Consider the following 72,089-nt stretch of genomic DNA (forward strand, 5'->3'; position numbering starts at 1 on the left):
TCCATCTCTTATTTTCTTTTTACTCAATTTGAAACCCTTCCTTCCTACAACCACAACAATCATTTCTTCTTCCTTTTTTTTTTTCTTTTCTTACTCGCAATGTACCAACTCACCCTTTTTCCCTAGTTTCCTATCACCCAACTCGATGATCACTCTGATACCCATAAGAACATAACTCATCTCATCCTCCACAAGGAAGATTTAATTCACGAACCTAACCTCATCTCACTCTCATTCAAAGAGTGGAAAAGTTGTGACACTAGAAGAAAAAATAAAAACGAAAGGAAAAGGAATTCTCTTTCCTTGCACACAACAACAATAACCCAAAATTTCGTCCATCCATAACACATTCTCATGCATCCAGGGTTATACCCTTTGTAACTAAGTCATAAACCATGAAAGAAAACTCATATACAACATAACATTAACATCACCATGCAAGAACAATACCCAAAACACGTTATACACAAAAAAGAGATTTGGTTTCTCCCCTTACCTCATTTCCCCAAGAATTTGCAATGCCCTTGGGTTCCTAGCAACCTCCAAACGTGTTCCTCTCCAATGGTTAGTGATGGCATACCCTTTGCCATAACCTCACACATTCATGAAGAGTTCGAGACATCTATGGAAGATGAGCCTAGACTCTTTCTTTTGGGCCATCTTAATTCATCATGAAGATTTAGTAGAGTAAGACTAATTTTGGACCAAGTAGTTTATATTTTATTTGGGCTTTGTATTTTGGGCCAAGTAATCTAGATTTTATTTATGCCTTGTATTATGGGCCTAGTAGTGTACGATTTAAATTAGGCCTTATATTTTAGGCCAAGTAGAATAGAATTTTAACCAAACAAGTCAACAAATGGCTAAGGCCCAAAGTTGACTATCCTTGGACATCCAAAATGGGTGTGTTGACCAAGGAGTCAACATTTTGGCTAAGTTTGGTGAACAAGGGAGAACAATTTCGTCCTAAACATGTGGAAGCTTCCAATTGGAGAGGTTTCCTCATAGTTAGTGGCCATGTGTCACTCTAGAAATGGAGAGTAGTGGTCACTTGTCACTCTCTCATTTGAGAGGATTTTTGCCACTTATTATCTCCCTCCTATTTGAGAGGATTTCTCCTTACTCTCCAAGCCAGCCAATGTGGCTCTTTTAGGTTAAAGTTTCAACCCATTTTGAGACACCTTAGCCTATAAATAGAGGTTCTCTCCATCATGTAATCACCTTTGATTTAGAGTAAAGTTATGTCGTTATTTTTATGTCATACTACTTTTTTAAGGTCACCCTAGGCTAGAGCAACCCAAGGGGTCTCCTCTAGCCACCTTCCTCCAAGAGCTGGCCCAACCTCTCTTAGAGAACCACCAAACACACCTTTTATCAACATTCAAACACCCAAAACTGTGACAACCTCCACCTTATACCACCACTATTCCGCATTCCATCTAAAACCTTGAGCATCTTGTTCTTGTTGACTTGGTTGTTTCTAGATTTGGCTTGTCCTAGCTAGAGCATTGCCATCATTTGGTATCAAGAGCCTTGGTTCTTCAAAGAGCTAAGTTTTTTGGTTTTAATCCTTTGTTATTTCCTTGTTTTTAATGTTTTCCTTACTTGTCTTGTTGTATTTTTTTTTCCATCTATCATTTTTTTCTGGCAATAAATTGTGACGATTTTGAAACTTAAACTGCATCTAGCATAGTTGTCCAAAAATTATGTAAAAAAACTCAAATGAAAGCCCTTTGAGTCTAGTTTCAAACAAAAAAAATCATTTCATTTGGAATTCTGTGGAGAAAGTTATGAGTAAAACACTCAGCAAAGGTAAAAGTTGTCAGAATGTTGTCATTAGCGTGTTTCAAGTTCTATTTTGGTAGTTTTGGCTACTGTTTTGTGCTTTTTTGTTAGTCATTCCTTGCTATTTTGTTTGGTATTATATGCTTATTTTGTGTCATTTTGATTTTTGAGTCCATCCATGTTGTCTAGAGTCATGTTTAGTCCTTTACATGTCTTTATTTCCAACTTTAACCTTTGAAAAATCATCAAAAAATATATATAACTTAGTTTGCAAAACTGCACCATATACAACCATTTGAGGGTATTATCTTTGATGTTTTGGGTTCATACTTTTTATTATATCTTTGGCAAGCTCTTAAAAAAAATTCCTATTGAAATTTCTAGTTTTCAACTCCATTTTGATTTTAGTAAGATTCTCTTCTATTTTGTGTTTCTTGTCTCTGTGGCTTTTAAAACCCATAAATCACCTTTGTTCCAAGTGTGTGGTGGCCTTATTTTGCACCTTAAAAGAGTGGAAAAATAAGTACTAAAACCTTTTAAGCAGAAGGCCTCAAAAGAGTACTAAAGAGAGCCTAGAAAAGTGTTGAAAAGTATTGTGTGCTTAGACCACTACCACTGTTTTTGTGCAATCTGTTTTGGAACGTGTTTTGTTCATTGTTTTGGGTTTTTATCTTCACTTTCCAGTGGCTAAAAGTCTTGGCTATGATGTTAAAAAAGTGGATTTAGTGCCCCATTTGCTCAAAGTTGCCAAAAGACAAGAAACACCCACTTTTCTTCTAGTAATTTTTGTTTTGTGAATCTATTCTAACACCTTTCATTAGGATTTCTTTTGAGTGCTAACCTTTCTTTCTTAACCTTATTTCTTGCTTGTCTTCTTGGATTTCTTAGTTTTGTCATAATTAAATTCCTTTTGCAAAGCCTTTCTTGTTTTTGGGCCCTTTTATTGCTTTTATTCCTTGTTTCTTCTAGCATAATTTCGGGAGCTTGAAGTCTAGAGTGTTAGCCAAAAAGAAATGAGAGAAACACCTTGGGAGGTAGCTTTGATTTGGTTCTAATTTTTGGCTTTGTAATCTTTCTTTCTTTTTTTTTCTCTTGTAATTCACGGCCTTGTTAGGTATCTTGGGGGAGTCTTTGGTGCTCAATCCCATCTCCTACCAAGAACCTTTATTTCTTAGTAATTTTTGTTTTTAGTTGGTTGGTTGGAGGCACCAAAGTTCTTCTAACTTAATCATTACGCCACATAGCTAGTTTATTTGTTTTTTTTAATTGTGATAACTCCCAGGTTTTCCATATTTTTCTTAGATTATAAGTTATTTTTAAGTTCTTTTAGTTTCTAATTTTGTAGAATTAGGTTAGTTTTAAGTTTTTGTTGTAATTTTAGAGTTTTGTAAAAATAGTATTAATTTTGTGTTTTTAGATGATAAAAAGTTTTTCTTAAATAAATAGTCCTTTACTCTTTTCTGAAAATTCTAAAATAAAAAAAATTGTCTTTTAAGTTTTTGCTTATATAGGCTTTCTTTTATTTCTTTATTGCTTATTAGCCCTTGTTATTTTTCTCTTATTTACAAAATTAACCCTGGTCAAACCCTTTTGCAGGTCAACCATATTGGGCAGATGCGTTAGGCCTATTTTGACTGCTGCATTGACTGGGCCACTACATTATGCTGAAATCTAGGCCGCTGCTGTTGGAAATAGACTGGGCTTTAGATTAGTGAGATGGTGTCGCTTTGATGAAGAGCGTTGTTGCTGCTTAGGGGTCTCTACCTCGAGCATTTCATTTGGAGAAAACCCTCTAGGGTTCATAGATGAGAAAAAAAGAGAAAGTGGAGCTCTAGGGCTCAAGTGCCACTTACTAGAGTGATGAAGTGATCAAGTTCATGTGCACGTGTGGAGGAATCTCGAATCATAGATTGTGTAGGATCGGAGGGTTGAAGGGCGCCTCATGGGTGTAGAGCAAAAGAAAGGTCGTTTGATTGGAGGAAGCGCGAAACGTCGAAAGGTTTTTTTTCCCATTTCCCATTTTTCCCCCTTTTTGTCTTCTCTATAAAAAGAGACCTGTACAGAGAGTTAGAGTGGTATCGAGTGGAGGGTGATAGATTCCACGGAATGAAAAGAGAAGTGGAGGGTGACAGACTCCACGGAACGGTTTGAGATCGCGAGTGAGAGAGTAGTGTAGGATTTTCATTTTCTTTTAAAGTAGCTAGGGTTTATTGCGCTTTCTTAGTGTATAGAGACTCTTTTCTTTGATTCTGGATTTCACTTAGTTGCGAGGGTGACATGCCGTGATTTTTCTTGATTTCTGGTATCAAGTACTCTTGTTTTCAAAGTTTAATGCAATTATGATTCCTTTTATTTTTCTTGTTCTGGATTTTTACATTTTTTATTGCTTTTAATTTCTTGCACATGATTTTACTTTTCTAGAAATAACATTCTTTGATTATGCTTCATGATCTTTGGTTGATTTAGTTTAGAGGTGTTTAGTATATTGGTGGAATGAATGAGTGGAAAGAGTCAAAATCAGGTTCTGAAATATGAGCTAGAGTACCTCGAAGTGGGATTCAACTTCACAAGATGTCTTCCTGAGACTCTTAGCACTCTTTTATTCCCCTTAATGTGCATTTACCTGTGAATTCAATTCTTCTTTGAGACTGTTAATTTCTTTGATAGTAATAGACTTTGATTCTGTTTTTATTCTTGAGGGTTTTAATTAGTTTATTTGTGCATTACATTTTCTTAGTTAGTAATTTCTGCTTCAGTATTATAATTATGTTGTTTACTCAATTGATGCATATATTGTCTTTAAGTTTCAACACTTGGATTTGATAAAGTTTAGGTTGCAGTTTGCAGAGTTTATGGATGTTAATTTTGTTCCTTTTGATTAAATTTCTGAGAAATGTACTGTGAGCATTGTAGATTTAGATTCTTGGCAGTTTTGGTTTTTGAAAATTTTGGTTTGCTTGGATGAGTTTCTTGAGTCTAGTAGATTAGGATTGAAATGCTTATTTTGATTCTTTGATTTTGGTATTCCTATGAATAGAGATTAGATACATTAGCTTAGATGGTGCAATTTTCCATTCTTTTGGTTCTGTTATGTGTATAGATACCATTTCTTTTCATTAAACTGTTCATTGATTTCATGCATCATAGGTTCTTATTCAGTTTTAATTTTAGTTTCCTTGCATTGTTAACTTTTAGCATTCATAGGTTAGTTTTAATTGCATTCACTACTCATTTTAGTTTAGGTTCTGTTATGTTATACATAGATTTTATACTTTAGCTTAGGTTTCAGTTTTTAATTTCTTTCTTGCACTTTATTCTCTTTCTTTCCTTAAACAGATTCTATTTTTAATTCTTTTCTTTTTCATTTCATTATTTTTAATTTCCCCACCTTGTTTTTTTAGTTAGTAAATAGAAAATAAAAGTAAGAATTAACCAAACACTTTGAGCTTAATTGTACCGAGTCCAAGGATTGATACCTAGGGTGTCCCTATACTTCATTAGTGGGGAAACTTAGTTTGTTCTGATTTTTTGCAACCAAAATACAGTTTAACAAACACCTTGGGAGGTTGCTTTAATTTGGTTGTAATTGTTGGCTTTGTAATCTTTCTTTCTTTTTTTCCTCTTGTAATTCACGGCCTTGTTAGGTGTCTTGGGGGAGTCTTTGGTGCTTAATCCCATCTCCTAACAAGAACCTTTATTTCTTAGTAATTTTTGTTTTTAGTTGGTTGGTTTGAGGCACCAAAGTTCTTCTAACTTAATCATTAGGTCGCATAGCTAGTTTATTTGCTTTCTTTAATTATGATAGCTTAGTGTGTGTCAACTTTAATTTCAACTTTAGTTCCCTTTGAGAAATTTGGTTCAAGAGTGCCTAAGGTAAACTTTGGCTAGAAAATGTTTGATATTTAAGAAATTCATTGTGATTTACCTCCATTTCCTAGAAGTGAACTTGGGTGTCTTTTGCTTCCTTATGTCTCTTAAGGAGCTTTCTTTGATATTTAAGTATTTGTTTGTTGCATTACATCTTTTTGAAAACCTTTAAGGATGTCTAAGACTAATTTCTATGAAATTGGAAGTGACTCTAGTGCAGATGTGAAACCCACTTTGAAAAATTTAGCAAAAGAGCTAAAGTCACTTAAAATTTGGCAAATGCAAGAAACTCTTTTCAAAGAAAAAGAAAGAATTGAAAGAGAAGAATATCTTGCTAAGTTGGAAGAAGAACTTAGAGTCCTTAATGAGAAACAACAAAAAGCCCAAGAGGAAATAAAGAGAAGTAGGAGTCATAAAAGGAGGAGTTTTAAAACTCCAACTCAACTCACACACCATGAGGTAGATAGTAGGCTTGCAAACCAATACTATCAACCTCACCCACATAGAATTCATGATAGAGAGCACACTCCAAGAGAGGTTAGAGTAAACCTCCCCCATTTCCATGGTAAAGAAGATGTTGAGGCATACTTTAGATTGGGAGATGAAAGTTGAATAACTTTTTTAGTGTCATCAAGTGAGTGAGGAGAGAAAGGTCACAACATTGAGTTTCCAAGGGAATGCCATGTATTGGTGGACCTCCCTTGTGAGAGATAGAAGACTCTCTAATATTCCCCAAGTCACCTATTGGAATGACTTGAAAAGTGCCATGAGAAGAAGGCATATTCCCTCATACTATCATAGGGAGCTAATGGACAAACTTCAAAGGCTCCAACAAAGAGACATGAGCAATGAGAGCGATAGGCAAAAGATGAAGCTCTACATTATGAGGCAGGGAATTAGGAAGGAAGAAGAGACCACCATCTCTAGGTTTCTAAGTGGTCTTAATCTTGAGATTAGGGATAGAGTAGAATTGTTGCCCTACGAAGACTTAAATGACTTGGTACAAATTTACATTAAGGTAAAGCAATAACTCTTAAGAAAAGGTTTGAAAGCTTTCCACTCTAACTATAGTGTTAAGAAAGACTACAAGAGGGAGGGTAAGCAAGTGATAGAAGAAGAACCCTCTAGGAATCTAGGGAGGGAGAAGATATAAGAGAAAGAAAAAGAGAAGCCAAGAATGGGAACATCATCTCACACTCACACTAGTGAAATTAAGTGTTTCAAGTGTCTTGGTAGAGGTCATATTGCATCACAATGCCCCACCAAAAAGACCATGATCTTAAGGGGTATTGATTTGTATTGTAGCCAAGATGAGGAAAGTGAGAGTAAGAGTGAGAGAAGTGGTGCAAAGAAACAAGAAGAAAGCCCAAGTGAGGATGCCCATCCTTGTGAGGGAGAACTTATTATGATAAGAAGGGTTCTCCATAATCAACCTAGTTCACAAGAGCACACACAAAAAGATAACATCTTCCATACTAGATGTAAAATCTTAGACAAAACAGGTTCCCTTGTTGTGGATAGTGACTCGTGTTCAAATTGTTCTAGCATTGGGTTGGTTAACAAGCTTGGATTAACTATTTTTCCTCATCCTCAATCTTATAATCTTCATAGGAAATTATGAAGATAGTGTGCTATGTGATATAGTACCTATGAATGCTTGTCACATTTTGTTGGGAAGGCCTTGGCTTTTTGATAAAGAATCTCTACATAATGGCCACACCAATGAGATAACCATCACTCACAATAAAAGAAAGTTTGTACTTCATCCTCTCACACCTTCTCGAGTGGAAGAGGATCAAGCACAAATGAGAAAGAAAATAGAAAAATAAAGAGAAAAAGAAGGTAAAAAGCAAATAAAAGACACCTTTTGTTCTAAGTGTCAAAGAATGATGCACTAGTCTAAAGAATGTCCCAACAAGAAAATTATGATGTTAAGGGCTAAAAGCTTGTGTAAAAGTGTAATCTTCCTCTATAAGCATGGCAAGAAAAGACGCAAAGCATCCTTGTGTGGGAAATAAAATTTTCAAGAAAAATGCTCCTACTTTCCAAGACCTTAATCATTCATTTGATTTAAGGTGTATCCTTATTGGGAGCTATATCCTTCACATACTCACTATTATAACACTTGTTCTAACTTGTGTTATAAAATGAGTATTTGACCTTGGTGGAAAAATTAGGAAAAATTGAAGATTATGAAGAAAAGGAAGTTGCCTTTAGCTTATGTTAAAGATTTGAGGGCAAATCCTTTTCAAGAGGGAGGGGATGATGGCATACCCCTTTTCATGACCTAGCACATTCATGAAGAGTTGGAGAAATCTATGGAAGATGGACCTAGACTCTTTCTTTTGGGCCATCTTAAGTCATCATGAAGATTTAGTAGAGTAAGAATAATTTTGGGCCTTGTATTTTGGGCCAAGTAGTTTAGATTTTATTTGGGTTTTGTATTTTAGGCCAAGTAGTCTAGATTTTATTTAGGCCTTGTATTATGGGCCTAGTAGTGTAGGATTTCAATTGGACCTTGTATTTTAGGCCAAGTAGAATAGGATTTTGACCAAACAAGTCAACAAAGGGCCAAGGCCCAAAGTTGACTATGCTTGGACATCCAAAATAGGTGTGTTGACCAAGGAGTCAACATTTGGCTAAGCTTGGAGAACAAGGGAGAAGAATTTCTTCCTAGACATGTGGAAGCTTCCCATTGGAGAGTTTTCCTCTTAGTTAGTTGCCATGTGTCACTCTAGGAATGGAGAGTTTGTCCATAGGTAGTAGCCACTTGTCACTCTCTCATTTGAGAGGATTTTTGCCATTTGTCTCCCTCCTATTGGAGAGGATTTCTTCTTGCTCTCCAAGCCAACCAAGGTGACTCTTTTAGGTTAAAGTTTTAGCTCATTTTGAGAAACCTTAGCTTATAAATAAAGGTTCTCTCCATCATGTAATCACCTTCCATCACCATTCAAACACCTAAAACCGTGATAACCTCCACTTTATACCATCATCATTCTGCATTCCATCTAAAACCTTGAGCATCTTGTTCTTGTTGGCTTGGTTTCTTCTAGATTTGGCTTGTCCTAACTAGAGCATTGCCATTAGTTCGTTTCCAAGCCCTTTATCCTCACTTGTACGATGCTCACCGACTTGTACTAGGGAGGGAGATTAGCTCTTCCACTCTTACACAATGCTCTAGGTGGATTTAAAGAAAACTAGGGATGCCTCGCAACTACATTACAATTGATTTATCTATTATATCCTTTATGCTTAACCTAAAAATAGTTCCAAAATATCCTCATACCATTCTCAAATCTGGCCCAAAACATCATCACAATACACCTCAAAAACTCTCTTGGTGTATGGAATCACCAAGACTAGAAAAAATGTCAACTTCTTCTTTATCTCTTCAAAACTCGTCGCACATTTGTCCGTCCTTTCAAACGGGGTATCCTTACTAGTTAACTGTGTTAAAGGTCCCACTATCTTGGAAAACCTCTTCGATAATAACTTGTCAGCCCCACGAACCTTCTCACTTCGGTCATCGTCGTTGCCCGTTCCCATTTCAACACATTCTCAACCTTGACTGGATCCATTGAGATTCCATGAGCAGTTATTATTTCATGCCCTAAGAACTGACTTCCTCCAGCCAAAATTCACATTTAGGAAACTTTCCACATAATTAATGCCCTCTCAAGATTTCCAATGCCATTCTTAGATGTTCAACATGCTCCTTCTGATTCTTGGAATAGATGAGAATATCTTCAATGAACACGACAACAAACTTATCAAGACAGGATCGAAATATTCAATTCATGTAGTCCATGAAAATTGATGCAGCCTTAGTCACATCAAACGGTAGCCCCACATACTAATAATGTCCATAACGTGACTTGAAAACTGTCTTTTGCGTATTCTCCGGTTTGACTAAAATTTAATCATAGCCACACCTCAAATCAATCTTCGAGAACACATTAGAACCCTCAACTGATCAACTAAATCGTCGATCCTTGGCAAAGGGTACTCTTTCTTGATAATATTCAACTATCTGCAATCAACACATAGCCTTGGGCTTTTGTCCTTCTTCTTTACAAGAAACATTGGAGTTCTTGATAACAGTTGAAAAACTGTTATTTTTATACTTAAAATTGACTTCAATTACAACCTTTATGACTTAGAAATTAGCTTGAACTCATGATTTTGTTGAATTGTTGGAAATAACAGAGTTGAACAGGTTTTATGCTTGATTTCCTTGTTTTTGCAGGTTTAAAGATGAATTTGATGAAAGAAGTGAAGTAGGAAAGAGATGGAGACAGAAAAAGACACAAAAACTGCAAAAGAAGAGAATCAGCAAGTACCGCTCAGCGCCATTTACCACTGAGCGGCACTTTTCAATACCCATTGGCACCACTGAGGAGAAAACTGGCGCTGAGGGGAAGAAGTGAAACACGCTACTACTGTTGAGCGGTATTTACCGCTGAGTGGAACTTTTCTGGGCTTGGGCCTACTTTTCTGTATTTTTTAGAATAATATATAAGCTTTAGGATGTCCTAGGGTTTGTATCTTTGGCTGGAACGAAGCAAAAACACACTCTTTCACCCCTTGGAGGAGGATTTTGGATGCTAAGGCTCCTTTCTCAACTTTCTAGGGTTCTATCTTTCACTTTTCCATTGTATTTCATCTAGTTTCACCATGAATATGGTGAACTAAACTTATTTTGTTGTTGGGGAATCAATGTAAATCCTTAGAAACTCTCTTGTATGGAATTTGTTCTTCAAGATCATTTTTATGATACATGCTTTCTTTCATTAATAGTTACGGTTTTTCCTCTTTGCTCAAAGCATGCATTGTTTAACTCATTCGATGTCATGATTATTGGCTTTGTCGATATGGACACATACGGGGAAATCTAGATCTGGGGAATCTCTCCCAAAAGTATATTACCAACCTAGACATAGGAGTATGATAGTTGGTTGCCTTTAAGCTTCTGTTCACTATACTGCATGATTAATTACTAGGGAGACAAGACATTGTAAACTAGTGATTATGATTAGGCTTTCTTCGCCGAGACATCGGGTTTTGAGTAATTTAGAAAGTGGCATTAACATTAATGAAAAGAATGATGAATTCCTAAATACAAGACAGTGGATAGGATGAAATTGATAAACCCCAACAACATATTCATCCATATATTTCAATTCACATGTTTTTTTTCTTCTTGCCCATTGATCATCACATGCATACATATTTACTTTTCAGTCTTTTGCATTTGAAACTTACAACAATTTGTTCACAAGTCTTAATTAATCAATAAATCACATAACTGTCTAGGCCGTGAGTCCTTTGGGAGAACGATACTTGGTCTTACCAAGTTTATTACTTGATACGATTCGGTTACACTTGCTGAGGGTTTAACAAGTTTTTGACTCCGTTTTCGGGGATTGAAGATTTGTTCATCAGTTCTCTACGGCGATACACAAGGTTGAATAAACTTCTTTTCTAGCAAATCCTCTATCTGTTTCTTCAATTCTACCAACTCAGATGGAGCCATCCTGTAAGGTGCCATAAACATTGGTTCCTCTCCTGGAACCAAGTCTATAGCAAAGTCAACTTCTTGACTAGGGTGGAAAAACGGGAACTTCATTTGGAAACACATCAACAAACTCCTTCATCATAGGATACCCACTATCTTTTTCTTTTCGTGTTCTATCACAACAAAACATGTAGTTCCTTCCCGAATATCGTGCAAAACTTTACAAGACGAAACCATTTGTATTTGTTCCTTCTCTGGAAAGACAACCTTCTACTTACCACAATCAATGAGAACTCCATTGGTCGTTAGCCAATCCATTCCCAAAATTAAGTCTAACCCCTCAAGCGGTAGACACACCAAATTAGCCTTGAATTTTTGCTCTACTACCTCCAACAGACCCCCAACACAAAATGAACTAGTAGAGACTTGCCCTGATGTTGGTGTATAAACTACTAACTCACATCCCAAATCAACCACAAGTAACCGAAGTTTCTCCAAACATTCAAGATAAATAAATGAATGTGTTACACTAGAATCAAACAAAACATTCACACATTTATCATTCAAATAGAAAATGTCCAAGATTAAGTTACCTAATTCAGACGCTTTAGCCCTTGTCAGGGCGAAGACTCGTCCCGCTGCTTTTGGCTTCCTTCCAAAGGACTTTTGAGTATGTGTCCCACTCCTTAGGCTCTTCTTCTCTAGATATGCAACAACAAGATGTTTAGGCTTTTTGATAGACATAACACTTCCTCTCCTCAGTCTTCACATTAGACAACTTCAGACAATACCTCTTAGTATGAGGACCCCCACATTCATATAACTTCAAGCTTCTAGAATGTCCCTACTGTGGTCTAGCATATGACTTCTTCTGATTTTTGTCTTTAGAGAAACCACCCTTTTGAGTCCTCACCACACAGTTCTGACTCTCTTCCATCAATTATATCGTCTTGGACTCTTCCACCATTTCAGTAAAAGTTTCGATCTTCAAATGCACTATGAATCTCATCAGACTAGGACGCAAGTCCCTCTCAAACTTTCCGCACTTCCAATCCTCGCTTATAGTCTGAGTATAGAATCTAGAGATGTACACAAAACGTGCCACGTATTCCTGCACAGTCTTGCTTCCTTGATGTAGCGTCAGAAACTCTGATTCCCTTTCATATTTAGTCATTCAACTGATGTCCTCTCCCTGAGCAATAATCAAAAGCTTTGTACTGCTGCACCAATACTCTGCCTCCCCAACTAGAGAACATCAACTTCTCCTCCTCAGTGTAGTCTATCACTCCAAACATCTTTTTATTCTTGCAGATCCAATCATCTGCCTCATTAGGAGTAGTCTTCCCATTGAACTTCAATGGATTATGATGTAGGTAGTTATTCATACTGGCATGGTACCTAGGGACATGTCTTGCCTGTTGTCCCTGCAGTGTGCGCACCATCTACTCGAGAGCACGAGAAATATCTTCAACGGTATTGTTAGAGATCGTGGTCTACGAGACACCTTCTTACTGATCGAGGTCGTAGCCGAATCAAATTAATGAGCAATTAGAAATGCAGTATACTAGGAAGTGACTCCTAAGTGGTCTCTCAAGGACCAACATTTGGTTCAGTCATTTGATCGAACACGTAGTGGTCTCTCAAGGACCAATTTTAACTTAATAATACTACTCTAATGTAACATGGAGAGATTCACTCTAGCGAGATGATAGGAAAATTGATATGTAGAATATTATTTGACAATCAAAACTCAACAAAAAAACACATTAAATGTGAAGAAATAGATGGAGAATGTGTGAATATTACATACAATAAAGCATTACATTTATACAATATTTACATTTATTATATTTTGTAAGATGTTATAAAAGTGTTTAGCATAATTTTATTTATTTAATATTATTTTTTAATTGAATGAAAAAGTAGGAAATGAATTTTATTTATTTATTATTATTTAGATTGAATGAAAAAATAGGAAACATTTATTTATTTAGTATTATTACATTTATTACATAATTTTATTTATTTAATATTATTTAATAAAATTATTTAGCATAATTTTATTTATTTAGCATTTATACAATATTTACATTTATTATATATATATATATATATATATATATATATATATATATATAATAATTGATGAAACAAATTATTATGTAAGTAATCTTTCAAACGGGTAAGGTTGTTTATGATGAAAACATAACAAAACAAAAATATGCAATTATTTTATCTAATAATATCAACAACAAAACTTTATAATTTCGGTTGTTTTCGTAACTAGAGTATGCTTATTCTTTTGATGAAGAGTTTAGAATCTACAATGTAAAAAAAAAATGTTTTTAATTATTAAATTTTCTTACTTTAATATGATGAATTAATTATGGAAAATGTGTAAACATGGTATTTTTAAATTTTACAACCGTTACAATTGTCATTGAATAATAAATTTAATAAAAAATTAAATTAATATATTTTTCAAAAGTGGAATGACTGATTCATTAATTTAAAATAAAAAAAAATTAAACAAGTTTAACAAAAAAAATGAATAAACTAAATACACTTTTTCCCTACATAAAATATAAACGTATTCTTAGTCATTATAATTCCTTTGAAACTGTTAAAACTTAGCTAAAACATATGTATTGAGGGATCATTTAAAATAATGAAGAGAAACTTTTTTTATTAATTAGCAGAGAGTGTGCTAAGTAGATTAAAGGTTTAAAGGTGGATCATACACACGAGACAAAATAAAGAAAAGATATTAAGTTCATGAGGTGCATAAAATTTTTGCTATATTTTATCATGGAGAGAGGGTGCAATTCCGAGAAACCAAATCCCAGAAACTCCACTTTAGACGTGTTTGGTTTCATCTTTTTCTCCGAGAAAGGGCCACCCCACGTTTCACTTTCACTTTTCGCTTTGGGAAATGATGCCATTGTGTCCGGCAAAACTCATCATGTAGGAGACTACTCGACCCTCGCTTTCCCTTTTCCCCTTTTCACCAGGTGGGCACGTCAGAATCCTTTGATTCTCAACCCCAGTTTCTGACTTATTTTGGCTATGGAGGAAGACAAGTACGCCAAGGAATTGGAGGTGGCCGTGAGGGTGGTCCACGTGGCGTGTGCTCTGTGCGGGAGAGTACAGGAGAGGCTCCTTGAGACCAGCAATGATCACGTTGTGTCCAAGGATGATGATTCTCCTGTTACTGTTGCAGGTATTTGTGTTTAATTTTAATTTTAGTGAAGACAAGTTCCGTTTTTTTTTGTTGTTTTCATAATAATAGGATCGTTGCGAATTTAGTTATTGATGTCGGGTATGATCTTTTTTGGTTTTTGGCTTTGGGGAGGTGTGCATTTGAATTATTGTTTGATAGTTGTGGTAAGATTGGTGTTTTGGTGTGAGATCAAATGGGGTTGTCAGAAACTTTGTTTTATCACTATGGTAAAGTAATGGATGACCCAGTTTTGATTAAATTTTGTCAAATCGCAATTTTCAATATGTAATGCAGCTTGAGGATTTATGTGAGATTGAGAAATTTTTCTCTTGGCTTTGTAAAGTATTCAAGTGCGTTGTGATGGACCAGTTTTTTCGACATTAATCAAGTGAAATATTATATTTTTATGGTGAATTTGAGTCTTTGGAGGATAATTTAGCTTACATGAATATTTTCATTCTTTATTCTTTGTTTATGAATTCTGTTCTTCTTGGGTATTTTGAGCTATAGCTTGACAGTGAAGTGTTAGGTTAATTCCTAAGTAGATTATCCGATATTGCATTTATCTATGGTCATAACTTGATACATTCATTTAATCTTTGCATCGTTAAATAATTTTTCATCTATTGTAATCCTCTGTTAATGGTGGCATCATAATTGCATCGTATGATTTCTGACGTCTACTGTGCACTGGCTTATTCATCTAACTTGATATATTCTATAAAACTGAGTAGATGGTTATGGTCATGGTAAGGAACCATAAAATGTAAAACAACTTTTAGAGAGAAGTATATTGTTCATTGGTCGTTAACTATTTTTTTATTTATCTCAAAGTGTTAGTGAACTTTTCCATTGAAGTTGTCGAGAAGCTTCAGCTGTGTCTAAAGCTTAAGCTGTTAGATCAAAGCTCATGTTTTATTGAGTCTGGACAGTGCATAAGCCCACCTACCTTAAACTCATAATTTAAGTTTCATTTTGAAGAATGAAGAGAACAAGTATCAAACTCTAACTGCATGATAGAGGCTATGATCCTACTTCATGAACTAGTTATCAACAAATTTTGTTAGGTTGTGCTATGATTATTGAAATAAGGAACTAATCCTATAATCAAGAATATCTATATCATATATGTATTATTAGGAACATTTTTTTTTTATTCTAGTATCATATCTCCTCTACTTATTGTATAAATTCATTTTTCTCAATATAAATGAAGCACCCATGTTGTCTGAGAAATACATTGTCTCAGCTCAATGTTTTTCTCTTTCCAAGAGTTTAATAGGTTAATAGTCGTAGATGTTTTTATATTAATAAGCTATTTTATTCCAGATTTTTATGTTGTGACATAATTTGTATTGAGATATAAATGTACAATGTGTGTGCAGAGGCACACTAGTATAAATTTAGGTTAGTGATAGGGTTCTTGGTTACAAGAAACCCAGATTATCCACTGCATTGGTCCACACAGAAAGATCGCACACACAACACACGTAAATTATACCCGTTTAGAGTACAGGCTGTTGCTTGGCTTATTATACCAGTTTCTAGCATCTTTGCCACCTGACTCCCTGAACAGTTCCCCATACCTCCTCAAGATCTCTTCCAGTTCTAGGGATTGGTTTGGAGTTAGTTGTTCCATCCCCCTTTCACTTCTTTCCATCTCAGTTTTTTCTAGGCTCCAAACCAGAGTTAGCACCTCAATTCCTGTTTCTTTCAATAATGCTTCAAGAGTCACCATTTTCTTGCCCAGAGTAGGGTCACCTTTAATCATCACCTCCCTATTTCCTTTCCCAAAACTCATTGTTAGATTCCTCCAATCCGTTTTGACTTCCTCGAGAGATGCTACCCATGTTACCCCCAATATCAGGTCTACTCCACCTAATTCAAACAAATAAAAATTCTCCCTTACTTCCATCCCTTCCAACACAACTAAAATATCCCTACAACATCCACTGTGGCCATCTCCCAAGCACACTTCATAGGGAGAAGTTTCTTCTACCCCCAAACTAACTTCTTTTACCAGTTTGGCTAAGATAAAGTTGTGGTTGGTGCCACTATCAATCAATACCAACACACATCTTCCCTTTACCTCACCCTGTAACTTCACTGTGTTGGTTGGCATTAGTCCTCCGGTTGTAACTTCATTGTGTTGGTTGGCATCAGACCTCCAGTTGAGAACGCCAACATTTCCATTTGTTTCTACTCCATTTCCTCAACCACTTCCCTTTCTCCTACTTCCTCGTCCTCCGCCATAATCAAAACTTTGATACTCCTTTCGGGACACCTATGACTAGGGTTGTAAGGCCCTCCACAGTAAAAAAATCTCCCTTCTTCCCTCCTCCGTATATACTCTGGATAAGGAAGGTTTCTTACCCTCTTATTTCTGTTATTTCCCACATCATTATTGCCAATCGTGGACCCTCCAGTGATACTAGTTCCTTCTTTTCTTGCTATACAAAGGTTACTCACGTACTCTGTCCACTTTTGGCTCCTTTGAACATTTTTGTGCTTGAAACAACCCCATATCCTCACTGATATATTCCTGTCGATTGACTGCTCCTACTGGCTGCCCTCCACAGTGAAAACATCTCCCTTCTTCCCTCCTCCGTATATACTCTGGATAAGGAAGGTTTCTTACCCCCCTATTTATGTTATTTCCCACATCATTATTGCCAATCGTGGACCCTCTAGTGGTACTAGCTCCTTCTTTTCTTGTATACAAAGGTTACTCACGTACTTTGTCCACTTTTGGCTCCTTTGAACATTTTTGTGCTTGAAACAACCCCATATCCTTACTGATATCTTCCCGTCGATTGACTGCTCCTGTTGGCTGCCCCCTATTCATAATTGAATATTTGGTGACCTCTTCAATGTCCTTGGCGATCTCCATTGCCCTCAAGAAATCTCTGGAGTTGTGGAGCCTAATCTGGCTCCTTATATCTCCCTGCTAACCAGCAAAGAAATAGCCCAATAGTTGTTCCTCTATCAACTCAAATGCTTGCTCCACTAACCTTTCAAAATCCTGAATATACTCCTCCATAATCCCTTTTTGCCTTAACGTTGGAAGTTTCTCAAACACCATACCCCTATCCTTTCCCCCAAATCTTCTGATTAAAGATTCAAATAGTTCTTCCCAAGATGGATTCTTGGTTTTCTTTTTTCTCCAGAATTGGAACTAGTGGTTGGCCCCTCCCTCCATGCTAATGTAGGCCAATCTTAATTTTTCCCTTGCTGCCACATTTTGAATCTCGAAAAATTTCTCTGCTCTGGATATCCATCCCTCCGGATCAATCCCCTCAAATGTAGGAAACTCTACCCTTTTCATCCAATCTTTTTGTATTTCACCCTTGTCTTCTTCTATTTCCTCCTCTGCCTTGACCTTTCTTCCCCTTCTTATTCAGCGACCCCTAATTGCCCTCGAATTCTTGTCGGAATTCTTGGGATCTTTTATAAAATTTCTAAACATCTCTTTGAGCTCTTGATGACCCTCTTTTAGTTCCTTTATCGTCCTTTCTACTGTGCTGATTCTTCCTTCCATTCGTTTCTCTTTTTTGGATCTGGCAGGTCGGACCAAATGATAGGGTTCTTGGTGATACAAAGCCCAAATTATCCATTGGATTGGTCCACACAAAAAGATCACACACACAACACACATAAACTACAAAGGTTTCTTTATTGCTGGAAAACACTCACACGAAAACAACCAAGGAAGCAATCCTTCCTCCCTAGGATGTAATGATCATGTCTACCCCCTTTTACAGACAAAAAATGTGTCTCCCAAAAACAACTAACAACAAACCAAACAAACTAACACCCTCCCACCTGACCAACAACCTTTCTCTACCCTCTAACCGTTTATGTCATGGTTTTTGTCCCTTTTTCGTAACATAGACCCTTAGGATCCTATTAGTTGGTGGTTGAAATTATGTGAAATTTTTAAGTTTACACTAAATCTATATGATGGTTGTTGCAGGTTTAGATTCCTTGATCTCAGATTTATAACCATAAATTATTGATATGCAAGTTATTAGTAAATTGACTCTAGCATTTTGGCCTAGTTTAAGCGTTTTTGGTGTAATTACTCACTTACCTATTGCAATATGCACTCTAACATTTTTAATGCAGGAGGAAAAAATATATTGTGATAGAAAGTTGTAGTATATAAAGGGAAATAGATGATATTCTAGGAGAATAACTCCACTAGTGTAACTTCTACTTCCAAAAGAAACTAGGAAAAACATAACATAGCAATGCGGAAAAGTTGACAACCAGAGTTGCGAGACGCAACCTCTATCCCCAAGGAAAATGCCTAACCAGTTTCTTGCCCAATCTCTGTTCTCTGTTTTTGTACTCTCTCATACCCTGTAGACACTGTTAGGTTTATCAAGGAAGGGGGTTCACTGGGAGATACAACACCAATGAGACTTGAGTCCAACCATATAAGGAATTGACACCACTCTCTACCCAAAACCTTAAGGCAATGGGTTATGGGTCTTCACCTTTATATGGTGTTCTACTTTCTCTTTTCTACGCAATGTGGGACTTGGACTCACACTTGGAATTCTAGCCGTCTCCCTTTCAAGGGTGACTCCCTTACACATTGGTACACTTCTCCTCTAGCGAAGCATTTGAGTACCCCTTTTCGTATCGTTGTTCATCTTAATTGAACACGCTTACTTTCGTGCCAGGAAGACTTTCGATACAAGGACCACTGTACTCATCGGAGCCTCCCTCTCCCCACCCTCCTTCATGGTTCTATAATGGTGGGGCATGGTCCCACCTAGAAGATAGACTCCACTGTTCACACACACCTTCCCTTCTCCACTACTCATGGTGAGTGCTTAACCTGATAGATCAACTAGAGCCAAACGCCCAACAACAAAATAATCTATAAAGTATGCTTTACCTTCATTATCACTCGATGTTCTATAGCAGAAACAAATGTTCCCCTCAAAGCAAACCCAAATAAAAAAGAACAATTTATGAGAAAAGTGAAAGGGCAGTGAGTGGTATGTAGGGAGTTTAGAGCAAATCCTAGACAAAGAAAAAAAAACCCACTAAAATCAACAAAAAATTGGAAAGAATGAAAAAAATAAATCTTGATAAATAGGAATCAAAAAAAGAAGAGGCAACCATAGAGACACGTACTCATGGTGTCCTCCATTTTGAGTGAGGAAAAAGAAAAAAAGACATGGTGTCCTCCATCCTATGAGTGAGCAAAAGGAAAGAACATAGCTTGAATAGAGATAAGGCAAGAAGGAGAGGGAGGCAAAGAATGCAGAGGGTGGGTAGGGAGAGTGAGGCGAAGACTATGGAGGGAGGGTGGGCAGAGGGAAGCCAACACCTTGGAGGGAGGGTAGGGGTGGGGGAGGAGCAGCCATGGAAGGTCACACATGTCAATAATTTAAAGACCACATGTCAATAATTTAAAGGCCATGTGTACACACTAAAAGGGCAAGCGTGGCTCGCATTTGTCATGTAAAAAAAAAACCTTAACGCCATTGGGTAAGGAAGATTATATCCATCCACTTTTTAAGTATGAGGACATAACAAAAACAAAGTTTTGGATATAGACAAAAACCAAAACTGCCTTATAATTTAAGGACTAGAAATATATTTAACCATTTTATATTTAAAGAGAAAGGGAAACATGACCAACTTTGTTAGAAGCAGTTTTGGATCCATTGACCGTAGTTGAGATGAGGAAATTTAAGAGAAGAAATAGAAGAGAACAAGGAGAGATTACCACGATAAAAAGCACTTTAGTTAGTTATCTACCAACTTTGACTTTCCACTTATTGTGAGATATAGATTATTGACAAACTGGGATATGTGAAAGATTATGTTCGTCTTATGGATTTTAACCTCAAATATTTTTCCCCATAAAACCTTGTTTTAGTTGTTTTTGATTTGGAGATATTTGTTGTCTTTTCAAGAAAGCCATGCATAGAGTAACAATTTTCTTCAGTATGACTCATTCTTTTAAAATAAAAGCATTTCGAGTACCATGTCCTCCTCTATTACCATGACCTCCCTTCCACGAGTAGATCCATGGCAAAAGCTTCAGTACATTCGTGGATAAGAGTTGTAACATAGAGTAGTGGTGTTGTTAGGCTTATTGATGGGACTTCTTGACTGGTGAAGATTTGATCTAATATATTATCAAAATTTAGATTTATGGCATGAAGAATCACTACCATATATAACTTGTGCAATTTCTGAATGGTTTTTCCCCAAGTCAGCTTTTAAGAACATCTTTAACTTCTCAACATTTATTGACCTTTAGCCATAAAAGATGTCAAGTAATGATTTATTTGTTTGAGAGATGTTACTTAATGGGCAGAGTCATACAGTCTAAATGTCATTTGCAAAGATGCTTTGAGCCTTCTTCCAAAGGGAATTACATGTTCTGAATGTTCTGAGAGTACCCAATATATTAGGTTCCACAAATTGCCACAATAGAGCACTGAGTGGGAAGTCCACATCTAACAGTGTTCAACATTTGATGATATTTAATTATCTTTTTCAAAGTGATCATGAAAACCTTGACCGAGAAGCTAAAGTTCAACAAATGCATATCAAGATAAATAATTTTCACCATTAAGATTTTTCGAAGTAATTGTTTTGAGTCCCGAAAAATGAAAAGGCAGGTCTAGTAGATAATGTTCCACAACTCTAGCAGACATAAAAAAACAAAAACAGAAAAAAAGAGAAGTTGCCTAGGTTTCAAGATAACCTATGTGTGAATGGTTTCAAAAAGGTAAGTATGGGAGTTGGAACTGGGACAAAAGAAGCCAACGAAAATGCTGGTGGTGTCGTGATGGTGTTGTAGTGACAAGAAAGTGGCATGCAGGCTAAATGCACCTCACTGAGTCACAAAGATAAGTGGCACTTGATGAAGTGAGAGAGAACTAGCCTTCAACAACCAGTCAAATTGTGCATGGCTTGTAGAGACACTTCAGTTCCGGTTGTTGGAGAAAAAGGTGGAGTTCAGCTATTGTGGGATGGTGGCCAAAGATAGTGGACAGTGGGAGAAGACATTTTCTTGCAAGAAAATATAAGCAAAGTGGGATCAACCCATTTTTATACCAACTTGAAAGAGTGTATATATGAGAAAAAGAGTTTGGGAGATCTTAACTTGAAAGAGTGTATATTGGAGGCCAACTTATACTAAAGATAAGGTCAATTTACAGGATATAAGTGAGGCTAAACCTCATTGTCAGTTTTGTGAGGTTAAGTGAGGCATAAATCCACTTACTAAGAATATATAAGCTTAAGGAAACAGAAAGAAAAACATAATGGAGTTTAACCCTAGGATTCTAGGTTACAGATAAATGCAACACAAAACTTTATAAACTATTGTAATAGTGACTACCTAAGCTCCAACTTGTCTTTTAAACCTGCATTGCAGCACTTCATAAGGATGGGAACTTGTTTTTACCTTTTGTTATTAGTCCAAAGATCCAAGCTTCAATGTATTACACAATTTTCTCCTGCAAAATGTGGAGCTAATACCATTGTTCTCTTTCTTTTTTATTCTCTAGATATTATTAGTTATCACAATCTATTAAGCATGAACCCAACTTTTCAATGGCCTTATGTCCAACATGTGTCTGACACCAACACATGTCCGACATGTGTTAAACACTCTACTGAAGTTTCAAATTAAAAAATCATTGCAGGTCCAACACAGTCAAACACAGTGGTAATGAGTGTGGAGACAGTATTTTTTTTAAGTTGGGAAGGTAGAAACTTACTGCGTAAGTTTATGTTTCCTCTTTAAACAAACAAACAAACCGTCTACTTTCCATTTACACGTTCTCTTTTTGTAACTTTTGAGTTTCTCCCCTCTATAAATAAATTACCCTCCTATGCCCTGTTAGTCTCATTTGCACTTCCCCACCATTTCATGCTTCTCAGTTTTTGTGAACGTGAAACCTATCACTAAAGTTTTGGTATAAAGTATTTTTTTGAATAACATGAATTTTGATGTTTCCTTTATCATTTCGAATTAAAAATCAATTTGAAATTCCCTTTCTTACTGTTTTTAGTTTCATCCGGTATATGGGGTTTATGTTGTGGGTTTATGAAATTTCATAAAAGTAACTTTTTTTTATCTTTTATGAGAGTCATAGAACTAGTTTTCTCTTTTCATGTTTGTTTCTATTTTTGACCCTCATCCTGTGTAACATGATGGTGGTGGGGACTTCATTTTATCTATTTAATATTATTATTATTAGTTGATTTTAGATGGATAAATTTGATCCTTTTTTATTAGGCAACAATATGTTCAAACTATAAAATTTGACTATTTTATATATGATTTTGAATATATAAATATTCAACATATATACATACATATATATATATACATACATACATATATATATATATACATACATATATATATATATATACATACATACATATATATATACATATATATATATATATATATATATATATATATATATATATATATATATATATATATGGCTGGTCATATCCTACATTTTGGCGATTATAGGTATTGCCGTTTCCGTGCCTGTGTCCATGCATCATAAATCACAATTTTGTGGTGAAACCAAGCTAGCTTGTTTATATTCCTATAGCACTAAAACAAATCTGCCATATTCGAAATTGGGATATTTTACGTAGGATATATTTTATCCTTACAAATTGCAAATTCATTCATGATGCTCATATTTTGTTTCTGGCGCAAATATTGCTTACTGTTGTTAATCGACTGGTTATTTCATTTCATATCTCGGCACGAGAAGACTTTAGTGTTCAAGCAACCATTAGTTGGTTATTATCAGAAATATTTGGAGTTCAAAACGTATCAATTGTGGCCGAAGAAGACATACAAACCATCTCAAAGGATGAATCAGCAAGCTTGCTGGATAATGTTGTGAACACTGTGAATGAGTCTTTAGCTTTTGCATCCAAGTATGGTCTTCAAAGTCCAGAGACAACTCTAGGATCAACTGAAATTCTTGAGGCCATTTCCCGTTGCAACTCAACTGGAGGCCCCAATGGAAGATATTGGGTACTTGATCCTGTTGATGGCACATTAGGATTTGTACGTGGGGATCAGTATGCTGTTGCTCTAGCTCTGATTGAGGATGGAAAAGTTGTTCTTGGAGTTCTTGGTTGTCCTAACTACCCAGTAAAGACAGAATTGCTTAATTATCATTATCGGCATCACCAAACAATGGCGCAATCGTCTCTAACAACTCCTGATACTGGAGGAAAAGGATGCGTATTGTACGCAAAAAGTGGCAGTGGTGAGGCTTGGTTGCAGTCATTGATTGATGGAGAGAAAAAGCTGGAATGGCCAAATCGTGCTAGACTTATTCGTGTTTCTTCAATTGATGATCCGGCATTGGCAACTCTCTGTGAACCAGTGGAAAGGGCAAACTCAAACCATTCATTCACAGCTGGACTTGCTCACAGTGTGGGACTTAGGTGTGTATATATTTTCCCTTGTTTCATTCAAATTAACTAATTCACTGAACTGAAATTAACTCCTACATAAGCGCATTAGAACATGGTGTTAAAAGGTTTAAAGATTTAGGTTTAAACCCTCATTTGGTCCTCATATTTGTGTGTCAATCTCAAGTGGGTCATCGTGTTTTTTTGGGTCTTAATCGGGTCCTTAAACTTGTTAAAATGAGCCAATTAAGCCCTCTCCGTTAATTTATCAATAACGCCGTTTGTCTGTGACGAGCTGTAATTTGTTTTAGTTGACGAGGCATTGTTTATTAAATTTGATTGGTGTTGTGTTGTGTGAATAGATTGCCACGTGTGATGTTATTAGTCCTAAAACTTAATATTTAGAGAACCTTGATTTCGAAAGTGTTTAACATCTCCGTTTTCGTTAGGAAGAGTTCTGGAAAAAATGGAGGTGGTGGAAAAAATGGCCTTTATGCAGTGTCCCTTGGAATCCGTCTTCTCCTTCAACCTCTCATACAATTTCGCAACAAAGAAAACTTCAAGATACCAAACTAATATTATAAAAAGTATTTCCAGTACTCAACTAGATAAAAGGTATCAGTGAGGTAAGACTCACCTATCTTTTTTAGGTTCTTTATACATAACATTTTTCTTCTTCTTTTATGGACATAAACCACACAATGTCTCAAAACTGACAATCAAAAACCAAGTTTTCCTCGTGTGAGAGTAATTTTATATGCCAAAAAACAGGATTGAATGACCTCATATTTTGTTTTGAAACAACTTGAAGTAACTTGAAATTATTTGATCCTGTGAGAAGTCTGTGTAGTATCTCCTTTCCACTGAAATACCTTCTTCTCTTGCTAGGCTCTCAACTTCTTCTTGTACTCTTTCGCCACCAACTTTATTTGGATCCAACAAATTACAGGCTACCTCAATGACACCTTCACCATGTGCAAGTGCCATGGCCTGTACAGAGGGAAGTCCACCACCTCTTCCACTGACCCGTTTGGCAATTCTCCGAACAGCATTAATATCATAAGACAATAGAGGGATATTGTAGTTATCAACCCAATTGGTGGCTCCAATGACAGAACACTTTCAATTTCATTCCTCCACCACCACGTGATTGTCTTCGTCTTCGCAAACTCTTCCCAGCCCTAATTCTCACACTCACTCACCACAGCAAAATCCCTAACTCATGAAATCCCTAATTCCCATTTCAGTTTTTCTGTTTAACTTAAAAAAAAAACCAATCAAAATCACTGCTTCCCTCATTCCCTGCCACGTATATAGTTTTTTTCATAAAACTATTATCCACGTATTTAAATAATTTAAACTGAGCTCATTATCTGTGTACCACGTAATCACATGCAAACGGCGTTACTGATCAATTAACGGAGAGGACTTAATTGGCTCATTTTAACAAGTTTAAAGACCCGATTGAGACCGAAAAAAACACGATGAGCTACTTGAGATTGACACACAAATATGAGGACCAAATGAGGGTTTAAACCAAAGATTTAACTGGCAGAAACCATTTTTGTAATAACAATTGGGTAAGTACATGTAGAAATTAGTTAGTTATAAATGTAGTATTGCAAGTAGTGAAAAGAATATAAAGAAAAACCAAGCTTTGTAATTCTTGGACTTCAATAGAAATCATAATAAGCAGAAAAGTTTGTTGATAACAATCGTAGAATTGGTTTGTCTTTTATATATAATTTTTTTACTAAATGAATTATTAAACTGATGATTATCCTAAGATAGCATAGGTAGTGCATGGCTTAAATTTATCAGCTTTACTTTCCCTTAAAAGGAGATATTAGGCCAAACACATTTTGGTAAAAATTCTTATTAAAGTGAAGTTTATTTTTTATAGAAGAAAATAGGGGAAAACAACATATATATATATATATATATATATATATATATATATATATATATATATATATATATATATATATATATATATATATATATATATATATATAAAGGAGAGAATCTGAGGTAACTTTTAAAGATAAAGTGCACAGTTTAGCCTCCATCCCTCCCATCTAGACTAGAACTACTTTGTGAATAAGAAACAAAACTTTCAGTTTGAAAGCTTTTTTAAACTCTTATTTTGAACTTGAACTTTAATGTTTTTTCTAGAAAGGAATTCAGAACCAAGAACTTTACTTTTAGCCTGATTTAGTCCTATCATTTCATGGATTCAAGGTAAAAGGTTATTCTCCAAAATTCCTTGTTTTCAGTTTCTTTCAGAGCTGCTGGACCTGAATATATGACAATGACATTTTTTTATGTTCATTTTAATTTTTCTGTTTCAAACACCATTGCTGGGATTGAATCACTCTCCTCTGTTGTAGAAAACAGCCCTTGCGTGTGCACAGCATGGTAAAATATGCAGCAATAGCACGGGGCGATGCAGAGATATTCATGAAATTTGCCAAGTGTGGCTACAAGGAGAAGATATGGGATCATGCTGCTGGTGTTGTGATTGTTGAAGAGGCTGGTGGTGTGGTAACTGATGCTGGAGGGCGCCCTCTGGACTTTTCCAAGGGAATGTACTTAGAAGGTCTTGACAGAGGTATAATTGCATGCTCTGGTGTAACACTGCATGAAAAATTTATAGGTGCTGTTTATGCAAGCTGGGACTCCTCAAATTTATGATCCTTCCTTTCTTCTATCAATGAGGCAAATTTTGGTAGAGGCAAACTGCAACATGTCTTTTTTTTCAATCCTTTTTTTCCTGTGTTTTTCACTCCAAAACATTGTGATGCATGTTAGTAGACACAGTAGCTGGCTAAGTTTCCACTGATATAGCATATTATATTAAGCTGATGACATATTTATTCTTTGAATTTAGCTCTTCTCTCAAAGACAGGAGTATACTTCAAAAGGATGAAAGTGTAACTATAATCATTGATTAGTGATAAAAGTGTAACTATAACCATGGATTAAACACTCAAAGGAGTGTTTGAATTGACAAAAACGGTTTTTTTCTGTTAGTTATAATGTTGCATTGTTTTCACTTTGATTTCGGCTTTTACATTTTATGGTGAATAATGAAAAAATAATGAATAATCGTTTCAAATTTTATTTTTTATTTTGGAATGGTTGTTTTGGAAGATCAAAAATACTTTCTGGAAAATCTCATCTGAAATAAAAGAAAAATATTTGAAATTGGTATTCTAAAATGAATTTCTAGATCTAAAAATGACTTCCAAAACTTATGTTTCGGATTTTCTTTTGTGTTTCGGAATGTATTTCTTAGTCCGAAATGTATTTTCAGATGTGAAAAAACCTTTCAGAATAATTGTTTTAGAATAAATAAAAATAAAAATGATATAAAACATAAATCTTTCCTGGAGTAGTATATTCAGAATGCTTGTATCCCATTTTTACATTTTTAGTATTACAGTGATGGGTTTACGTAATACGGTATGAAAGAAAAGAATGGAAAAATGATAATTTGGAAATGAGGGAGGTGACAATGATTTTGGTATGAGGAGGTGATGGTGATTTGAAACGGGGGAGGTGTGGTGCTCATTGAAGAAGAAAAATTAAATTGGTAGGATTTTTAATATTATTTAATTGAGGGATAAAATGGAGATCAAAATTTTTATAGAGCTGAAGGAAAAAAAAAAGTATAACAACCATGAAAAATGGGGTGCATTATTGATCTGGGGCTTCCTAGTGCGGCACTTTTGTCTATACTTTGCAGACATTATTATTAGCACCCTCCAATTTGTTATTTGAATTTTTTATTCTTTTTTTCCTGCCAATAGTGAAAACTCAAAAGGTTTAATGGTTTACTTTTCCTATTTTTGCTGGAACGTGTCAATTTGATTTCGTTTTGAAAAAGTTTCAATTTTATTTATACTTGATATAATTTGTATCAATCAAATCTATTATGTTATTTTTGCAAAAACAGAGTTTATTGTTTATTGACGTTGGAAAAAAGTATGCTAACATGGTAAAAACAATTTTTTAAGGTATATCAATATTTAAATGTATTATGGTTACAAAGGATAACTCATACGTGGATGTCCTAATTATAATTATAAACAAATTAGGGTTGAGATTTTTCTTTTAATTACAAATAGAAATAAATTAAGAGTTAGGATTTCTTTTGTTAATTACTTCTAAAATTCAATTTCTGATTAATTCTAAATTTCTCTGTCATTACAATTGAATATCACAAACATTAATTTGATCCTCAAACGTTAATCTTCTTCCTCTTAATCGAAAACCCAAATTGAAGGGGAAGGGTTTCTGTGTTCATGGCTTGGTGATGATGAGGCTCTGGACTTGCGATTCATGGCGTGGAGAACTCACGATTCCCAGTTGCATGAAGAAGATGACGGTTTTGCGGCATCGCGATTCGTGTGGGGGGTTATTTGTCGTGCATGAACGGTGGCTAGGAGGGTTTCATTCCCCCCTTTCGGTCTGGTTGTTTTCGCAGTGAGGAGAGGCACGCTTAGGCAGCACAGGTGTGACCTCTTCGCGACGCAGTGGTCACGGCAGTAGCATCTCCGCGACACAAGGGTTTCTCACTCAAACAACTTTGCGGCAAGGGTTTCGATTGAGGTTTTTGGGGCTTGTAATTTTTGCGTTTTTTTATTTCAAATTTGGGGTTTTTCGGACATCTGTTCTTGGGTTCCTGATTTCTTCTCTGAAAGTTGGTGGAGCAAGGAGTAGTGGCGAGGGAGGCTCCTACTCTTCTCTGTTTTTTTTGTGTGATGTTATATGAGAGCAGATGATGTTACAGATGAAGATGAAACATGATAAATTCGTGATATGACGGGGGACAGACTTGGGATTTTATTTAAAGCTATTGCAATTGAGTTTTTAAGACAATGTAATTGGAGTTGTTTTATTTCCTTCATTATTTTGGTTTTATTTTAATAATGCAATTGAAAAAGTATTTTGGAACTATTATGTGATGCAAGTTTAAATGCTTAGGATTTTAAAAATACGTTTCTGCGCTTTAAGAAAGTTTTGAAAATTACCGGTTTTTGTAATAAGCCGTGACACCCTGAAATTTGAGACATTACACACTACACTACTAGGCAATCTTGCCAAGTTCAACTTTCCATTCGGAAAACATGCCAAGCTCTCCCTAATACTCATCAGCCTCGTTAAGCTCTTCATAGTCAGCGTCGAGCTCTCCTTTCTCACTGTCGAGCTCTTAACCTTCATTGTTGGGCTCTTAGACAACCCGAAATTAAGCAACTCAGCCTTACCTAGCCTAAGCTCGCTACTCTCGACCTAAGGGTCTCCACAACTCGACGGCACATCATCCAGGCTTCTTGTCATCAACAAGACCCCTATCTCCTCGTACAAATATTTTTCTCCTTTTTTCAGCTTGACAAAACTTAACTATGTGACTGACCTTACCACAATTGTAACATTTGCTCGTTCTCCACTAATGTGCATAATGGTCTTGTTTGCTACACTTGAAACATTCTACTTATGACTTAGACCAACCTCTTTGACCACTTTCTTAGCTACGACCACGTCCACCTCATCCTCAGCCTCTGCATCCTTTGCCTCTAGAACCTCAATCATGAGTGTTCCAAGTTTCGTTCACATCTAGTTGTACCTGTAATGCTTGGCGAGATATTCATTATATTCATTCCAATTCCCTCTCCTTTGTTTGTGGGCTTCTAATGATCCAACAAGTTCATCACGTGTGAGAATTGACAAGTCATTCGACTCTTTGATGGCACACATAATACTCTCGAAATCTTTTATGAGTGATCTCAAGATCGTACAACTCAACTAGGCTACATTTTTTCTTCATTCCTTCCGAGTTGGTTGGCCACCTTCTCCACCCAAGTTACATACTCAGTTACCTGTTCTTTTTGCTCCATTTTTAGATGTTCAAACTATCCTTTGAAAGCTTGTATCCAGACTTGTCTAACGCATCACCTTTATATGCAACCTCTAGAATCTCCCAGGCTTCCTTTGTTAATGTCGCATTCACTATTTTTTCGAACTCCAACTCATCCATTATATTATATAGAAAGTACACCATTGACCCATCTTTCATTTGTGCTTTCTTCAACACATTGTTGACCTATGCTGCTGCCAGGTGTTCGCCTTCCTTGGGTTCATTGTATTCATCTTCCACCATATTCCAAACATCTTGGGATCTTAGTAGCACCTTTGTCTATAGACACAATTTATTATAATTGATTTTCTTTGTCAAATGTGACACAATCATTCTATTAACATCTTTTGTCATCTCTCTCGTTATCTTTGTTCTAAACACTGAAACACACTTACTCTTTCACTCTTTTTTTATTCTTTTTCGAAAAGGATAAAGATATGATACCACTTTATTAAAACCGTTGCACACAAAAATGATGTCTGTAATAATTCATTGTGTGTTAGTTTCATTCAATTGTGATGACTTTAAATAGTCGTACAAGTGGACCTTGGGCCGAGTATATGAAACGAAAAATAACAACTACCACGAAATAAGAACTAACTGGGTACATCTAAACAGAAAGATGTGCAGCATAAAACAAAAAAATGACCGAGCTAATATTTGGTTGGCCTCAATCTTATCAAAAACGAAATAATACTTAACCAATTACTTTCCATATTGTTATAAAATCAGAACCGGCTTACTAATAAATAAAAACAAACACAACATTGTAAAGAGAAATTAATAAAATTACACAACAGCAGAAAATAAAACTTAAACACGATTACTAATAAATATCTTAAAATTTAAGTTTATTCAACAAATATATCCTCTTACGAACTGAAAGGAGTAATGTAATTCATTCATGGGACCCTATGATCCCATCATGGCAATAGAGGCTATTATCTAGGACGAGATCAATCATACAGACACTCCAAAACTAAAAAGTTGAAGGCTGAGAATTGTTGAAGAAGGAAATATATGAATTGTGATAATATATAATAACAACACATTCCGATGTTAAATTAGGTTGAAAATAAAATCTCAGCTTAAACGATTTAGTAGTTTAATAAAAAGATTGTGCAATTGATACAAGATTAGAGTTGGAGTCAACACATATATCTCCATCTCCCAACTCCAAAGGGCTAATGTATCCGATGACTTTGAATTTTCTAACCTCATGTCTCCATAATTAGCGGAGATTAATAACTTGATCATGAGATCTATACAATACTTTTCCTTTTTCTCTTTTGTTGGAGAAATAAAATCTGACTACGAAGGTTGTATATATTGTTTAATAAGAGAGTGTTCATTAGCTCGGACTATTGATGTTGTAGTTCGATTCAATGCAATCTAAGTAGATTATATTAAATTTTATTTATAATTGAGTTAAATTTGATTTAATTCAAATTAACTGACTTTTACATAAATTTAGTTTAAATGATCTGAAAGTCACCATAAATAAATTGTATTATACTTCTTTTTATATATACTGCATTAATTTGAATAATAACTTAATTTGTTAACTTGCTTGAAACTTATTGAATTAAATTTTGATGCTTAAAAATGATAATTTAATAAAATAAATAATTCCATCTTATTTAATCTTCTCTTATTTCTAAGTAACTCCTTCCCTAAATGCCTTGGGTAGACATGTGAAGGTAGACTTTGATCAATCTTCGTTTGTGTTTGGACGTGTTAGCAAGGCTAAGGCCGAAAAAAGAGTGCATTTTCACAATTAAGTTAAATTTGGGACTTTTAAGAACAAGATCAAGACTTTTTACCTTTGTTAGAATCCATTTAAAACGCACACAAACCCTCAGAACGGACGCCAGATGTCAAGCAAAGGAGGTTTGAGATTCAGAAAATGGAAAATAGGTGTGTGTTGTGGATTGGACGAATGTTTTTTACGGTAGAGTAAAATTGAAATTTTATAAGTTTCGTGCCACTTCTTTGTATGTACCGGCCATCTTCAGCCTTCTGAAACCTCCTCCTTCTCTCTAAAAAAATATTCCTTCTCTCTACAAAATCTCACTCTTTCTCTCCTCCGATCACCATTCAGGCACCGCAGAAGCACTTCCGGCGTCAAGAGCTTCCAGTTAAACCGTTCAGTTTGTGAAACTGAGCTGGTAAGTTCTTCTCTTCACTCAGTCGTGCGTCTTCCTGGACATGCAAACCAAGTTCTGGTTTCATGTGTTGATCACCATTCTCATAATGAGTGGTTCTGATAGTGTTTTGGTTTTAATTGGTTTAGTTAGAAAATTGTTGAGCGTTGAGGGTAGAAGAACTGGTAGTGGTGAAATGGTACTCGGTCTCTGTGAACGTTCGATCACGCTCAGAGGTAAGGGAAGCTTATATAATTTAATTGTATGTTGCTTGTATTGCATGTACGTTCGTTGAATTGACTGAATTAATATGAAATATGATTGTTGATATGTTTTGACTATATGAAGTATGATTATTTACTATGATATGCAATGTTTGATTTTATGAAAATAGATGTTGAGAGATGAATTGATATTGTACCAGTAGGGACCGGACGCCAAACAGGCCGGACGTCCACGTAACCACAATGGACCCAACAAGCTACCCTTCTACTTACCATCAGGAAGGGTTGGGCGCAGTAGGAAGGACGCCCACATGTCCACGATCACGCCCGTACGTCCACGATCACGCAACCTTACCACTTACCACCTGTAGAAACAGTAACTCGCATGAAGCCGGCCGGCTATACCGCTAACCAACCGGGTTGCCTGTATGGGCCAGCCGGTCATAAGGCCAAACCTCGCGAGACCGGCCGACCACATCGCTAATTAACTAGGTTTAAGGTAAGTAGTGGTTAAAAGCTATTGGACTGAATTTGGGCCGTGATTAACTTTTCACTAATCTCAAGCCCATGGCGAAAACTATAAAAGATCCAGGGTGAGTGGTAGATAGGTTGCATTTAATGCACATTTATTACTGTTCGATAGAAAAAGCCATTGCTCTCAAACTGACTTTGGCATTGGAGAATCTTTCGCAAGTCTCCCACCCGCACACAGAGAAGGAAATTGAGGAGCGAGGACGAAGCGCTGGACATACGGAGTACGAGCAGGGAAGGATGTGGAGACATTGGACGACGCAGCCCCTCACATCCGAAACAGATATAAAGAATTCTAGTATGAAATTTCCCTATGAAAGTGTACGTTCGTCACTGAAGGGTCCTTGACCGTTCGGTTTTTCTAGTGAATTTGGTTGGAATTGGATTCTTTCATTTGGGAAGAATCCTAATTGAGGACGAGCGTCTTCGTTTCGTAATATTGTGCATGAGCGTTCGGCCAAGCGTAGTTGTTCCTTGGTATTTGGTTATAAACTTAAGTATATCTATATGTATTTGTATATTTTTGTTTGTTCTTAAACAGTACTCAAAAATGGTATCTTATTATATTTATCAAGCCTTTCTCCTATAAGTTTAGTAGTGCTCGGTCTTACACCAAGCGCTCGTACTGAGGAGTGCTCGGTCTTCCACCAAGCGCTCGTGTTGAGTAAGTGCTCGGTCTTACACCAAGTACTCATTCTCCTTTATGAAAAAAAAAGAAATATATATATATATATATATATATATATATATATATATATATATATATAAGAACGTTCGTTCAAACTCAATAGGGTTCGTCCTTTTCGGTGTTCGGTCTTCGACTGACATTCAGTTTCCTTAATGTTTAACTCATTAAGAAGCTAAGTATTTATTGGCGTTCGGTTTCTTCATATGATTCCGTCAAGTGCTATTATTTGATGCCCTACAGTATCTGTCTTAAATTGGTTTCAGCCTAGAGTCTTAGTATTCAGCCTAGGCATATTAGCGTTCGGTCTAACTCGGGAGTTATTTCATTCAATTGGCTCACCTAGTAAATAAACGTTTGATTCCTAATCGTCCTCGAGAAATATTATGTTAATCACTCCTTTTCTTAAAACCAATGATTCCATCTCTCGATTTTAATCCGTTTGGAACTGGAGACCTTTGGTTTCACTCCAAACGTTCGGTCTGGTTCAGGGTTAATATTTAACGTTCTGTAATTGGTATCCTTAGTGATCTTTGTACGAAGGGTTTAATTGAGATGATTAATAACGAAAGATGAATATAATATGATATGGATGAAATGTTTTGGATTATGGACGAGCGTTCCGGGGAGGAATAGCTCATGAATGTATATTGGAATTTGTAAAGTATGAATGTGAGCATGCTAAGCTGGCAGTTCATCCTAATGTTCCGTGATTACTCGTCCTCACGTAGAGAGGGTAAGTCATGTGTGGGAACAGCAGGAGGTCCTAGTCCTTATGGTTAATTTGGACAGATAGGACTAACCTCGGGTGGCAGCTGTTGAGGGCATCCCAGTTACTACATCACCCGGGTGCACGAACGTCGTAGCTACACAGATTTCATACAGTCCGGACAGTCAGTCTAGTATTAGGCTTTGCGTGAACGAATGATGAATTATCTTGTTTGGTTGATTGTGTGAAATATATGTTTATACATGAATTAAATTACATAAGTTTACCCTATGTTTCCTATCTTGTCTGTTTTGTACGTTCGGTTGTCCTTCTGTTGCAATGATCATCCATGTGGATGTGAGCAGAAGGAGACGAGCTGCTGGAAGAGGCGTTGGATGAAGATAGCTTAGTGGAAGTAGAAGTTAAGACCGAACAGTAGAACCGTTCGGTCAATAGTAGTCTGATAGTAAGGTGATCGCTCGATCACCTTTTCCCTTTGCTTTTGGTAGGACCGTTTGGTATAGTATTTTGTAAACCGTTCGGTCGGGATTTGCTTATGTCGTTCGATTTTTAATTTTCTAGTTTTTCTGTAAGGCCGTTCGGCCACAACGTTCTATTTTATTGTAAGACTGATCTGTAATATTATTTGATGTGATTATTCTATCATATAATTTTAGACTGTATTTTTGAGGTGTTACACCTTTCATAATTCTAAGTTAATGATGTAATTCATTTGTTTTGAACGAATGTTTGAATGGGAAATGTTATAATTAGAAAAGATAGAGTAAGAATATTTTGATTTAAAAAATGTATCAGTCTTATCATTAATTATTAACTTTAATCGTAATGTTTTAAAATGATTTATTACAGGTAGTTAATTTCATAACCTGTAACTATTTTGATAGCAACCTTTGATGTAAACTCCTAACCAATTAATCCCGAACCTTAATCTGTGATCATAAATAACACTTCAGGGGCAGCTTGCCACAAAGTTGAATTGCACGTAGTAGAGTCTTCAAAACACATGCCACTGTTTTACTTTTTCATCAATTCTTAGCACTACCTTTCAACTTTATCATAACTTCAAGCTCACATGTACGTGATCCCTTTCCTTCTGTGTCCCAACTTTTAATTTCTTGCAAATATTATAATATGATTTCTAATGTTCTTGTAAATTACGATTCCTATGTATGAATGACTAAAGATTTTTTTTTATTGGTAAAAGATACTTACTTACATAAAGATTTCTAAAAAATAAATATAATATTTTATTACAAATTTTACTTTTTACTACAATAATTGATTTAATAAGAATAATATGACATTTTCTATAATTTTATATTTTAATTAGTGAAAGTTAGATTGTTCACATCTGCATGAGAATATTTATATACAAACAATAGTTGATAAAACCATTCCAAGAAATATGATTTTCAAGGGATATTATTTTTATAAAGTAAATGGGAAACGTATATAATGCATTTACTTGCAATTAAATCACAGTTTAATGCCAAAAGATTTTTTTTCTTTTTCCTTCTCAAGTTACAATCTGAAATTGAAACTCAAAATTAAATTTAAACACATCTAAGTATATAATATTCTATGAAACTTATTATTCGTGAACTAAATTTAGTTTGCACTCAACAAACTAAAGTTTGAGTGTATATAAACTATAATATAAATTTTTCTTGCCCTTCATAGAATTATAGTGAAAACAAAAAATGAAAAACTGAGACAAAAATACAAAATGGTTTTGTTCTGTTTGTATATAGGACATCACTCTCCATAGACAGTAGTGTATATGTGAGAAAATCCACGTCAGCAGAATCTCCAATCCAACCTAACCTCAGGTGGGCCATGCACGTGTTGAGTGGGCTTTCTGAACGACACGACGTGGCTGCTAACCATGAACGCAGTCACGCGCTCGCTTACTCTTATGTCTTCCATTTTCATGTCTTGCAACCGCCGCACGTACTCCGGCACGTGCACAAGGTCCCACACCACCCCAACGCCACCCTCCTTCAACACCCTCACCACCTCCGTCATCGCCCTTCCCCTCTCCGCCGCAGCCACCTCCGCCCTGTGCCCCCTTCCCGCCGTGTGCAAAAACGTCCCGGACACCACAACGTGGAAGCTGCCGTCCAAGAACGGCAGTTTGGTCGGGTCGCCTGTGCGGCATGTCACATACTCCTCCACTCCCTCTACCTTAGCGGCCCGAAGCGTCGCCGCTAACCTGGCCTTATTCGGACCGCTGAATCCAATCACCCGACCCGAACCTCCTTCCTTTTTAAGGCGGGCGGCTAATGCATTCAGCAAAATGCCGCGTCCGCAGCAGCCAAGGTCAAGCGCTAAGCGCACCGTGGACCACTCGTCGACGGTGTCCACCATGCGCTGCGCCATCTCAGAATGAAGAGGCACTGCGGAGTAGAAAAAGTTCGCCGCCGCGTAGAAGAGGCAGAGGGCAGAGAGCGCCGTGACGGAGCCGGTGAACCCTGCCACGAAGCGGGCGGCGCCGCGGTGTACGGCGGCGATGGAGAGAAGGGTCTCAAAAAGGGTGGAGATTTGGTTGAAGTAGTGAAGGTAGAGTACTGAGAGAATCGAGAAGAGAACGGCTTGACAGAGAAGGAAGACGAAGGTTTGCCACTGATCCATTCCGTAGATGAGGTAGATCCGCGTCCATTCTTTGCTTGATGTTTTTCCCATTCTTTGATTCTGCAATTCACAGAAAATGCCTAGAAAATTAAATTGAAACTAAAATATCCTTAATTGACCCAAAAGAAGGAGACAGGAGTCTAGGAGTGTGTGGCTTACAGTTACAGTTTGGTAGTACAAAGTGGAAGGTTTGGATCTTCGAAGGTTTATTTGACGTTAATGGCGATGGTGCATCAAATAGTGTTATGTCATTTTGATTGAAACAAACAACAATTCCTCGTTTTCCGTTTTCAATGTGAGAGAGACAAGGAAGCGTGGAAATGAGGGAGAGAACTATAGAGAGAAAAAGTTTTTTTTTTTTTTTTTTCTTTTAAGTAGACCATTGATTATATATATGGAAAACGATACGTGTACACATTTATTTGACAATATTTTGACATGGTGTGACTTACTTATTGATTCATTTTTTAATATGTTTGAATTTTTTGTGTGTTAACGAGGAAATGAAAATTTATATATCGAAGGTACGTGTGCTGTTTTGAAAGCTTCGACTTTCATTCTTCTTTCGCAAAGCTTAGGTCATGAAGATTGGTTACAAAAAATTCCTTCCAGCGACCAGTTGTACCTTAGTTGCGGGTAATTGTTAGGGTTACTTCCCAGGCGCGATTTGAGAGTGAAAAACTTGTTTTTTTTTTTTATTGTTGTTCTGTTTGTTTTTGTTCGTTGATGTTTGGTTCACAGACTTCTTTGTTTGAGTTTTTTCTTTAAGTGTCAGTGTTTGCTCAAGTCAATAATTTGTAAATAGTAAAGTGAACTTGTGATACAATCTTTCTGAAAACTATTAAAACTCTAAGAAAAAAACTATTAAAACAACCATGAATGTTGAAAGGATAAATTTCATAGTTTATATTCTACAAATATTAAGTAGACAACTTATATAAAATCTTAATATGATTTCTATAATATATATGAATCTTATAGCATGTCAATAATATTTCGTTTACAGCAATCAAATATTATAAATATAAAGTCTATAGTTATTTGTTAAAACAAAGTGGTCCCATGGTCTAGTGGTTAGGACATTGGACTCTGAATCCAGTAACCCGAGTTCAAATCTCGGTGGGACCTTTTGTATTAATTTTTGCTTCAGATGGAGGACAAAAATGTAATCTGAGATCAAACCGGAGGGCAAAAATGTAATTTCACGTCAACGGTATCATGAAGCATTTTCTTCACCCATTCACTCCCACACAACAACAGATTAGGAAGGCACCCACTCACAAGGTGTCCTTTCTTCCCTGCTTCAATGGCGTTCACTCTCTCTCCCTCCTTTAACCTTTCCCTAACTCGTAACCGAATCACCTGCTTCTCCAAGGAGCACCGCCGCCAAGTCATCGCAAAGGTGTTCCATCACAACCACGCGCATTACGCTGCAATGACACGTTTAGCATTTCTGTCACGAGGGGTTTTTTTACTGAACCTGTTTTGGGAATGGTGCAGGAAGCGGTAGGAGACGTGACGCGTGCCATGTCTGCGAGTGTTGTGGAGAGGATAATGAAACGGTTGAGGAGTGTGGTTCCAATGGTGATTGCGTCCGTTCAGATTAGCGCTTTGGTGCCGTTGATTGATTACGCGGCGTCAACCGGTGCTGCCGAAGCAGTTTTGTATTCGCCTGATACGAAGGTTCCGAGAACCGGGGAGGTTGCTCTCAGAAGAGCCATCCCTGCCAATGCTAATATGAAGTCTATACAGGTCTGCTTGGTTTGCAAGCGTGTTTGGTTGATGTTGTTGTCGTTTTTTTCTTTTTTTGTAAAGGAAGCAGTAATAGCTTTATTTTATTTTCTTAAATTAATATGAAAACACCAAATTTTACATTTATTAGCTAAGATGCTACTTATGTTTATCTTAATTTTCCATATAATATAAAAGATCACTACGTTTCTTAATAAACAATCCTTAACATTCCATATTTGAATGTATTTTTGGAATGAGAACATTAAAGGGGGTTATGTTAGTTGGAATTTACATATATTTTAATTCACCAAAAGGTAGTGACTTGTGTCCCTTATAATCCTGGTGATGCCAAATTGTGTCGTTCAAGATATCTGAGATGTTAGTCATTACTACTTAAGCTATAGGTTAAAAAAAAATTAGTTTACCAAACTGGAATAATTTTTTTAATTTATTAAAAGAATAAAAGAGTCGTTTGTTAATATAAGCAAGCATTTCATTAAGGGTAAAATGGGATAGATAGAGTTCAATGCTTACACACTGAAGATACTTATTGTGGAATTTTTTTTATATATTTAAATTCAGAGGAAATGTACGCGTTATTGTAATCTAGACATATTTCAGTAAGAGCAAAATTGGACCCCCAATTAATTTAAGAGTTCATTAGGAATGTACTTAAAAAATAGTTATTATAAAAGCACACAAACTTATGATATTTGACATATTGTAATATGATCACAATGTAATCACATTATCCCTGCTTGTTTTTTCCTGTTCTTTGTTACTTATCTATTAACAGTTTATTTGCTTATGTAAGCTTAATAGAATAACATAACAAAATACATATTTTGATAGAGCTCACCGTCAACCTTGAAGTAAATTTAGAAGAGCTGTTGGAAAGTTAATATAAATGGATGCAATCTAGACATGGACAGTAGACCTCGAAGCTATACTGACTGAAGCAGAACATGCACAATGGCAAGATACAATGTTACAAGATATTGCAGTCTTAGAAGCTGTAAGGACACTTGGAAGATCGAGAGCCTAGCGGCAATGGGTCTACAGGATAGAAGTACAATTCTTTTTTAATGGTCGAGCGCTGTACGTCCAAGCTTTGTTGCAAACGGGTTCACTTATGTTGAAGTTTTGGGGTCCCTTGCTGAATAATTGCTATTTTCATATCTGAAAGGCAAAATCTTCATTGGGTTGTTAGTATATGTGGATTACATCTTACTAGCAGAAAATGGTTTAGAGGCTTGTTTGGAATTCAAGAGTTATTTGGAAAAATATTTTCATATCAAGGATTTGGGGGTGCTCAAGTATTTCTGAGGAATATAGAGGTAACAAGGTAACAACAGGGAAACTTTGCGCAAAAAAAAAATGCATTGAACATAATATCACCATGTGCACGTAGACCTGCTGAGTCTTCCATGAAAGAGGGACAAAAATTGGGGCTAGCAGGACATCGGGAAATGAAGTATTACTCAGTTTATCAACATCTAGTTGGCAGAGTATTTACATGATGATTACTGACCCCGAGTTGTTTTATTTCGCTGCATGTGTTGTCCTACTTTGCACAAGCACATCAAAAAGACCACTTAAAGATTGAAATGCTGGTAGTGCCTTACCTCAAGGTCAACCCTTGAGAAGAGATATTACCGACCAACAATGATTTGAGATAGTACATCTATTACGGGCACACTGAGATCAGTGATGGATACTTTGTCAATTTTGGGAATCACCTGTGTATTGGAAGACGAAAACTTAGGGCACTATATCCTATTTTTTTAAGAAAAGCAGAGAATCATGATTGAAGCAGCCAGTAGTGAGCTAATTTGCCTGAAGTCAAACCATCCTTGGGGACAGGTCTCAAATGACCTATGATGAGGTTGTATTGTGATATCAGTATGCTATAATCATAGCAGAAAATCATGTTTTCCATATCGAGATAAATTTCCAATGCCAGGTTGGAAATATTGTGATGATGACTTATTCAGTTCTAGTTCCAACAGATAGACATATTCAACCAGGCTCTCACTTAACAATAATTTCAATTTCCACTGGTCATTTTGGGCATTTGTTGATCCTCATGCACCGACTTCAGAGGGTGGAGGAGGAGGAGTACTGAAAGTAGATAGATGTTGTAATTAGTTATAGATGATACTGACAGATATTGGAATTTGGAAAGTAAATATTTTGCTGTATAATTTATTATAGTTTTCTAGAGATGATTTTGGGAAATGATACGTTTTCATTTGGTTGATTAGAATGTTATATTGATTAGTAATTTTTATATAAGGCAGGAGCTGCCCATTTGTAGATCTCTTCCAAATAATATATCCATTCTGACTGTGAAATAGGAGAATTGTGTTTTAGATTTTTTTTGCTCTTTGAACCTTTTAATGATCAGAATTATGTTCTTTTAATGTATTTTTCAGGACACTCTTGAAGATATTACGTACCTTTTGAGGATTCCACAGAGAAAACCTTATGGAACAATGGAGGGGAATGTGAAGAAAGCTTTGAAGGTATTCAATAATTTATTTTGTTTCCTGTTTCTTTCATCGTTTGTTCTTAGCTGTATTTGTTTGAGAAACAAAATATTGATTATTAGGTTATGTAATGATGTTGCATCCATGAAATATTTGCCTTTCATTCTATGGATTGACAAATAGGTCAAATGTTTTGAATTTCGTACATGACAACATGTATGAGCTTTAGACCTATCAATTTGGGCCAACCAACCGGGCTTGGCCTTGACTTATGTGGACTAGGGCCAAAATGGTCCTTAGGACCAAAACCCCACATAAGACCAAAAAATACCTAAAGGACTAATATGCCCACTACGAGTTTTATGGTTCAAGGTGAATCTATGGACCATCTTTTGAATTACAAAATCTTATTTATTATGAAAATGAAGAAACCAAGATATGCTGAGTCTAGGTAGGACTGAGTCTAGTTCAAACCAAGTTTGGTCAGGTTAAGATGGGCTCGACTTCGGTTTGATGTCAGGCCAACTCGTGTGTGGCCGAGGTCAAAATAGGCTGGGTCAGGACCATGTTAAGTTTGTCTAGCTAGGTCTAGGTTAGGCCAATTCAAGTTGGGTCTAGGTTTGGCTGAGTTAGGTTGGGTCTAGGTCAGGCAGAGTTGAGAGTCCATGTCGTGTTGAGTCAAGTCAGGCCAAGTTGAGTTGGACCTAGGTTTGTTTGGGTCCAAATCGAGCCATGTTGGATTGGGCTAAGATGAGCCATGTTGGATTGGGCTAATGCGAGCTCATTTGAGATTGAACCCATGTCGAGCAATGTCAGGTTGGATCTAGATCACACAAAGTCAGGTTAGACTGATATCAAGCCAAGTTGGGTATGGTCGAGGTTAAAATAGGCTAGGTCAAGACCATGCTAAGTTTGTCTGGCTAGGTCTAGGTTAGGCCAATTTAGGTTGGGTCTAGGTTAGGCTGAGTTAGGTTGGGTCTAGGTCAGGCAAAGTTGGGACATGTCTTGTTGAGTCGAGTCAGGCCAAGTTGAGTTAGACCTAGGTTTGTTTGGGTTCAAATCGAGCCATGATAGGTTGGGCTAAGACGAGCTCATTTGAGATTGAACCCATGTCGAGCAATGTCTTCTTGGATCTAGATCAGGTCGGGCCCATGTTAGACTAATTTAGGTTAGTTCAATGTTAGACAGGGCCCTAATCCAGAAAGATTAGGTTAGGTTTGGTTTACATCATGTAAGATTTGGTCAGGCCCAACCTAAGTTAGGTTGGGTCCAAATTAGGCTTGGTTGGTTTGGAATAGGTCAGGTTCAACTTTGGTGGGTAGAGTCCGAGTCAAGATGGGATTGAACTGGGTTGAGCCCTGGTCAATTTGGGTTGGGCCTAGTAAGCCTATGTTTGGTTGGGTCAAGCATAGCCTAATGTAGGATGAGCTAGACTAGTTGAGCTCAAGTTAAGCTTGGTTGAGTTGAACCAAGCTCAAGTTAGGCTTGGTTGTGTTGGGCCAAGGTTAAGTTGGGTCCAAGTTAGGAAAGGTATGTAAGGTCAGGCAAGCTGAGTCGAGCTCAAGTCAAGTTGTGTCGATTTGAGCTTAGGTAGGTTGGGTTTGGGCCCAAACCTTGGAATGTTGCAAATAAAAGGAAAATTAATGATCAATTTGCGATTAATGTAAAATATTTAGATGTAATTTAGAATATTGTAAAGATTCATGCAATCCTGGAAAGTATTTAAGAATTAATTGAAGTCTTATTTTAATTTTGTAGTAACCTACTTTGGTTTTGACAAACCTTGCTATATCTTTTTTGTTGATTAAAAAATTGAGGCATATAACTAAGAAACTACTTTAGAACTTATTTTTCCTTTAGAGTACTGTAGTATTTGTTGCACCTTAGTAATATCTTCTTACATCTTTAACATCGTGTTTGGTCTGTTGATATGGACTTGTTGTACTGTTCATTTGAGGACATTTAATTCTTGTAATTTTCTTCTTTATATCAGTTAGCAGTTGATGAAAAGGATTCTATATTGGCCAGTATACCAGCAGAACTGAAGATAAAGGGCTCTTTGGTACATGCATCCCTGATAGAGGGAAAGGTTTGCTCAAAAACTGTATCTTTTGGAATATATGAACTTTAGTTTGTATATCCTGATATAATTATTGTCATAATACATGCTGGCAGTCATGATCTAACTCCCTCCTCTATTTGGAAAAAAGAGTAGTCATTTGCATTTCATTTCAATTGATTATTTGTACGAAGATCTCAGTTAATATATCTGAGGTTATACTTATGATTATAGTTCTTACATTGCAAAATGAATACATTTTTCTATTGTCAATGTTTCTGATATGAAACTAATATACCGGGTACCTGTTTCCAAAGGAATACTTAATGCAAGAAAAGAAGTTTCAAATGTAGAAACCAGAATATGGATTTTGGCATGTTTTGCTTATATTCTGATCTTTATGTTCTGTCTTCTGTAGGATGGAATATACTAGAATATCTTAGAAGTTATAATTGACGAATTATGGAAATTGGTAGTAATGGTTCATTATAGAAGCCACATCAGTGATGTCAATATTTTGCAGGGGGGCTTGCAAACTCTTCTTCAGTCTATAAAGGAACAGGATGCAGATAAAGTATCTGTGAACCTTGCATCTACACTGGACACTGTAGCAGAGCTAGAGTTGTTACAGGTAGCTGTAAACTAGATAATATGATAGAATCTTGAAATGAATGTAGTTATTTTCAATTCTCCAAAAAGTCTTGAATGAATCTATCCAACAAAAATATTATAATCATATCCAGAATCTGAACTTAATTTTGTTGCAACAGGCGCCAGGATTATCTTTTTTGTTGCCCGAGCAATATGCACAACAATATCCACGGTCAGTGACTCAAATTAAAAGTCATGTCAATCTCTACCTTGATGTAATTACATAGATCTGTTTAATGGATATTTGAGTTTTCCACCCTTATAAATGTTGGACATACCGTGGCCATTTGACATGAGTCTAACATAATAAAAGATATTCACTGAAATTATTCATAGCTCAATTCCTTAGGAAAAGTAAACACTCAGAACATTGGGGAAAATCAATATATTCCCATTGCTTTTAGGCTTTCTGGGAGAGGAACTGTCGAGTTCACCATTGAGAAAGGAGATGGTTCAACATTTTCCCCAGTTGGTGGAGAGCAGAAAAATACAGCCACTATTCAGGTATAATTAACCCCGTAAGTTTTCCTTTGTAATTTGCCATTGGTTATTGATTTGGTGGGTTCACGTCTCTTAAGGATCCATAAGCATTGAGAGCAGGTTAAATTTAAAGACTAAATAAAAATTGATGGAGCGTGAATAAAACAAACTGTTAATAAGTTATATTATTAAAGATTAACTATTAGACCTTTGTTTTCAGGTTGTTATTGACGGATACTCTGCTCCATTAACTGCAGGAAATTTTGCAAAACTGGTAAGGTAGTGGAACGTTACTTCAGACTTGTGAATTTTCCATATGGTTATTCTTTGCCAATGGCCATCCTTGATTTTAATTCCTTCTGAGGGTTCAATCACTTTCGTTCAGATTTCCTAAGTTTTTTGAGTGAACCAAAGCACCATTTGAATGGTTAATCTCAGTTACTAAGTCCTATTTGCTTGAACTTCTCATACTATTACTATCGCAGGAAATAATTAGGTCAATTAGTATTCTTGTGAAAAACTAAGTTCTTTGAGAACTTTATTTTTGCCTCTTGGTTTGATAGTTTGAAAATAGAAGAAAGATTCGCTTCCGAAAACTTAAACATCTGTTGAGGCTGTAATGCAAGCGGCAATGGATCCATCACTAAACTGAGAAAGTTGTTTAGGATGTCAAAGAGTCAGCAATTAAAACAGCCTGAGAACTATGGTAATAGCCTAATAGACAACTCTGCCTTTGAACAAACGTGTTGAAACTACTAAAGGGAAAAGAAAACTAAGAACTTCAAGGGTTTCAGCTGCGGAAGAATGCAAATGTTATTGAATTTCTCATGGACTGAACTGGTTGATATATTGGAATATTTCCATTCTTAGAATATTTAGTTTCAATTGTACATGTCCATGAGAACTTGTATTATGCAGTTTAATTCCTGTTTTTAAGTGTTGGTTCTTTAAACATCAAGATTTTTAGATTGTCTGACCTAGTGGAAACAACCCTCACACACTCCCACCCTCCAGGTGATGGATGGAGCCTATAATGGCGCAAAACTCAACTCTATCAACCAAGCTATTCTCTCAGATAATGGAGGTGATAAAAACAGTGGTTACAGTGTTCCCTTGGAAATAATGCCCTCTGGACAATTTGAGCCCCTTTACAAAACAACATTAAGTGTGCAGGTATGTTTATAAAAAATTGGCAGCAGGCATTACCAGAATTTATGATACTGTTCTCATATATGTTTTGTGTTGAGGAAGGATGGAGAACTGCCAGTTCTTCCTCTATCTGTTTATGGGGCAGTTGCTATGGCTCATAACGAAGCCTCTGAAGAATATTCATCACCTTACCAGTTCTTCTTCTATCTCTACGATAAACGAAGTGTAAGTGCAATTTATCACTTATCTCGTCGCATTTTTATCTGCTCACAGGATTTGCCTGGATTTCGCTAAACAAAGTGAAACATGGAAGCAGAACTTTTCATTCTTGGGAGTAACTTCCTCTTGCATGTTGATTAAGCCATTCATTTTTCCTCCTATTGATGTAACCTCTAGTGGTATTCGTTTCCTCTTTTGTAGGCTGGTTTGGGAGGAATATCATTTGATGAAGGACAATTTTCAGTTTTTGGGTATGTTATCCTAGCCTGTCACTTAATCAATTTTGAATTTCAACTTTTTCTCCAATGTTTTTTATGACGTTAAACCATGCAGATACACAACCACCGGGAGAGATATTCTTCCCCAGATAAAAACTGGTGATATTATTCGTTCTGCAAAACTAATTGAAGGCCAAGACCGTCTTGTATTACCGAAGGAAAGTTGAGTATATTTGGCGGCGGTGTTACCCAAGTAGGAAAAATATTCATTCTTTTTTAATATGTGGATGGCATATGGCATCAGCCTGATTTTCTTGGTGTAGGTTGGGTTCTAAATTATGTAGAAAATGAGTTGAAATTTCTATTTAATAAAAATCCCATGGAACAGTGAAATACATTCTCCAGAAAAGGAATCCCTTTCGGTGACTTAAATCTTAACTATTATCCTTTAGTTTCTTGTAAAGGAGCACATCATCTATGGTTCTATATCGACATCTTACTAAAAGAATTATATATTATGTGTGCAGTCCAGTCGGTTTAATGGATCTGCTCAACATTTAATAACTATTAGGAATATTAGGCATAGAATAACGATCTAAATTCTATATACTTGAATATGTTTGAAAAAACTTTTATAGAGAAAAATATTATTTAGTATCTAATGTGTATTAGATATATTATCTTTATATTTTATCTTTAGTTAATTTATTTGTAATTATTAATATGTATTAGATATATTATCTTTATATTTTATCTTTAGTTAATTTATTTGTAATTATTAATGTGTATTAGATATATTATCTTTATATTTTATCTTTAGTTAATTTATTTGTAATTATTTATGATATGTATTTTAAACTTAGCATATATATTTTTATTATAAATAGAGTATTTATGTATATATTCAACACAGTAAAAATTAAACAAGTGTTTACATACACGTATATTCCAAATTCTAATATATATTAAACAAGTATTCAGAGCATATAAACATCTAAAAACATCTAAAGTTTAGCATTATGCTCAGGGCACACATTAAACAAGCATGGAAATTACCGATCCTTCAAAAACATTGTTAATAATCTAATTCAATAGCAGATTCACAATGTTGTTTAACCTACATTCTATTATTTCATTCCTAAAACAGAGCATATATCATCAACTTCCTTTTTCAAATCATTATATAGTACTAACCATAATCCAAACAAAATCAATAACACCTATACACATATATTCATTAGAGTAATTACATTTATACAATCATTCAATTATTATCAATTATGCTATGAATTACAAAATCAGGAATATCACTTACAACCACAAAACAACACAATCAAAATGAGTCATAATGTATAAACAACAAATATGTAATCTAAAATGACCAACCGACTTACCATATCTTGTTCTAAGCGGGCATACTCCTTACGGGAGTCCCTATAAGGGTAATTGGAGCTTGATTGCTGGTGTTTGATGTTTTTTCCTTATTTTGTATGTTTTTTTATTAAAAAGAAAGATAATAACAAATCATAAGGGAAAACGGATGCCGACATCCGTTTTCCCTTAAACGGCTGTTGACATCCGTTGACGGATGCTCACATTCGTTTAAAAATTATACGGTTTATATTTTACAGTTTTTTTATATTAATTTTGAAGATATTTAAATAATATAATTTATATTTTTTGATATATCATTTTTGAATATATTTTGATGTATTTTAATAATGTATTTTTGAGGATCTTTATTGTTATTAGTATATATTTAGATTTTTTTTATTATATAGGACATGTTCATGGATGTCATTTCGTGCAGATAATTGTATTATTTTGTGATTTCATTTGAAAATTACTTATAACTCAATTAACTATTGTAATTTGTATTGTGGCAGGTTAAGTTACAAGAAGATTGTCCTTTGCCCATGGTCAATACCATCTCTTCAACCCACTGTTATCCTGAGGCACGAGCGTGGTCATCTATGTATACTAGTAGGATGCAAACATTTGCACACTTGATGGGCGTAACGACATCTTATGTTGACTTGGGTGATTCATGATATTTATAAAGATATGTAAAAATACACTATTACTTTTTGTATAGGTGTATTTTAAGCTTTTTGATGGACCCACACAATTCATTCAACTAAAATACTAAACATTTACTTTTTGTTAAAGTGTTTCCTAGATGTATATGTCTCCCTTCTTTTCCTTTACATAACTCCTAATATAATATTATATATATATATATAACACCTAATATAATATATTATATATTTATATATACATATATTTATCTTGAAATAAGTATTACATGCAAGGATTTCATATAAAGTATTATTAATGGTGTATATTTAAATTAATACAAAATAAAAATGAATAATATAATCTTTGTAGAAAATTCTAGTACTGTACCACATTCATTTAACAATGTAAGTTTTATAAAAATTAAATTACAACTCTAAGCCATTAGTTGAAATAAACCTGTACACCATATTTATTAAACGAAAATCATATTAAATGAAAATAGGGTCAATGACATAATATACTTCAAGCCAAATTTTGGAAAATAAAATTATTTAACGAACATTTAAGGTAAACATTAGCGTATCCAAAATAACACAATCTCGTGAGTCATAATTTGTTAAAAAAATGAAATACAAAATCCTATCAGTTAGATGTTGACCGTCTACCACGCACATGCCTATGCCCTCTCCTAGTTGGAGAAAATTCGTCGATGCCCTCATTAGCAATCTGAAGCAGGTCCACCGACACCTGATGTGCAACAGTACCCTCGGTCACATGACGACACGATATCAACAATTGTAACATTCTCGCCATTCGCCTAAATCTAGCCTGCATTATAATTATATCCAATAAATAAATAAACATGGTTAAGAAAATTTAATAACATAAGCAATGAAAAATAGCATACCACGACGCCAGATAGTGAAGGTGGAGAGGATCTACGATGGGGCCGTGCCTCCTGTGGAACATCGGGGCACTGTGTAGGCGCAAGAGCCGGTCTCGCGTTAGGTGGAGCAGGAATAATATAGGGATGTGAAACCCTCCTAAACCACTGTATGTATCCATCGACACATTCATAAGGGTATGATGCCTGTCTCACATTCGTAATAACGTGATTCATGAAGTGCAACCACGCATAATCAACAGCGACTACATCTGCATCTGTAATGGCAGTGGGTGATCGTAGAATCTCCTGGTATAACCCAAACTGCTTCATCACACGCTCAGGCAAATGACGGGAAATGGTGTCACCAATCCGAATCCATCCAGAATACATACAAATGCCAAAGAATGGACGAATGCCCCGATGTCCCTCATATGGATGTCATACAACTCCACTGTATGTCAGGCCATCCAACTACGACCGAATCTCTGCAAGAGTCGAACTCTGCCGAGGGCTTTACCACCTAGCCGCACGTGGTGTGGTCTCATCATAAGAAGACACCAACCGCCTCCTTCCCATGGTAGGGAAATGCTCGTATATCCAACTCTAAAAATGCAATTATTCAATTAAATATCTTTCTTCTTTGAACATCGAAATAAGTACATCAAATAAATGTGAAGAGTATATGTTTATACTTGAAACAAAGTCAGAAATCCAGCCATCTGCTTCGTGGAAGCCAAACTCGCATCCCCGAGCTGGTCGTACAAATGGGCGAGTGCAGCAACACCCCAAGCATATCTACCACACGTGTGTACATCTCTAAAAAATAGAAGGTAAGACACACGTATAGAAGTGACACTTTTATTTGCGAAAATCGTGCATCCTACTAGATGCAACAGATATGCTCTGGCAGCATAGTCCCACTGTTGCGACTGACACCTCTGAACATATATCTCTCTTAGCCAGCTGAGTCTAACTTTCGGACCACGTGCATCCTCCATCTCAGCACCAGCTGCGCCACCATCAACGCCGAGCAGTTCTACAAGGGTTCTACGAGCCTCCTCAAACTCCAACTCCTCCAAATCACATAATTGTCCCAATACCGGAAGGTGAAGTAAAGTGGAGACATCGTCAAGAGTGATCGACATCTCCCCTACAGGGAGATGGAAACTACTCGTCTCAAAGTGCCATCTCTCTATGAAATCGAGCAACAAGCCCTTATCAACGTAATCATAGCAAATATCTGTGAGAGGCATCAAAGCGGAATTCAACACAATGTGTTGAATTCCTTCGGCGCACGGTCCTAACTTATTAATTTTTTTACCATGGGAGATCAACTTCAGTATCTCCCCTCGATCCTACACAAAAATATTTAATATCAATTGTATTTGAAAAAAAACTTAATAATTAAAATTTAAGTTATTCACTCACCCGACCCTACGAAATGCCATAAGCAACATGCTGAACATAGTGTGTCAGCAATGAAGCATCACGTGGACCTCTAGGAAATCCACCGACATCCTCCTCCTGTATGTCAAGAACATCGATATGTTCCTCCTCCTCATTATCGTCATGAGGAGCCTCAAATGCCTCCTCGTGAACAGGACCCTCATAGGCCTGATATGCCTCCTCCTCAAATGCTCGGTCCTCGGCTATAGGGTCATCCTGAATTGGAGCTGCACGTCTTCTCCGAGCTAAAGCTGTAGGTCGTCTCCTACCTTCACCCTGTGCAGAACTCTCTCCTCGAGAACTTTCTCCTCTAGAACTCTCTCCACGAGAACTAAAAGATGAACCTCGTGTTCTTACCATTTCTGACAAAAAATATTTTTAATTAAATTAATAATTATTTCATTAATTAATACTATTTTTTTATTAATTTAATAATAATTATTTCATTAAATAAAATAATTTTAATTTAGATATAAATAAATAAAAAATTAGAAAAAAACACTAAATTTAAATACTCTATAAATTAATTAAAAATATAATAAATTAATAAAGTAAAAAAAATAAAAATATAATAATTACGTAACAAATTAATTGAAAATAAAAAGTTAAAATAAAAACTAATAATAAACTTAAAAGTTAAAAAAATTACAGGCCATAAACGGATGTCGAGTATCCGTTTGGATCTGAAGCGGATGTCGACGGATATCGACATCCGTTTCAGATCCAAACGGATACCCGACATCCGTTTTTGGCTTGGTTATCTTCTTCCTTTCTCCCAACACACGCACACAGCAAAAACGCAGAGCATAGAACACAACACAGAGATATATGCATTGTATTTAAAAAAAAAATTAAAAATATCATCACTAACCTTGTGGGAGAACGCACCGCCACACCTCACCGTCGCACCACCGCCGCACTACCGCGCTGCACCGCCGCACTGCCGTACTGTTGCACTGCCGCGCCACGCACCGCCCCACCGCTGAACCGCTGAAGGAGGAAGAAAACGGATATGAAGGAAAAATGGAAGATGAGAAAAGGATGTGATGGAGTTTGGGTGAGAATCTGAGAGGGTTGGGAGGTGGGTGAGAAGGGGTAGAAAGATAGATTTTAGGGTTAAAGTAAATAATTAGGATTAAAAAGTAAAAAGATTATTTTTGTAATTATAAAAGGTTAGTTTTGTAATTCAAAAAATATGTAATAGAATTGGGGAGGTGGAGGGAGAAAATGTGGTGGTGGAGGGAGTAACACCCTACAAAATTTTGTTAACATATTGTGGCCATTGCAAACACTTTATGGTTACAATTAGATTCAAACTATGTTGAGTGTACACAACCTTCTTTAAAGGCAAAAATAATGTATTTTCAAATGGTTTTTAATTTATTCTACCGTCTATTTATATGAATTAGTATTGCTTTATCTCAATTCTCAATTTTCTAAAATATTAGAATATAAAAATTTCATAATTCCATTGATAATTTTAGCAACAAAATTACTAACACAATTTAAAAGCAGTGACAAACACTTAATTAGCGTATATGTATAAATTATTTAAGTAAATCGATATCTGAAATCAAGTATGAAATGGAGAAGACATTGCAGAGCAGCTGCAGTGGAATAGTTAGTGTGGAATAACAAACCAAGAGGGGGTGAATTTGTTTTTAATAATAATGCGTGCCTTTTAAAATTTCTTCTCAATTTAACTTACCGAGCAAATAATAACGATAAATAAAAAGAGTAAAGTTGAGAGAAATTTGCACTGATGATTTTATCCTGGTTCAGATCTTACTAATCCTACATCCAGTCGCTTATCTCAAATCAAGATAAATAGTTCACTACTCACAAAACAATTACAAATTACAATCACAAAGAAATAATTTGTAAAAGTTTAGAAACCACATCTCTTGTTACCCCAAGAGATGAAAGTCACTTCCCCTGTAAACCACAAGGGATAAACACCTCCTCTGAATCTTCACAAAGGATGAACACCTCCTCCGAATGCTTCACGAAGGATGATATGCTTTTAACTCAACAACAACAACAATACTCAATCACACTCACTGTGAAAGTTCTCGCTCTATGCCAACAGCAACAACACTCAATCACACTCCCTATGAATTTCTCGCTCTATGCCAACACGCCAAGTTCTCAAAGCCACAGCACAAGGGTTCAACAAACCGTAGAACACTTATCACCACACACTGCAGATAGGATTTTTCGAAATATACTTCTTTCGTATTTTGTATTTCGCATTTTTGAATGAGAGTCCATATCTAATTTATAGAGATCTCACTCAAGGATACCTCCAAAAATTCGTTGTCAACTAATTAACATGTGATAACCAATTATCAATTATGGTAATTAATTATGCATTTAATGAATGCACAACGGTAAAAAACTTGTTTAAAATTTCTCATAATTGCTCATTATAATCAATTATGACAAGTCATAATTGATTATTGATAATCGATTATTATAAATTGATAATCAAATATCTTGAGTATAAAATGAGGTTTTCTGATTCAAAAAACATTTTAATGCAACCTAAGGAAAACAATAAATAGAATCAAAGATACACCACATCCTATACATAAATCTACTAAATTACAAAAACTTTAATATAAAAACAAGTCTTCATGAAGATCTTCCTGCAATAAGAACACTCGAGACTTGATTTTGAGACATCATCAAAATTTCTGCTCTTCAACTTTATGCTAATAAACATTACAAATTATTTAAGGTGTCTTAAAATGGGCTAAAACTTAACCTAAAAGAGTCACCTTGGTTGGCTTGGAGAGCAAGGAGAAATCCTCTCCAATAGGAGGGAGACAAGTGGCAAAAATCCTCTCAAATGAGAGAGTAACAAGTGGCCACTACCTATGGAAAAACTCTACATTCCTAGAGTGACACATGGCCACTAACTAGGAGGAAAACTCTCTAATGGGAAGCTTCCACATGTCTAGGACGAAATTCTTCTCCCTTGTTCTCCAAACTTAGCCAAAATGTTGACCCCTTGATCAACACACCTATTTTGGATGTCCAAGCATAGTCAACTTTGGGTCTTGGCCCTTTGTTGACTTGTTTGGTCAAAATCCTATTCTACTTGACATAAAATACAAGGCCCAATTGAAATCTTACACTACTAGGCCCATAATACAAAGAGCAAATAAAATCTAAACTACTTGGCCCATAATACAAAGGCTAAATAAAATCTAGACTACTTGACCCAAAATACAAGGCTCAAAATTATTCTTACTCTACTAAATATTTATGATGACTTAAGATGACCCAAGAGAAAGAGTCTAGACCTATCTTCCATAGATGTCTCCAACTCTTCATGAATGTGCTAGGTCATGGCTAGGGGTATGCGATCAGGTAGTGATTGGGCAGAATCAATGGATGACATGAAGAGTACGTAAGGATACATTTTCTCACTAGGATCATCTATCTTATCTTGGGCCATCAAAGAAACAAGCAACCGTGGCACAATCAACATCAGAACCATAGTATGTAGCAACTGCTGAAACCATGAGTCAAGCAATATGACTACGAAGAATACTTGAAGAAATTAGTGAACCACAAGATGGACCGACTATTATCTATTGCGACAACAAATCGACCATAGCAATAACAAAAAATCCAGTCCATCATAAAAGAACGAAACACATATTGAATTGTGCCATTAAATATAACTTCATTCGAGACAAAGAGACAATTAAACAAATTCGACTTGAGTACTACCAAACAAAAGACCACATTGCAGATATTTTTACAAAGTCATTACCATGACCAAGATTTGAATTACTACGCACTATACTTGGAGTTACTAAATTTGCATTAAGGAGGGGTATTAATGTGTAATGAAAATTCTAGAAGAATATAGAAAATCCTAACATAGAAGTACTAAAATGTAATAAAAATTCTAGAATGTTGTAGAAAAACTTAAGATAGGTAGAAAAAAATTAAGAACATTCTACATAGGTAGAAATCTAGAATATTTCACATAAGATGTCGCTAACATGTTCTAGAATAACTTATGAGTCTATAAATACCCATGTATTCTACCATTTGTGAAAGCCAACATCTACCACAACAAAGACAACTACAACACTTCTTCCAACTACTACTTTCACATTTTCTCTACATTCTATTATCTGTACATTTTCTCTACTTCATCAACTATTTTTTTACAACCTCAAAATACTAACACTTCTTATAACACTTCGTATACCCAATCTCCATCCCACTGTGCCCATGCACTCACTCTTATTGGGTCTTCCACCAGGAAAATTCTAGATACACTTTATGCTGATCCTCCGCAATAGAGCAACACGATGCATGGGAAATGAAGAAAACTTGGAGGCTAGAAGACTGATTGGGAAGTTGTTAGAGAAGACCGGGTAAAAATATATTCATCAACTATAAGTGAAAAAAAACTGAATATAAAAGTTAGTATGAATATTAAACGAGTATTCCCTGCATGTAATTACTTTGTATTTTTAAGTTTTATGAGGCCTAAACTAAAATCTACATGAGATATAAAAAACAATTAAAATATATGAATTGTGGCTGAATATTTGCCATTGTTCAATTATTCCTATATATTTAATAAATACTCCAATTATAAGGTTGCTTTATTGCATTATTTTATCACATAATACTATTATATTATTTGATTGCATACGTTTATATAATTTGAGTATTTGTAGGCAATTTCTTAATCTAACCCTAGGTTTTCATATCTAATAAATTCATTCATTGACTTAGAATTACAAAATTACATTTAATTGCAAAATTACAATTACATTTATATATAGAATAGGAAAAACTAGAAGGGACGATCAAATAAAGACATACTTATCATTTGCATTATAGATGTCATTTTATTATGATTATTAACCAAACGGAAAAAAATATTTATTATTTTTTCTAACAAGATGACTAAAATATGGAACCTTTCTTCCTACACTTTCACAATTTCGATTTGCACTCAAATTTTGTATTCTAGAATTATAATATAAAATATAATTTTGTATATTCTTTATTGTACATTTCACAATACAAAATAAAAAATACATTTTGAATTATACAATTTAAAATATAAATATATTGAAAATTGTATTGAAAATACAATTTTTATATTATAAATTATACATTATAAAATACAAAATAAAAAATATATTTTGAATTATATAATTTAAAATACAGAGTTTATATTTTCAGATGGTAGAATTTAAATTAAAAAAAAACTTATAAAAGAAGTGGTGGTTGAAATCATTGAGGTGTAGTAAGAAACTACCTAAAATATATGGGCCCATTTGTTTCTATGGTTATAATTAGATTCAAACACTTGACTTTACAAACATATTATACAAAATTTTGTTAACATATTGTGGCCATGCAAACATTTTATGGTTACAATTAGATTTAAACTATGCTGAGTGTACACAACCTTCTTTTAAGGCAAAAATAATGTATTTTCAAATGGTTTTTAATTTATTCTACCGTCTATTTATATGAATTAGTATTGCTTTATATCAATTCTCAATTTTCTAAAATATTAGAATATAAAAATTTCATAATTGCATTGACAAATTTAGCAACAAAATTTAAAAGCAGTGACAAAAACTTAATTAGCGTATAATCAAGTATGAAATGAAGAGGACATTACAAATTTAGTAGTTGTAGAATAAATATTGAAATTTTAGGGTGCTTCTCAAAATCAAGCTAATTAGTTGAGAAGGACCTAATTGTAAATATTAAGTATTATTTAAAAAACTATATCATGTGATTTACTAAAAGTATTTAGGGACTAAGTTGAAAATAATAAAAATTAATTAAGGTTCAAATTGTAATTAATATATAATATTTAGATACCAATTTACAAATTAAAAAATTTAAGAACTTATAAGCAAGAGGTGTTTTAGAAATTGGTAGAAAATAATTTATTTGGGTTAAAAATAGTTGCAAACAATTAATATATTCTATATTACTATGTTAATTATTAATTTAAATAATCATGGATGTTTCGCATATCAATCGAGTTTTTTATTTACAAAACATTTCCATCGATTTCCTTAAAACAAAATTATCATAATTAGTCTAATTTAAATTATCATAAAAAAATTATCCTAGAAAAAAGTAACCCTTACCCTTTTGAGAGAAAAGATTATTAAATATGTTTATTAATTGAGAGATGAAAGAGTTTGAAAGCATGATGATGAAGAAGAGAAGAAGAGCAATAGAATTAAGCGTTGAATAGATGGTCATGATAGCTATGCCAAAAGGAGGCAGAAGTGATGGTTGGTTTTCTTTCCCTGAAACGGAAAGCAATTAAAGAGAAATTTGATTTGTGTGGGTTTTGGATAATAATGATTCCTTTAGATGATAACAAGAAATGGTCCCTTAGAGTCATGAAATCGACTTTCATGTCCATTTCTGTCACCTTGGGGCGGTGGAATATACTTCCACTATGTCTTATCATTCCCACCAAACAAACTCACACCCATGCTCAAATATCTTCATACCCTTTTTTTATTTATTAAACCTTATTAATTAAACAATAATTAATATTCTACTTAATTAATTAATTCATCTTAACCCCTCTTTCTTTTTCCTTCATCGAGTCCTGGCGTATTATTCATATGTTCTTCAACCTTGCATTGAAGAAAATGAATGCAAACTATCTATTTGTTTATCTCTTTGGAATGGGATTTTGGTTAGAGCACTATGACGTAATAATAGTGAAAACCAAGAGCACTATGAAGCCTCTTTTGACTTCTTCCTTTGAAAAAAGTTAGTTTAATATACGAAAGTATACGATGTTATATATCCAATAAAAGTTAAGAATGCATGCTTTCATAATGTAAAACAAGTTATATATAAATGAAGAAATATGCATAAACTTTTGAGAAAAATGAAAGAATTAATATTAGATTTGCTTGACTTTTTAATTTTTCAAACTAATTAATATAACATTTCGTATAAATTATGATGGTTATTTAAAATAATCTTTTTTAAAATTATAATAAGACAATTTTGAATCTTCATATTTTACATGTAAAATATAACAGTTTTAACCATCATTTTTTAACTATTATATTTTGCATATATTAACTGTTATTTCTAAATTTGGTAACGTTCTTTAAGTTTTTCCTTTTTTATAAAGGAGTTATGATTATTTTTTTTGTTCAATGTTTACTACAATAAAAATGTGTATTTATGATAGAATATTATTGAAGGAAAATCATTATCAACGAAATAGGAAGTGGTTACTTAACCACGATTTATGGTCGTCGGTAATGGTGTTAGTAATACTGTCGATAAATGAAATGTGCTTCGAGTTTATGAAATCAGAAATTGTGTTTCTCTTCCCCCAATTTCATTTTCTCCAAAACTCTTCATCTCCAATGCCCCCTGCTTCTCTTCTTCACAATCTCACCCTTTGGCTCACTGGTCCTCCCTCTGCCCCAACCACCACTACAATTCGGTCTACCCCAACCTCCATTGTCGTTGAAGCCCGTCATTCCCCAACCTTCATTGCGATTCGGTCCTTACTTTTCCCCTTTCTCAATTGCACGTCTGTCTTGGAACGTCGGTGTCGTGAGCAAGGTGGTGGTCGACGTGATAGTGGCTAGTGTCGTTGTGTGAGAAGTCTTCCATTATTGCGAGGGAAGCTATTTTCGGGGTCTATCGTGGAGGTAAGTTTGTGTTTTTATTGATGAAGAGCAAAAACTTATGTATTGGCATGCAATGATATGTACTTTAAATGGATCTGTGCATTCTGATTTCATAAAAAAACATTTGGTTATTTTCATTTGAGGTAGAGCAGAAGAAGTAAATGTTAGCTTAAAGATGAAGCTTAGAAGTTTTAATGATATCTCAAAGTCAAGTCTCAAGTGCTCATACTGCAAGAAAACCTTCATGAAAACTTGGTTTATGTTAAAGCCTTTTGTAATTCAATAGTTTTATGTATAGGGTATTATTTATCCTTGATTACATGTATTGTGTGCTTAAAAGTTTTCTAAATTTTTTTGCCTTGGAATAATTGATTACCAACTTATGATAATCGATTATCACGAGCAATTATGAGACTTTTCAATCAATTTTTTTTACAATTGTGCATACATTAAATGCATAATCGATTACCTCATTTAGATAATCGATTAGCACACATTAAATAGCTGACAACGGATATTTAGAGGTATCCTTGAGTGAGATCTCTATATATTGGATTGGGATTTTCATTCTAAAATATGAAATACGTAGATTTCGAAAAAGCTTATCTATTTTGCTATGTGTTGTGGTAAATGTATTTTAGGGCTTGTGTAACCCTTCTGCTTGTGGCTTTTAGAACTTGGTATTAGCATAGAGTGAGAACTTTCACTGGAGTTGTGATCGAGTGTTGTTGCTATTAGTGAGTTAAAGCTTGTAATCCTTTGTGAAGATTCAAAGGAGGTGCTCATCCTTTGTGAAGATTCAAAGGAGGTGCTCATCCTTCGTGAAGCATTCGAAGGAGGTGTTCATCCCTTGTGGGTTTCAGGGGAAGTGAGTTTCATCTCTTGGGGGTAACAAGAGAAGTGTTCTAACCTAAACTTGTTTATTTTCCTTGTGATTGTAATAGTTTGTTGGTTTGTGATAGTGGATCATTAATTCTCATTTGAGATTAACAACTGGATGTAGGATCTTTGTGATCTAAATCAATATAAAATCACTTGTGATATTTTCTCTCTTTCTTATGCTCTTATTTGTTTTAATTTATCGTTAAGGAATTTAAATTAAAAGAGAAAATATTTAAAGGCACAATTTGCAATTAGAAACCAATTCAACTGTCCTCTTGGTTTGTTGTTCACGCTAACCATTCTGCTGCACCGCTCTAACAATTGGTATCAGAAATTGCTTTGATAGCAATTCAAAATGACGGGGCAACATCAAAGCTTTGCTATGGGTGCATCTATCAATAGACCTCCATTGTTTACTAGATAAAACTATGCTTTTTGGAAAGTTAGAATGCAATTTTTTATGGAATATGTTGATGGTGAGATTCTGAAACTATCACAAATGGTCCTTTTGTTCCTATTGTTTTTATTAACAATTTGTAGGAACTTAAACCTCGTGACCAATTGAATGCTAACGATAGATGGAGATCCCAACAGGATGTAAGGGCTCGTAATATAATACTAATACGCTGTCGTTGAAGCTACCAAATTAATACTACTTTTCAAGGCAACTTCAGTATTGTCAAGTAATATTCAATAAAGTAGATAGGGTTAAAGTAACCTTGAGTCGTCTCCCAACGAATACGGAATTGCTTTTCAATATTTGACTCTTATGAATGCTATGCAATGCTTAAGAATAAAAGTGAGAAATTATGCTAATGAAGTTAATGTTTGAAGAACAAATAGGAAACCTAGAAACAATTATAATGAAATAGGCTAATTCCACTACTTTTCCAAGATAGATTCATCATCGGTTATCAACATATCATTGTTCAATTGATTGTTGTTCGAGTTTCAAATTAGTTAAAGTACATTCTTAATTAATTTGAGGGTGATCATGCAGTTAACCAAAGTAGATTCTCAATCAAATGCAAGACCTTTCTAGATTATTCACAATGAATTCAACCAAAGTACATTCTCAATCAAATTCTATTGTGTTTAATCATGTCTATTCTTAAATCTACTAACCAAATTAAAAGCTAATTAATCAAAGTAAATTCTCAATTAATTATAGTTGAAATTATTACCACCAATCAAAGTACATTCTCAATTAATAGCAAAAACTCGTTTAATCATATGAAAGTTCTTAAATTTAATCAAAGTAGATTCTCAACCAAACCTAGAAACCCTTGAACTCATATGATTAATATGCATGTAGATTTAAACACGTTATGACGGAAAAATCATTGCTTTTAATATGATTGAGAGATGAAAGACATAGAAAGAGAGCAACTCAAATCAATAATCAAAAGAAATAATTGCATTAATTCAACTTAACCTTATAATATATAATGAAATCACAGTGGAATAGCCCTAGAAGCTTAGCCCTCCATGGATGGAGTAGAATACATGGAAAAATAAAAGTGAGAGGAGTGGTGGATGAATCCTTCCAGTGGAGTCCGAGAATGAATGAGTTCTGCCTCCCTTGGGTCTCTTTATATAGGCTTGATTGGGCTTGGACTCTGAATCTTCTGTTGATAAGATCTTTTATCTTATAACTAATATCTTTCAAATATTCAATAGATTTAATCAGTTTTTGAGAATATTTGATAATATCTTTTCTAGATTCAAAAAGATTAGGCAAATATTATCTATTGATTTTTATTGATATAGTTAAATAAGGTAATTATTTAACAATATCAAATAAAATATCTTAAGATATATTTTCTCCAAATTATCTTTTAAAATAAACTTGCTCAAAATTACATTTCAACCTTTTTTATTTTATTCAAAATTGCACAGAAGTTCAGAAATTTCCTCTAATTGCACTTTAGCCTTTTCTTTCTATTCAGAATTGCAATTCAAACTTTAATTCCAACTGCATCAATAAACATTAGACTATCCAAAATAATTTATGCAACAAAAACAAAATTTTAAGCCTCTTTAATTCCCAAACCCGATAAATTCAATAGTCACAAATTCACTTTAAATCAATCATTTAAGCACAAGAATCTCATAAAAAATTTGAATTTTAAAACATAAATGTGGGCATAAATATGCACTCATCAAATACCATTTGCTTTAACTGTTGATGAGTTTTATAGGGTCTCTACCTGTAAGGATCCTTAAGAGATGTGAGACATGTTGAGGGTCACTCACAAAGGAACAAATGATATTAGGAGAGCAAGAAGGAATAATTTAATCCAAAAGTATGAGATGTTCCGTATGAAGCAAGGACAAACTATCATATATGTTCAGAAACGCTTCACCCATATTGTGAATCGTCTCATTGGGTTAGGTAAGTCTTTCGAAAATGATGAATTAAATATTAAAATTCTTAAATCGTTGAATAGGACTTGGCAACCAAAGGTGATCGCTATAATTGACTCACAAAATCTCAATACCATGCTAATGGTTGCATTGTTTGGTAAGTTGAGAGAATATGAACTAGGTCTCGGAAGATTGAACGAAGACGAAGAGAAAGGAAAGAAAAAGACACTTGCATTCAAATCTGAGATTGAAAAAGGTTAGAACATTAAGGAAGAAGAAGACTCTAAAGAGGAAGAAGAAAATATAGTTCTCTCCATTAAAAAGTTTATCAAGTTCATGTAGTCTAAGGGAAGAAAAAGATTTACAAGTGGAAAGAAGGAGAATCCAGAATCATCCTAAAACTACCGTTGTTATGATTGTGGAGAGAACGGATATATGAAGGCAGATTGCCCAAACCCAAAGAAGGGTGAAGAAAAAGACCAAAAGAAATTCTTCAAGAAAAAGAAGGCGTATTGATGAGTCATTATTTTCTACTATTCAGTTATCTTTTCGCACCCAATTGTAATACTGAATTGTGCTTAATTCTCAATTATTGTCTCATTTTCACTATTTGGGCTTAATTTCAAGACTAATTCTTATTTTAATTAATTTGAATTAATTGGGCTTAATTCTTTCAATTATTATTTTGCAGGACAATCATTGTTTGGAAGGTAGAGAACTTATTGCACACAATGGCAGAACCGAATGACAAAGAAGCACAGACCGAGCGGTCTATGGAAGCCCACACCGAACAGTCTGTGAAAGCTTGCACTTAATGGCTGAGCACAATGATAGAGCCGAACGGTCTTAGCAGTGTTGCATGACCGAACGGTCTTGTAGAGATTGTACCGCACCAGTTCCTGAGCCTGCTGAGCATTGTTGACCGAACGGTGTGAGCCTTTCATGACCGATCGGTCAGATGAGGTGATTAGAGGAACTCAACAGCGGTGTTGAAAGCACATTCTGGGACTTCAAGAGGGTGGTCACGTCAGTGTTAGAGTGTAATTTCGTTTTAGAATGCCATTGGGTCAAACCTTAGGAGTTTGGGCCAAATTTTAGGTCATTTTGTAGGACAAGCCCATTAGAAGGGCAGTTTGGCCTTTTTGGGTCTATATACCCCAAAATCACTTTCACTTGACCTAAGCTCTCAGCCGCCAGTCACATTTTCCATTTCTTTGGAGCGTCTTCTTCTTCCTCCCCCTTGGGGGAGATTTAGGTTTTGGCTTTCTTTTCTTTTTCATGTATTGAACTCATTCTCTTTACAATTCCATGGTTTAATGCACTCAAGTTTCTTGTTCATTTATGTTCTCTACATTTTACTATTCATCTTCTTCGTTTTTACTGTTATGTGTTCTGGTTTCATGTTTATTGTTCATGCTCGTTTTCAATCGCTATTTCCATTCACGTTTTGCGTTTTTGTCTCTGGATTTGCGTTTTATGCTTAAGTTCAATTGGTGCATTTTAATTCACTACAATTTCGTTTATGCCTGCGCGTTTACTGTTCCAGCGTTTTGTTTCTACAACTTCATTTCTGCTGCGTTTTGATTTTGCACGTTTACTGTTTCTGCCTTTACTGCATACCGTTGGTTTTTCATTGCTACCGTTTGGTCTGTCATGACCGAACGACTCCTTCGTCCTTGGTTATGTTTACCGTTCGATCCATCTTTATGATCGTTCGACTTTTATTTGTGCTGTTCAATTTTACTTTTACCGTTCGACTTTAGTCTGCATGTTTGACCTAAGTCTTGAACCACATTTGGTCCTTGAGAGACGACCTAGGAGTCACTTCCTAGTCTATACTGCATTCTTATTTGCACATCAAATTTGTATGGGGTGCGACACACATCACATATATTTCTCATAGTGTTTAACTCATGATTCATTTACCAATAATGATTTCATACATCAAGCACAAACACAATAAAGATAAAGCAATTGTTATGATATTTGTTGTGCGAGAATCCATAAAATCATTCTTTTATTCATCATCAAAAACAGAGATATATATAGGGTAGGTATAGCTCCCCCTATCAACAATCGTTTAAACTTATTCTTGTAGCTCTAATATAAAAATGCCATAAGATAATGCTTAGACTTATCTTTGATTCAATAGCTCTGATATATAAATGCTATGAGAAACATATCGTCTAAACACATTTACTTTGATAGCTCGAATATATATGGAAAAGCTATGAATGTATATCCTTTAAACTGTAAATTCAGCAAACAATATAAAAAGATATAATTATTCTCTGAAGAACCGTGTCAAAAAATTTTGAGATTCATAAACCTTGATCGATATCATTCAAATATTTTTGAAACTCTGATAAACATATTTAGTTTATCATGTGTATTTTGTTAAAAAAATAAGGAGATTTTTAAGACAAGATCGTCTACAGAGACTAGATTGTCTAACAACTCGAGTTTTGAAGTTTAACATACAACACTTAATGAAATATCATTTAGTGGAGTATAGCATTTAAGTTAAGTACATATCAGAATATCCTTATTAAATGCTTGTAAGTTAAACAATGACATGTCAATAATAAAAGGATAAACAATATTTGACAAAAACATGTCTAAAGAAAGGAGCAGTAAATGCTATATAATTTATCAAGTGTGATATACTTTGAATAGCATAGACTTGCGTTAAACGCTTATATTATGAATCATGAACGTACTATTTTTTTGTTTGCTTTGCTTTTTCTCTCTTTATCTATGTAGATCTTGACAATACTAAGATTTACTCAAAAGCACTGCACATGGATCAGAAAGCAATGTTGCTCTTCCTAAGACATAGAAAAGTAAAAATCTTCGTACGAAAAGCCACCTACTCGAAATGTCAACTCTTTCTGATTAACGGTCATCTCTCGAAGAAATATATTAAGGATGACTCACACAAAAACAATAGAAGAACTTTTGCTATCATTGTATCATTACATTGTTATTCTCTCTAAAAGCTTACATCATTTGAGTTTTTTCTTAGAGCAAGACAAAACTTTCAACTTTCATATTTCATTGTATTATATTTATCCTCTCTTTGAGAGTTATCTAAATTTGTATTTGTAATCAAACACTGATTATGTTTGGATATTCATAATGTTTGGATATTCATAATTGAATTAAAATACTTGTATTGTTTGATTTAGTTGAGTTAAACATTCTAGACAAGTTGTTTAGGGTTGATACCCAAAGTGGTTAAACTCATATTAGTCAGGTTGACTAGTGAAACCATAAGTGATTAATAATACTTGTACATCAGTAGTGGTTTATACTTGTTTGTAATCTTTGAAAAGGATTACTGGAACTCCTTAAGAAGTCTTAAGGGAGACTGGACATAGCTTAGGTTGAATGAACCAATATAAAAACATTTGTGTTATTGTTTTTCCTGTTTAAAACATTTTCCTAAACGGTTGCTTGAAAACACAAGTGTTTAACAACCACTGTAATTTAACTAACACTGGCAATAGTTATTAAAAGTTATTTTTGCGAAAAATTTTGAAACACTATTCAACCCCCCCCCCCCTCCCCCTTTCTAGTGTTTCCCTTTATTTCATTAGGATCGTATATCGCTTTAAAGCATGTACGTTCTAGTACTTCTTTGTTTGTTGTGTTGTTATCTTTTTTTTGTGTGCATATCATTACCTTTATTCAAAACCTTGTTCATGATTAGAATAACGTTAAGAGATTGATAGATAATCAAGGAATGTTTCACTCATGCTTTCTGTCTTTCCTTTTTGTATACACAACACAAGTGCTTTACCAAGATGCAACATAGCTTATGACTCTCTACCATAAAGGCTACACACCTAGAAGAAAGTCAAAGCTTTGAGTAACGAATCTTTTTCGAAAACATACTATATAAAGAGGGCTGCATAAGAGAAGATAACAACAAGAATTATCTTCTTGCAATACACTCACACTGCTTCTCTCTTTAAGCTTTGTCTCTTAGACTTGTCATTGAAAAAAAAGTTCTTTTACAAGTTTTCAGAATATCATTGTATTGATTTGAAATCTTCTCTAAGAGAGTCATACATTATGTTCTTGTATTCTTTCATAACACTTTGTGTTTTTATTCAAAAGTGAAGTAAAAAATTGTAAGGTTAACTTAGTGGAGTTAGACCGTCTAATTAGAAAGACTAGTGATACTAGAAGTGGTTATACTCATATAACTAGTAGTTTAGTTGTACAATAAGAGTGGTTAAACTCGTAACTTTTTTGAAAGATTAGTAAAATCCTTTAAGAGTGTCTAAAGGAGAACTAGACATAACTCATTTTAAAGTAAACCACGATAAAATCATATGTGCTTTATTGGAAGGAAATTAAACATTTGTGAAAAATTTTAAAACTCTATTCAAGTTTACTGAGTTTTCCTATATTACATCAACCTCATCAAATTATTATTATTATATACATATATATATATATATATACATATATATATATATATACATATATATATATACATATATATATATATATATATATATATATATATATATATATAATTTATACAATCTACGGCATCAGCGCTGCACGATGCCAATGCCAGATTTAGAAAGAATAAAATATGGGGAAGAAAGTTATATAGCATAAGAGCCAATTTCTATTAATGATCACGTGTAATCATAGCATCACAATGCGATGGATCTTTATAAACATTAAGAATATAAAAAAGATTGAATTTGACAATGTGCATCAACATTATCGACTTAAATCATAAGCATGGATGACATATGATCCACCAATAATACCATCACGAGTATTAAATAAATATGAAGTAGCATAGTTAACTGTCACAATAACTTATGAATCTTCCAGACCGTTTTTTTTTATTACTATGATATACTACTTTTACCAACCAGAAAATCAGATATAGAAAAGGTTAATATCATGAGATAGAATACAAGTCATGACAAACATTTCGTTTTCAAAGAGTGTGATCATCTGGGACAAAATTCAGAACCCTCTTTTCATGACTGGGGTATCAATCTAAAAAGTCTCAAACACAAGATTGCAATTGCACCATTATTTAAAATATATATATATATATATATATATATATATATATATATATATATATATATTTGTTCTGGTACAAGACGGGCCCCTATATCATACAAGAAGACAGAAGCAGTGAAAATTATTGTTTATTAACAAAATAATATTGCATACTTTTTTGTTTCTTTGTGTATGGATACACATTCTACCTAACCTGCTTTAGATACCAAAATCATTCAGGCCAAATGATAGAGATATTTACAATGCTAATCAACAGCCATCTAGGTTATACCTAGGTTACATGCAAAGACGTGACACAAAATCTCTTTCAGTTTAATTAGTCATAATAAACAAATAAAAATTAGATAAACAGAAAGCATGAAATAGATAAAGAAACACAAATCAACACAACAAATAACACTACAAATATAAATATATTTAAACTCTTGCATCAATATATTTCATTCTGAAGTATATGTTGTACATTCTTCAGTTTGTAAAGCAAAGTATACATATATTGAAATATAAATGGCTAACTCTTTTTTCTTACCCTCTTGAAATTTTGTACACAAAGAGCACCCTTCTTTTGTTTCTTTACACACCAATATAAAACAAGCAAATATGTCTCTATATCTATGTCTATATCTCTATCCTATCATTCTATATGAATCTATAAATAAAACTAAGTACCATGTGGCTCACTCCCTCACCTCATGTGATATTAATTACCTGGTGCTACCTGCAAATAGTTGAAGGAAAACATTGATTAGAGTACTCTAACGTGCTTCCATTTTCCTAAGACAATTAAACCACAAGCTCAATAACCCTTAAAAATCTTTGCAATCTAGCACAATTGAGGATTGCTTGTCACACCTTAGTTCAGTACTTCCTCTCCTTGTGCATTATAATTATCACATATCGTATGATATCCCAAAGAGGAGTTAGCCGTACCAATTGGTCCCTTGTATTTGGTATTGTGGGAGCTGGTTAAGCAGAGTAGCAAAGGAGCCAGGAGAAGCATTGTTCTCTTCAGTCCTCACAACACTGACATTACCATTAGTGTCCAAATTGAAGTGTTTTTCATCACTGTCATCGTTCCAGTTATAGAGTGTTGAGAGTGTTCTTTTGGAGGCTGAAGTGCCAAACTGAGATGGCATGGCACTTGTAGTAGTAGTGCTCATCCCATTCACACCATTGCCTATAACCACCCCTTCTAACGTGTTTCTGTCATTTTCCAACAATGCACCACTGTAGCTCGTACACATCTTTGAAAGGTGAAATCTCGCATTCATGTGGCCCACGTTCATGGAAGAAGGTACTTCTCCAATCATGTCATCCATGGAATCATCCCTCTCCTGCTCCATAGCTGACCTTTGTGTGTTGCCCTTCTTGTAGATCCGGCACAACACCCAATCATCCAGCTACAAATCCATGCACAATTCATATTATATATTATTCTTCCATAGTAATCATAAAATATGTTAAATATCAAATACTTTTAACTTTCTTATAAACACTTCACTCAGAAAGAAAGAAAGAAACACAAAAGTGAAAAAAGAAAGAAGAAAGTGTGATTTATGCTTCAGCAATGTGTTTGATATATTATTTTAATATATCCTAACTTTTACGCATATTGCGAAAGAATTGGTGAATGAGAAGGGTGGTCTAGTGGGGGAAAAAGTGATGTTCATGATGTGGTCAAAAGTGAAGCAGAACAAAGCTAGCTTTTACATGAAAAAAGGGTTTACCCTTAGGGAGTTTTTCTTGTGGCCCAAGTCACAGCCAGGTGGTCTGTTGTTAGGCTTGGTTTCAGCGAGACGATACTCATGCATGATCCAATCGGTTTTCACCCCTTTTGGTGGCTTTCCTCCGTAGAAAACCAAAGATTTCTTCACCCCAACCTTTTGAGTTCCACTGCATATGGGTTTATCTGTCCCCGTCGCCTTCCAGTACCCTGAAGTTGCAGCTCTGTTTGGCCTCGCGCCATTTGGGTACTTCCTATCTCTTGGACTGAAAAAGTACCACTCTTCCTCCCCAAACGATGACTTAGCTGCATAACCAAATGCAAACAAAAAAGTATGAGCAAAAACCGAACAAAAATACAAAAATGAAAAACTAATAACATCCGTTTCATTTTTCATCCATATTAAATTATAATACAAAAGATATTTTTATTCCACTTGCTGAGGTTACCACTGTATACAGTGAGACCCAGATAAAAATCAAAAGGGTGGATCATGAAGTTTAATATATTAAAATCCAAAATCTTAATAGAATATGAAAAGTTATGTAGAAATCACGGTTGATGAGTGTAAACCTCGAAAATCATGATATTGTGAGCAATAAATAGAGTTTAAAGATTGCGATTTGCAGCATATTTGTTATAAGGGTAAAATTGGAGAGAAACCTGGTAATTCCCATGGATCAAACTTGTAGAGATCAACATCAGCGATGATGGAAACAGGGAGAGGAACAGAATCAACTTTCTTCTTGAGGTAGTGAACCACGAGCTCTTCGTCTGTGGGGTGGAACCGAAACCCGGGTGGGAGGTTTGGTTGTTGTTGTGAACTCGTTGATGAGTCTTCGGTGCTGTCCATGGTTATTTACCGAGGTTGTTCAGCACTATGTTGGGTTCCTATATATGGTTGTGCTTGTTGTTGTTATGGGTTTGGCTTCACACAAGAAGAAAACACACATCTTTCACTGGATGATGATGATGATGATGATGATATGTATGTAGCTTTATTTACCATCCAAAGTCAAGGTGAAGGCCATGATCTTATGTGGCTGTGGGAAATGGAAATGATCGCCTACGAACGCCTCCAATGTTGCACTTAATACATGAATGTGGGTGTGTGAATGATTCCATTACTCATGGGAGGGGCATATGCGTCTTTTGAGAGTGTTTGAGGTAGAATCTCATTGACGAATTTAAGAGAATATATTTAATAGAAATTAAAACAATAAAGTTTTGAGGGTACATATATTTAGATATACATTTAATCTTATGCGTGATTTACTTTTAAAGTGATTTTGGATTTAAGTATTGTGCATGAAAACAAAATCTTAAGAGAATTGTTCAAAATAATTAAATTAAATATTATCTTTTTTGTGAAAAAAGAATCACATTAAACTATATAAATTTTCAAAATTATTGTGTATTAATTAAGAGAACAAATAAAATTACCTGTTAGAAGTTAAAACATTAATTAATACTTTTAAAATTTTTACTGAGTTTATTATTAAAGAATCTCTTATGAATAGATTTTTTTCGGCCAGCAGCTCAGCTTCTGAAAATTTACTGCATTCATTTCCAAAAATAAAAATAAAAATTATACATGATAAGATAAATGTATAAAATAGTTTTCCATTACCGTCAACCTATCTATTTCAATTTATAATAAAATAATAATCCCGAAAAGCACACTATTAACAAATATACTATAGTACTCTTATTTGCACAGTTAAAAACTCAATTAACCAATATATTTTGGTAAACGTATTTATATAATTTAAAAACATCAATTCAAAAATAAATTTTGAGATCAGAGTATTTAATAAAGAATTATTCAAATATTAATATGATATGATTTAATTATTGACCTAATGTTCTTCAAAAGAAAAAGAAAATAAAGTTATGGACTTGATGAAGGAAAAGGAGTGCGGTTGCAAAAGAAAGAGTTGGGTGGAAGAACACACGAATACACCAACAAGAAGTTCGGCCGTTGAGAGAACGACACGTAAGATTCCGAAGCATGTAATGTTGACACGTGAGTGGGACCACACAACAATATTATTTTCTATTTTTATTTTCACTGTTTTAGGAAACTGTGATTAATCTCGACCGTAAAAACATCCCAGAAACTAAGATTAATCTTAATTATAAACTGCAGCGAGGCATTAGAACTGTAGAGAATCTGATGAAAACATGATTGTGATGTGAAGTTGGAAGCCCCTACAGTTTCGAAAATAAATGCTATAGGGTGTGCAGTTCATGGCGCAGCCACACGATTTATTTATTACGTACATCTCTCGAAAATGAAATTTGCGATATGAGAAATATTGAATGGTGGAGATGTGGTGGTATTGAAAAGTGAGTCTAGATATCTAAGTTGGATGGTGATTGATATTAATTTTAATTTGTTTTATGTGATAAAAAAATAATAAAAAAAAAGTATAGATCGGGGGAAAGATAAGTGTGGGGACAAAGGTTTTCCACACTTTCTGCTTTTGTTGGACATATTAGACAACCAATGCCAACATCAGCCAATGGATTAAGAAATTTTACCATGACAACTGCTAAATCAATGGTCCCACAAGCCATTAACTCAACCTTCACTTTTTTTTTTCTCTTTTCTTTTTTCTTGATCTCGTGTGGACCCCACTTATACCGATGGTATTAAACATATGGTTGATCCACACAAAAAAACAAATAAATAAATATATATATATATATATATAAACAATAACAATTAATATATAGAAAGTATTTGGAACGTTTTGACTTTCCTATAAATTTAAGAAAATCTGAAATTACAAATTTAGATAATGTTTAATCAATTTAAAATATAAAATGAAAAGTATCTTTAACATAGATAAAAAATATGTTGCTTTTTTAAAATAGTTGCTTAAGAATTTTGGTTCGATAGTTATTTAATCTATTTTTATAAATCTAATAAACTCAATTTGAATCCATGGTAGTAAATACAAAGTTGATGTATAAATTGTATATATTGTAGATCGATTTTACAAACACATTTAATTTATTGAATTGTCTTTTATATGAATATCAATTAGAAATTTATACTTTTTTTTCTCAATGATCATATTTTTGTGTTTTAGATAAACATAGAATTGTGTAAATAGAGACGAATTGTAATAGAGAGAAACGGTGAAGATATAGAAGAAGCTGATTAAAATTTCAGACCTGAAAATGAAAATATAAAGTTCTTTCTCGAAAATTTGGATTTGATACTTTTTGCAATGTCAGTCAGTGAATCTGATAATGCCTATTCGTTTATATTACTAGCAAACTTATAAATTTTTGGTTTAATAGGTTCGGAGATCCCTATATTTGTGGGTTCATTTTAATTGGATTCTTTAATTTTGGAAGTGATCAATTGGGTCTCTAATTTTGGTCAATTTGATTCAATAATAACATTTTCGTTAAATATAAATGGCATCTAGGTGGCACCGTTTGAGCTGTATAGATTAATTTTTAACATTTTTAATTGTTAAATATATTAATAAATGAAAATATAATTAGAAATTATTAAAAATATTAAATTAGGCCGGTGGTGGAGACTCAATTGATCACCTCCAAAATTGAAGGACCCAATTGAAACGAATCCGCAAATATAGGGACTTCCGAACCTATTAAACCTAAATTTTTCAATATGTTTTAAAGTATTTGAGTGTTTATTCATTTATATTTGAGTGTTTATACATTTGATATATCTATTTATATTTCTCCATTCTCTAACATATTCCTGACATAATAAAATAAAAGAAAAAATACCTAAATTGAAGTAATTGTCTACTCAATAGTGTTAGATATTTTCGTTGATTCCACAATTTGTAGTGGGTATGACCATTTACGTAATTATTTCTTCGATTAGATTATTTCCTCAATGCCTTCAACAAGAATGCAAAAAACATAAATGTAGAAAAATAAATTACCAATAATAAAACATAAACTAGTAAAAGAAATATATGAAAGCGGTAACTCAAGTTGCAATAAACATCATTATAAGATTAATCATTATAATACGTTGTTTAAGATTAACCATTATTTTTTATTTGTTTTAGATAAAACGTCAAATTTTGTTTGACCATAATAATTTCTGATTATATATTAAATTAAATCATGTACGTATAGTGAGAAATTTTTTAGTATCTTGCCGATTATTTAATGTTTTTATTCATGCTTTAAAGGATGCCTATCTATTTCTTTTGTTTCATTGAATAAGTTCCTAAAGGCTTGAAACTATTAATTAAGGCAAATAATTATAATGCACGGTTATTTATAAGAGGGAGAATAAATATGATATTATACAATAAAGACTAAGAGTGAGAATTTCATTT

The 72,089-nt window shown here is 34.6% G+C and overlaps 5 protein-coding genes and 1 non-coding gene across 11 annotated transcripts; 3 read left to right on the plus strand and 3 right to left on the minus strand.

The window, feature by feature from the left end:
• Positions 1 to 13,967: 13,967 nt before the first annotated feature.
• On the plus strand, positions 13,968 to 26,854 carry LOC108340581 (PAP-specific phosphatase HAL2-like). 4 transcript variants are annotated; one of them, XR_008248940.1, is made up of 4 exons: positions 13,968 to 14,387; positions 23,168 to 23,855; positions 24,272 to 24,448; positions 26,213 to 26,348. XR_008248940.1 is itself a non-coding variant. In XM_017578061.2 (3 exons), exons 1-3 carry the CDS (start codon positions 14,234 to 14,236, stop codon positions 24,883 to 24,885), a joined length of 1,017 nt encoding a protein of 338 aa, XP_017433550.1. In that variant the 5' UTR covers positions 13,968 to 14,233; the 3' UTR covers positions 24,886 to 25,662. The 4 variants fall into 4 exon arrangements, 2 of the variants coding, with proteins under 2 accessions (XP_017433550.1, XP_017433549.1); XR_001833235.2 differs by lacking the exon at positions 26,213 to 26,348 and adding an exon at positions 24,711 to 24,849; XM_017578061.2 differs by lacking the exons at positions 24,272 to 24,448; positions 26,213 to 26,348 and adding an exon at positions 24,711 to 25,662.
• Positions 26,855 to 35,531: 8,677 nt separating this feature from the next.
• Positions 35,532 to 37,150, minus strand: LOC108339927 (uncharacterized). The gene is made up of 2 exons (XM_017577155.2): positions 36,847 to 37,150; positions 35,532 to 36,747 (listed from the first exon to the last, which is right to left on the minus strand). Exon 2 carries the CDS (start codon positions 36,736 to 36,738, stop codon positions 35,854 to 35,856), a length of 885 nt encoding a protein of 294 aa, XP_017432644.1. The 5' UTR covers positions 36,739 to 36,747; positions 36,847 to 37,150; the 3' UTR covers positions 35,532 to 35,853.
• A 593-nt stretch (positions 37,151 to 37,743) lies between these two features.
• TRNAQ-CUG (transfer RNA glutamine (anticodon CUG)) lies at positions 37,744 to 37,815 on the plus strand. The gene has a single exon. It is a non-coding gene; the product is annotated as a tRNA-Gln (tRNA).
• Positions 37,816 to 37,928: 113 nt separating this feature from the next.
• Positions 37,929 to 46,143, plus strand: LOC108340844 (peptidyl-prolyl cis-trans isomerase CYP37, chloroplastic). Of its 2 annotated transcripts, none has more exons than XR_008249021.1 (12): positions 37,929 to 38,089; positions 38,188 to 38,439; positions 40,857 to 40,946; positions 42,904 to 42,999; positions 43,493 to 43,600; positions 43,740 to 43,792; positions 44,025 to 44,124; positions 44,321 to 44,374; positions 45,115 to 45,273; positions 45,523 to 45,583; positions 45,670 to 45,719; positions 45,802 to 45,883. XR_008249021.1 is itself a non-coding variant. In XM_017578447.2 (12 exons), the coding sequence occupies exons 1-12, from the start codon at positions 37,994 to 37,996 to the stop codon at positions 45,911 to 45,913; spliced, it is 1,293 nt and encodes a 430-aa protein (XP_017433936.1). In that variant the 5' UTR covers positions 37,931 to 37,993; the 3' UTR covers positions 45,914 to 46,143. The 2 variants fall into 2 exon arrangements, 1 of the variants encoding a protein (XP_017433936.1); XM_017578447.2 differs by lacking the exon at positions 45,523 to 45,583 and adding an exon at positions 45,352 to 45,474 and having other exon boundaries at positions 37,931 to 38,089; positions 45,802 to 46,143.
• Positions 46,144 to 49,277: 3,134 nt separating this feature from the next.
• LOC108339150 (protein MAIN-LIKE 1-like) lies at positions 49,278 to 50,397 on the minus strand. The gene is made up of 2 exons (XM_052878082.1): positions 50,047 to 50,397; positions 49,278 to 49,946 (listed from the first exon to the last, which is right to left on the minus strand). The coding sequence occupies exons 1-2, from the start codon at positions 50,395 to 50,397 to the stop codon at positions 49,278 to 49,280; spliced, it is 1,020 nt and encodes a 339-aa protein (XP_052734042.1).
• Positions 50,398 to 66,420: 16,023 nt separating this feature from the next.
• Positions 66,421 to 68,818, minus strand: LOC108340843 (NAC transcription factor 56). Of its 2 annotated transcripts, XM_052877975.1 has the most exons (4): positions 68,413 to 68,818; positions 67,754 to 68,055; positions 66,957 to 67,426; positions 66,421 to 66,744 (listed from the first exon to the last, which is right to left on the minus strand). In XM_052877975.1, the coding sequence occupies exons 1-4, from the start codon at positions 68,600 to 68,602 to the stop codon at positions 66,741 to 66,743; spliced, it is 966 nt and encodes a 321-aa protein (XP_052733935.1). In that variant the 5' UTR covers positions 68,603 to 68,818; the 3' UTR covers positions 66,421 to 66,740. The 2 variants fall into 2 exon arrangements, with proteins under 2 accessions (XP_052733935.1, XP_017433934.1); XM_017578445.2 differs by having other exon boundaries at positions 66,421 to 67,426.
• Between the last annotated feature and the right edge of the window lie 3,271 nt (positions 68,819 to 72,089).

This window comes from Vigna angularis, chromosome 5 (genome assembly GCF_016808095.1).
Source record: "Vigna angularis cultivar LongXiaoDou No.4 chromosome 5, ASM1680809v1, whole genome shotgun sequence".
Lineage (NCBI taxonomy): Eukaryota > Viridiplantae > Streptophyta > Magnoliopsida > Fabales > Fabaceae > Vigna > Vigna angularis.

Coding starts and splice junctions, on each gene's coding strand:
- LOC108340581 (XM_017578060.2), top strand. CDS start 14,234: ATGGAGGAAGACAAGTACGCCAAGGAATTGGAGGTGGCCGTGAGGGTG. Junction 14,388..23,167: donor TTCTCCTGTTACTGTTGCAG/GTATTTGTGTTT, acceptor CGGCACGAGAAG/ACTTTAGTGTTCAAGCAACC. Junction 23,856..26,212: donor GCTCACAGTGTGGGACTTAG/GTGTGTATATAT, acceptor CCTCTGTTGTAG/AAAACAGCCCTTGCGTGTGC.
- LOC108339927 (XM_017577155.2), bottom strand. CDS start 36,738: ATGGGAAAAACATCAAGCAAAGAATGGACGCGGATCTACCTCATCTAC.
- LOC108340844 (XM_017578447.2), top strand. CDS start 37,994: ATGGCGTTCACTCTCTCTCCCTCCTTTAACCTTTCCCTAACTCGTAAC. Junction 38,440..40,856: donor CTAATATGAAGTCTATACAG/GTCTGCTTGGTT, acceptor TGTATTTTTCAG/GACACTCTTGAAGATATTAC. Junction 43,000..43,492: donor CATCCCTGATAGAGGGAAAG/GTTTGCTCAAAA, acceptor AATATTTTGCAG/GGGGGCTTGCAAACTCTTCT.
- LOC108339150 (XM_052878082.1), bottom strand. CDS start 50,397: ATGGTAAGAACACGAGGTTCATCTTTTAGTTCTCGTGGAGAGAGTTCT. Junction 49,947..50,046: donor TGACACACTATGTTCAGCAT/GTTGCTTATGGC, acceptor ATTTTTGTGTAG/GATCGAGGGGAGATACTGAA.
- LOC108340843 (XM_017578445.2), bottom strand. CDS start 68,602: ATGGACAGCACCGAAGACTCATCAACGAGTTCACAACAACAACCAAAC. Junction 68,056..68,412: donor TGATCCATGGGAATTACCAG/GTTTCTCTCCAA, acceptor TTGGTTATGCAG/CTAAGTCATCGTTTGGGGAG. Junction 67,427..67,753: donor ACAAGAAAAACTCCCTAAGG/GTAAACCCTTTT, acceptor ATGGATTTGTAG/CTGGATGATTGGGTGTTGTG.